At 35.5% G+C, this 72,089-nt stretch overlaps 2 protein-coding genes, 1 long non-coding RNA gene and 2 other non-coding genes across 6 annotated transcripts; 3 read left to right on the top strand and 2 right to left on the bottom strand.

Annotated features, from left to right (window-relative positions):
- The first annotated feature begins 17,153 nt into the window (after positions 1-17,153).
- Positions 17,154-17,259, top strand: LOC148581205 (small nucleolar RNA R71). The gene has a single exon (XR_015895761.1). It is a non-coding gene; the product is annotated as a small nucleolar RNA R71 (small nucleolar RNA).
- A 5,372-nt stretch (positions 17,260-22,631) lies between these two features.
- LOC107623677 (GroES-like zinc-binding alcohol dehydrogenase family protein) lies at positions 22,632-24,806 on the top strand. Its single transcript, XM_016326024.3, has 6 exons — positions 22,632-23,186; positions 23,325-23,433; positions 23,544-23,635; positions 23,765-24,023; positions 24,154-24,297; positions 24,486-24,806. The coding sequence occupies exons 1-6, from the start codon at positions 22,843-22,845 to the stop codon at positions 24,576-24,578; spliced, it is 1,041 nt and encodes a 346-aa protein (XP_016181510.1). The 5' UTR covers positions 22,632-22,842; the 3' UTR covers positions 24,579-24,806.
- A 425-nt stretch (positions 24,807-25,231) lies between these two features.
- On the bottom strand, positions 25,232-28,544 carry LOC107623962 (autophagy-related protein 18c). 2 transcript variants are annotated; one of them, XM_016326376.3, is made up of 6 exons: positions 28,330-28,544; positions 27,994-28,087; positions 26,547-27,391; positions 26,187-26,439; positions 25,759-25,888; positions 25,232-25,669 (listed from the first exon to the last, which is right to left on the bottom strand). In XM_016326376.3, exons 3-6 carry the CDS (start codon positions 27,330-27,332, stop codon positions 25,573-25,575), a joined length of 1,266 nt encoding a protein of 421 aa, XP_016181862.1. In that variant the 5' UTR covers positions 27,333-27,391; positions 27,994-28,087; positions 28,330-28,544; the 3' UTR covers positions 25,232-25,572. The 2 variants fall into 2 exon arrangements, with proteins under 2 accessions (XP_016181862.1, XP_016181861.1); XM_016326375.3 differs by having other exon boundaries at positions 28,255-28,474.
- A 15,638-nt stretch (positions 28,545-44,182) lies between these two features.
- LOC110267660 (uncharacterized) lies at positions 44,183-47,052 on the bottom strand. The gene is made up of 2 exons (XR_002355516.2): positions 45,539-47,052; positions 44,183-44,792 (listed from the first exon to the last, which is right to left on the bottom strand). It is a non-coding gene; the product is annotated as an uncharacterized LOC110267660 (long non-coding RNA).
- A 20,507-nt stretch (positions 47,053-67,559) lies between these two features.
- LOC148581204 (small nucleolar RNA R71) lies at positions 67,560-67,667 on the top strand. The gene has a single exon (XR_015897869.1). It is a non-coding gene; the product is annotated as a small nucleolar RNA R71 (small nucleolar RNA).
- Positions 67,668-72,089: the final 4,422 nt, after the last annotated feature.

The following is a 72,089-nucleotide window of genomic DNA, read 5'->3' as shown; positions in this document are numbered from 1 at the left end:
TCTCTAGACCACTCAGCTGATGGATCTATACACATGAGAAAGACTATTGAATAGGCTCAAGAGCTTATTGATATAGTTGCTAGAAATTAGCATCTGTACATAAGTAATGAGTCCTCCATGAAAGAAGAAGCTAAGGCAGTATCAACTGACTTTAGTCCTCAGGAACAAGTTGCTGAACTCAATCACCAACTATCTTCTATAACAAGGCAGTTAGCAGAATTTAAGGAGATGCTACAAGAAACCAAAATTTCTAACAAGGATATGGAATCACAATTGAATCAGACAAAACAGCAATTATCAAAACAAATAATAGAGGAGTGCCAAGCAGTTCAATTAAGAAGTGGAAAAATGTTAAATACCTCAACTCAAAGCAGCAGAAAGCCAAGAAAAGAACAACTGACAGAGGACGAGCAACCTGCTACCCAAAATCCCTCTAAGGACAGTAAGAGCCCAGAGTGGAACAAGTCTGTCATTCAAACGCCAGAAAAGGGTGAAAAATTGGCGTTAAACACCCAATCCATGTTCAGTTCTGGCGTTCAAACGCCAGTGAGGGATCAGACACCTGCAAGTGCTGATAATAACTCCCTCAAGAGGGCTTCTCAACCTGCCTCTATAGGAAATAAACCTGCAGCAACTAAGGTTGAAGAATATAAAGCCAAAATACCTTATCCTCAAAAACTCCACCAAGCAGAACAGGATAAACAATTTTTTCGCTTTGCAGACTATCTCAGGACTCTTGAAATAAAGATTCTGTTTGCAGAGGCACTTGAGCAAATACCCTCTTATGCTAAGTTCATGAAAGAGATCTTAAGTCATAAGAAGGATTAGAGAGAAACAGAAAAAGTTTTTCTCACTGAAGAATGCAGTGCAGTCATCCTAACAAGCTTACCAAAAAAGTCTAAGGATCCCGGAAGCTTTATGATACCATGCACATTAGAGGGTGCTTGTACCAAGACAGCTCTATGTGATCTTGGGACAAGTATCAACCTAATCCCTGCATCCACTATCAGAAAGCTTGGCTTGACTGAAGAGGTCAAACCAACCTGGATTTGTCTTCAACTTGCTTATGGCTCCATTAAATACCCATCAGGCATAATTGAGGACATGATTGTCAAGGTTGGGCCATTTGCCTTCCCTACTGACTTTGTAGTGCTGGAAATGGAGGAGCACAAGAGTGCAACTCTCATTCTAAGAAGACCATTCCTAGCAACTGGACGAACCCTCATTGATGTCCAAAAAGGGGAGATAACCCTGAGAGTCAATGAGGATGAGTTTAAGTTGAATGTTGTCAAAGCTATGCAGCATCCAGACACATCAGAAGACTGCCTGAGCGTTGATATTATTGACTCCCTAGTGGAAGAGGTCAATATGACTGAGAGTCTCGAATCAGAGCTAGAGGACATTTTTAAAGATGTTCAGCCAGAGGAAATAAAAGAACCTCTAAAAACTCCTCAGGAAGAGGAGAAACCTCCTAAACCCGATGGTGCACGAAATTGTGATCATCAACAATGGCGCCAAAGACTTGGAGCTCTCAAACGTGAATCACACTTTGTCACAATTCCGCACAACTAACCAGCAAGTGCACTGGGTCGTCCAAGTAATACCTTACGTGAGTAAGGGTCGATCCCACGGAGACTGTCGGCTTGAAGCAAGCTATGGTCATCTTGTAAATCTCAGTCAAGCGAATTCAGATGGTTATGGAGGATTGATAATTAAAAGATAAATAAAACATAAAGTAAAGATAGAGATAATTATGTAATTCTTTGGTTGGAAATTCATATAAGCATATGAAGATGCTTTGTTCCTCCTGAACCTCTGCTTTCCTATTGCCTTCTTCCAATCATTCATACTCCTTTCCATGGCAAGCTTTATGTTTGGCATCACCATTGTCAATGGCTACTTCCCATCCTCTCAGTGAAAATGTTCCAAATGCGCTGTCACCGCACGGCTAATCATCTGTCGGTTCTCGATCATGCTGGAATAGGATCCATTGATCCTTTTGTGTCTGTCACACGCCCAACAATCGCGAGTTTGAAGCTCGTCACAGTCATCCCTTCCCAGATCCTACTCAGAATACCACAGACAAGGTTTAGACGTTCCGGATCTCAGGAATGGCCGCCAATAATTCTAGCATATACCACGAAGGTTCCAATCTTAGATTAGAAACCCAAGAGATATGAATTCAAGCTTGTTTGCATGTAGAACGGAAGTGGTTGTCAGTCACGCGTTCATAAGTGAGAATGGTGATGAGTGTCACATAATCATCACATTCATCATGTTCTTGGGTGCGAATGAATATCTTGGAGAAGAAATAGACTTGAGTTGAATAGAAAAATAATAGTACTTGTATTAATTCATGAAGAACAGCAGAGTTCCACACCTTAATCTATGGTGTGTAGAAACTCCACCGTTGAAAATACAAAAGTGATAATGGTGTAAGCATGGCCGAATGGCCAGCCTCCAAGGTCTATGGACTAAACGTCCAAAGATGAAAATACAATAGTATAAGGTCCTATTTATAGAGAACTAGTAGCCTAGAGTTTACAGAAATCAGTAATTAATGCAGAAATCTTCTTCCAGGCCCACTTGGTATGTGCTTGGGCTGAGCATTGAAGCTTCCATATGTAGAGACTTTTCTTGGAGTTAAACACTAGCTTTTGTGCCAGTTTGGGCGTTTAACTCCAGCTTTTGTGCCAGTTCCGGCATTAAATATCAGAATTCTTGAGCTGACTTGGAACGCCTGTTTGGGCCATCAAATCTTGGGCAAAGTATGGACTATTATATATTTCTGGAAAGCCCAGGATGTCTACTTTCCAACGCAATTCAAAGCGTGCCAATTGGGCTTTTGTAGCTCCAGAAAATCCACTTTGAGTGCAGGGAGGTCAGAATCCAACAACATTTGCAGTCCTTTTTCAACCTCTGAATCAGATTTTTCCTCAGGTCCCTCAATTTCAGCCAGAAAATACCTGAAATCACAGAAAAATACAAAAACTCATAGTAAAGTCCAGAAATGTGATTTTTAAATAAAAACTAATAAAAACATAATAAAAACTAACTAAAACATACTAAAAATAATGCCAAAAAGCGTATAAATTATCCGCTCATCACAACACCAAACTTAAATTGTTGCTTGTCCCCAAGCAACTGAAAATCATATAGGATAAAAAGAAGAGAATATACAATGAATTCCAAAAATATCTATGAAGATCAGTATTAATTAGATGAGCGGGGCTTTTAACTTTTTGCTTCTGAATAGTTTTGGCATCCCACTTTATCCTTTGAAGTTCAGAATGATTGGCTTCTATAGGAACTCAGAATCCAGATAGTGTTATTGATTCTCCTAGTTAAGTATGTTGATTCTTGAACACAGCTACTTTATGAGTCTTGACCGTGACCCAAAGCATTTTGTTTTCCAGTATTACCACTGGATACATAAATGCCACAGACACATAATTGGGTGAACCTTTTCAGATTGTGACTCAGCTTTGCTAGAGTCCCCAATTAGAGGTGTCCAGAGCTCTTAAGCACACTTTTTTTGCTTTTGGACCACGACTTTAACCGCTCAGTCTCAAGTTTTCACTTGACACCTTCACGCCATAAGCACATGGTTAGGGACAGCTTGGTTTAGCCGCTTAGGCCAGGATTTTATTCCTGTGGGCCCTCCTATCCACTGATACTCAAAGCCTTTGATCCTTTTTATCACCCTTGCCTTTTGGTTTAAAGGGGTATTGACTTTTTCTGCTTGCTTTTCTTTTTTCTTTCTTTTTTTTTTTCTCTCTTTTTTTTTCGCATATATCCTTTTTTTCTGCAAGCTTTTCACTGCTTTTTCTTGCTTCAAGAATCAATTTTATGATTTTTCAGATTATCAAATAACATTTCTCTTTTTCCATCATTCTTTTAAGAGCCAACAATTTTAACATTCATGAACAATCAAATTCAAAAATATGCACTGTTCAAGCATTCATTCAGAAAGACAAAAGTATTGCCACCACATCAGAATAGTTAAACTGTTTTAAAATTCGAAATTCATGCACTTCTTTTTCTTTTTCAATTAAAAACATTTTTCATTTTAAGAAAGGTGATGGATTCATTTTCATAGCTTTAAGGCATAGACACTTAGACACTAGTGATCATGTAATAAAGACACAAACATAAATAAACATAAAGCACAATTTTCGAAAAATAGAAAATAAAGAACAAGGAAATTAAAGAACGGGTCCACCTTAGTGATGGCGGCTTGTTCTTCCTCTTGAAGATCTTCTGGAGTGCTTGAGCTCCTCAATGTCTCTTCCTTGCCTTTGTTGCTCCTCTCTCATGGTTCTTTGGTCTTCTCTAATTTCATGGAGGAGGATGGAATGCTCTTGGTGCTCCACCCTTAGTTGTCCCATGTTGGAACTTAATTCTCCTAGGGAGGTATTGATTTGCTCCCAATAGTTTTGTGGAGGAAAATGCATCCCTTGAGGCATCTCAGGGATTTCATGATAAGGAATTTCCTCATGCTCATGGTGAGGTTCTCTTATTTGCTCCATCCTTTTCTTAGTGATGGGCTTATCCTCATCAATGAGGATGTCTTCCTCTATGTCAATTCCAGCTGAATTGCAGAGGTGACAAATGACGTGAGGGAAGGGTAACCTTGCCAAAGTAGAAGACTTATCCGCCACTTTGTAGAGTTCTTGGGATATAACCTCATGAACTTCTACTTCCTCTCCAATCATGATGCTATGGATCATGATGGCTCGGTCTATAGTAACTTCAGACCGGTTGCTAGTGGGAATGATTGAGCGTTGGATGAACTCCAACCATCCCCTAGCCACGGGCTTGAGGTCATGCCTTCTTAGTTGAACCGACTTCCCTCTTGTATCTCTTTTCCATTGGGCGCCCTCTTCACAGATGTCCATGAGGACTTGGTCTAACCTTTGATCAAAGTTGACCCTCCTAGTGTATGGGTGTGCATCTCCTTGCATCATAGGCAAGTTGAATGCCAACCTTACATTTTTCGGACTAAAGTCTAAGTATTTCCCTCGGACCATTGTAAGCCAATTCTTAGGGTCCGGGTTCACACTTTGATCATGGTTCTTGGTGATCCATGCATTGGCATAGAACTCTTGAACCATTAAGATCCCGACTTGTTGAATGGGGTTGGTGAGAATTTCCCAACCTCTTCTTCGGATCTCATGTCGGATCTCCGGATATTCGCCCTTTTTGAGCTTAAAAGGGACCTCGGGGATCACCTTCTTCTTGGCCACAACTTCATAGAAGTGGTCTTGATGAACCCTTGAGAGGAATCTCACCATCTCCCATGACTCGGAGGTGGAAGCTTTTGCCTTTCATTTCCTCTTTCTAGAGGTTTCTCCGGCCTTAGGTGCCATAAATGGTTATGAAAAAACAAAAAGCAATGTTTTACCACACCAAACTTAGAAGGTTTGCTCGTCCTCGAGCAAAAGAAGAAAGAAGAGAGTAGAAGAAGAAGAAATAAAGGAGATGGAGGGGGCTTAGTGTTTCGGCCAAGGGGGAGATGTAGTGTGTATGTTGTGTGAAAATGAAGGAGTGAAGATGGGTTTATATAGGAGTGGAGAGGGGGGTATGGTTCGGCCATTATGGGTGGGTTTAGGTGGGAAAGTGGTTTGAATTTGAATAGTGAGGTAGGTGGGGTTTTATGAAGGATGGATGTGAGTGGTGAAGAGAATGGTGGGATTTGATAGGTGAGGGGTTTTTTGGGAAAGAGGTATTGAGGTGATTGGTAAATGGGTGAAGAAGAGAGAGAGAGGTGGGGTAGGTGGGGATCCTGTGGGGTCCACAGATCCTGAGGTGTCAAGGATATCTCATCCCTGCACCATGTGGCGTGCAAAACACCCCTTGCTGCCGATCCTGGCGTTAAACGCCAGGTTGCTGCCCATTTCTGGTGTTTAACGCCAGCTTCTTGCCCATTCCTGGCATTAAACGCCAGTCTGGTGCCCATTTCTAGCGTTAAACGCCCAGAATGGTGCCAGACTGGGCATTTAACGCCCATTTTGCTACCCTTACTGGCGTTTAAACGCCAGTAAGTTTCTCCTCCAGGGTGTTCTATTTTTCATTCTATTTTTCCTTCTGTTTTTGTTTTTTCAATTATTTTTGTGACTTCACATGATCATCAACCTACAGAAAACATAAAATAACAAAAGAAAATAAAAATTTAACATAGATAATTAAAGATTGGGTTGCCTCCCAACAAGCGCTTCTTTAATGTCAATAGCTTGACAGTGGGCTCTCATGGAGCCTCACAGATACTTAGAGTTTGGTTGTGGCCTCCCAACACCAAACTTAGAGTTTGAATGTGGGGATTTTGTTTGACTCTATATTGAGAGAAGCTTTTCATGCTTCCTCTCCATGGTTACAGAGGGAGATCCTTGAGCTTTAAACACAAGGGAGTCCTCATTCACTTGAAGGACTAATTCTCCTCTGTCTACATCAATCACAGCTTTTGCTGTGGCTAGAAAGGGTCTACCAAGGATGATGGATTCATCCATACACTTCCCAGTGTCTAGGATTATGAAATCAGCAGGGATGTAGTGGTCTTCAACCTTTACCAAGACATCCTCTACAAGTTCATAAGCTTGTTTCCTTGAATTGTCTGCCATCTCTAGTAAGATTTTTGCAGCTTGTACCTCAATGATTCCTAGCTTCTCCATTACAGAGAGAGGCATGAGGTTTATGCTTGACCCTAGGTCACACAGAGCCTTTTCAAAGGTCATGGTGCCTATGGTACAAGGTATTGAGAACTTTCCAGGATCTTGTCTATTTAGAGGTAATCTCTGCCTAGTCAAGTGATCCAGTTCTTTGATGAGCAATGGGGGTTCATCTTCCCAAGTCTCATTACCAAATAACTTGGCATTTAGCTTCATGATTGCTCCAAGGTACTTAGCGACTTGTTCTTCAGTAACATCTTCATCCTCTTCAGAGGAAGAATACTCATCAGAGCTTATGAATGGTAGAAGTAGATTCAATGGAATCCCTATGGTCTCAGTGTGAGCCTCAGATTCCCATGGTTCCTCATGAGAGAACTCCTTGGAGGCCAGCGGACGTCCAGTGAGATCTTCCTTAGTGGAGATCACTGCCTCTTCCTCCTCTCCAGGTTCGGCCATGTGAGACGTGTTTATGGCCTTGCACTCTCTCTTTGGATTCTCTTCTGTATTGATTGGGAGAATACTAGGAGGGAGTTCAGTAATTTTCTTACTCAGCTGACCTACTTGTGCCTCCAAATTTCTAATGGAGGACCTTATTTCAGTCATGAAACTTTGAGTGATTTTGATTAGATCAGAGACAATGGTTGCTAAGTCAGAGTGCCTTTGCTTAGAATTCTCTATCTGTTGCTGAGAAGATGATGGAAAAGGCTTGCTATTGCTAAACCTGTTTCTTCCACCATTATTGTTGTTGAAACCTTGTTGAGGTCTCTGTTGATCCTTCCATGAGAGATTTGGATGATTTCTCCATGAAGAATTATAGGTGTTTCTATAGGGTTCTCCCATGTAATTCACCTCTTCCATTGCTGGGTTCTCAGGATCATAAGCTTCTTCTTCAGAGGAAGCTTCCTTAGTACTGCCTGTTGCTGCTTGTATTCCAGACAGACTCTGAGAAATCATATTGACTTGTTGGGTCAATATTTTATTCTGAGCCAATATGGCATTCAGAGTATCAATCTCAAGAACTCCCTTCTTCTGATTTGTTCCATTATTCACATGATTTCTTTTAGAAGTGTACATGAATTGGTTATTTGCAACCATCTCAATGAGTTCCTGAGCTTCTGCAGGCATCTTCTTCAGATGAAGAGATCCTCCAGCAGAGCTGTCCAATGATATCTTGGACAATTCAGATAGACCATCATAGAAGATACCTATGATGCTCCATTCTGAAAGCATGTCAGAAGGACACATTCTGATCAATTGCTTGTATCTTTCCCAAGCGTTATAGAGGGATTCACCTTCCTTCTGTCTGAAGGTTTGGACTTCCACTCTAAGCTTACTCAATTTTTGAGGTGGAAAGAACTTTTTCAAGAAGGCATTGACTAGCTTTTCCCAAGAGTTCAAGCTTTCTTTAGGTTGTGAGTCCAACCATGTCCTAGCTCTGTCTCTTACAGCAAAAGGGAAGAGCATAAGTCTGTAGACTTCAGGGTCAACCCCATTGGTCTTGACAGTGTCACAGATTTGCAAGAATTCAACTAAGAACTGATGAGGATCTTTCAATGGAAGTCCATGAAACTTGCAATTCTGTTGCATTAGAGAAACTAATTGAGGCTTAAGCTCAAAGTTGTTTGCTCCAATGGCAGAGATTGAGATGCTTCTCCCATAGAAGTCGGGAGTAGGTGCAGTAAAGTCACCAAGCACCTTCCTTGCATTGTTGGCATTGTTGTTTTCGGCTGCCATGGTTTCTTCTTCCTTGAAAATCTCTGTTAGGCCCTCTAGAGAGAATTGTGCTTTATCTTCTCTTAGCTTTCTCTTCAAGGTCCTTTCAGGTTCAGGATCAGCTTGAACAAGTATGCCTTTATCTTTGTTCCTGCTCATATAAAAGAGAAGAGAACAAGAAAGTAGAGAATCCTCTATGTCACAGTATAGAGATTCCTTGAGGTTTCAGAGGAAAAGAAGAATATAAGGAGGTAGATAGAAGAGAATTCGAACTTATCAAGAGGGATAGAGTTCGAATTGCACCTTGAGGAGGAGTGTTAGTCCCTTAAATAGAAGGATGTGAGAAGAGGGGAAGAATTTTCGAAAATAAATTAAAAAGATTTTGAAATAATTAAAAAGAAATTTGAAAATTTGATTGAGATTTTTGAAAATTAAGATTAGGAAAGAAATTAAGTGATTTTTGAAAAGATTTTGAAATTAGAAATTAGAAAGATATGATTGAGAGCTAGTTTTGAAAAAGATGTGATTGAAAAGATATGATTGAGAAGATATGATTGAAAATCAATTTTAAAAAAAGAAAGTTTTAAAATTAAAGTTGATTACTTGATTAGCAAGAAATTAAAAGATATGATTCTTAAAGTTTAAAATTTTGATCCTTTCTTAATAGGCAAGTAACAACTTGAAAATTTTGAAGTAAATCATTAATAGTAGCAAGGATTTTCGAAAATAAAAAAATGGAAAGAAATTGATTTTGAAGAGATATGATTGAAAAGATATGATTTGAAAAAGATTTGATTTTGAAAAATTATGAAAATTTGAAAAAGATTTGAATTAAAAACAAAATCTTTCCTCTAGTGTCCTTCTGGTGTTAAACGCCCAGAATGGCATCCATTCTGGCGTTTAACGCCCAAAATGCTACCTTTTTGGGCGTTAAACGCCCAGCCAGGTACCCTGGCTGGCGTTTAAATGCCAGTTTTCATTCTTCACTGGGCATTTTGAACGCCCAGCTTTTTCTGTTTGATTCCTCTGCTGAATATTCTGAATCTTCAATTCTCTGTATTATTGACTTGAAAAGACATAGTTTTGAGAATTTTTTTTGAATTTTTCAATGATGAGAAACAATCAAAATACAATTAATCTTAGGAAACTCAAATCAAACAAACAATGCATGCAGGACACCAAACTTAAAAATTTTCATATAAGAGACACTAACAAATTGAGAATGCATATGAGAAACAACAAAACACACAAAACAAGAGAATTTAAAGATCAAAGCAATGAAATCATCAAGAAAAACTTGAAGATTAATGAAGAACATAATGCATGTATTCGAAAAATGCGAGAAGAATAAAGACATGCAATTGACACCAAACTTAAAAATTGATACTAGACTCAAACAAGAAACATAAAATATTTTTTATTTTTATGGTTTTATAAAATTTTTTTTTTGTGATTTTTCAAAAATTATATATAAAAGAAAATAAAGAGAATTAATACTTTTAATAAGAATTCCAGGAATCATGCAATGTTAGTCTAAAGCTTCAGTCCAAAAAGGATTAGACATGGCTAGTCAAGCTTCAGCAGGACATTACATTCAACAGCTAAATTGATGAGAATCAATCAGCTTTTGTGATGATAAGAACATCACCTTGAAACTCTAGAATTCATTCTTAAAAATTCTGAAAAATAAAAAGAAAAGTACCTAATCTAAGCAACAAGATGAACCGTCAGTTGTCTAAACTCGAACAATCCCCGGCAACGGCGCCAAAAACTTGGTGCACGAAATTGTGATCATCAACAATGGTGCCAAAGACTTGGAGCTCTCAAACGTGAATCACACTTTGTCACAATTCCGCACAACTAACCAGCAAGTGCACTGGGTCGTCCAAGTAATACATTACGTGAGTAAGGGTCGATCCCACGGAGACTGTCGGCTTGAAGCAAGCTATGGTCATCTTGTAAATCTCAGTCAGGCGAATTCAGATGGTTATGGAGGATTGATAATTAAAAGATAAAAAAAACATAAAGTAAAGATAGAGATACTTATGTAATTCTTTGGTTGGAATTTCAGATAAGCGTATGAAGATGCTTTGTTCCTCCTGAACCTCTGCTTTCCTATTGCCTTCTTCCAATTATTCATACTCCTTTCCATGGCAAGCTTTATGTTGGGCATCACCGTTGTCAATGGCTACTTCCCGTCCTCTCAGTGAAAACGTTCCAAATGCGCTGTCACCGCACGGCTAATCATCTGTCGGTTCTCGATCATGCTGGAATAGGATCCATTGATCCTTTTGCGTCTGTCACACGCCCAACAATCACGAGTTTGAAGCTCGTCACAGTCATCCCTTCCCAGATCCTACTCAGAATACCACAGACAAGGTTTAGACGTTCCGGATCTCAGGAATGGCCGCCAATAATTCTAGCCTATACCACGAAGGTTCCAATCTTAGATTAGAAACCCAAGAGATATGCATTCAAGCTTGTTTGCATGTAGAACGGAAGTGGTTATCAGTCACGCGTTCATAGGTGAGAATGGTGATGAGTGTCACATAATCATCACATTCATCATGTTCTTGGGTGCGAATGAATATCTTGGAGAAGAAATAGACTTGAGTTGAATAGAAAAACAATAGTACTTGTATTAATTCATGAAGAACAGCAGAGCTCCACACCTTAATCTATGGTGTGTAGAAACTCCACCGTTGAAAATACAAAAGTGATAATGGTGTAAGCATGGCCGAATGGCCAGCCTCCAAGGTCTAGGGACTAAACGTCCAAAGATGAAAATACAATAGTATAAGGTCCTATTTATAGAGAACTAGTAGCCTAGGATTTACAGAAATCAGTAATTAATGTAGAAATCTTCTTCCGGGCCCACTTGGTGTGTGCTTGGGTTGAGCATTGAAGCTTCCATGTGTAGAGACTTTTCTTGGAGTTAAACGTCAGTTTTTGTGCCAGTTTGGGCGTTTAACTCCAGCTTTTGTGCCAGTTCCGGTGTTAAACGCCAGAATTCTTGAGCTGACTTGGAACACCTGTTTGGGCCATCAAATCTTGGGCAAAGTATGGATTATTATATATTACAGGAAAGCCCCAGAATGTCTACTTTCCAACGCAATTGAGAGCGAGCCAATTGGGCTTCTGTAGCTCCAGAAAATCTACTTTGAGTGCAGGGAGGTCAGAATCCAACAGCATCTGCAGTCCTTTTTCAACCTCTGAATCAGATTTTTGCTCAGGTCCCTCAATTTCAGCCAGAAAATACCTGAAATCACAGAAAAATACAAAAACTCATAGTAAAGTCCAGAAATGTGATTTTTAAATAAAAACTAATAAAAACTAACTAAAACATACTAAAAACATACTAAAAACAATGCCAAAAAGTGTATAAATTATCCGCTCATCACCCGAGCTCAAACCACTACCACCATCCCTGAAATATGCATTTCTGGGAGAAGGTGACACTTTTCCTGTAATCATAAGCTCTGCTTTAGAGCCACAGGAAGAGAAAGCACTAATTTAGGTGCTAAGGACACACAAGACAGCTCTTGGGTGGTCCATAAGTGATCTTAAGGGCATTAGCCCAGCCAGATGCATGCACAAGATCCTATTGGAGGATGATGCTAAGCCAGTGGTTCAACCACAGAGGCGGCTAAATCCCGCCATGAAGGAGGTAGTGCAGAAAAAGGTCACTAAGTTACTAGTGGCTGGGATTATTTATCCTATTTTTGATAGCCCCTGGGTGAGCCCTGTCCATGTTGTCCTTAAGAAGGGAGGAATGACAGTGGTTCATAATGAAAAGAATGAACTGGTTCCTACAAGAACAGTTACAGGGTGGCGTATGTGTATTGACTACAGAAGGCTCAATACAGCCACTAGGAAGGATCATTTTCCTTTACCATTCATAGACCAGATGCTAGAGAGACTAGCAGGTCATGAATACTACTGTTTTTTGTATGGCTATTCAGGTTACAACCAAATTGCAGTAGATCCTCAGGACCAAGAAAAAATAGCATTCACATGTCCATCTGGAGTATTTGCATACAGAAGAATGCCTTTTGGTCTATGCAATGCACCTGTAACCTTTCAGAGGTGCATGCTCTCTATCTTCTCTGATATGGTAGAGAAATTTCTGGAAGTCTTCATGGATGACTTCTTAGTATTTGGAGACTCATTTAGCTCCTGTCTTAACCATCTAGCACTTGTTCTGAAAAGATGCCAAGAGAGTAACCTGGTTTTAAATTGGGAAAAATGTCACTTTATGGTGACTGAAGGAATTGTCCTTGGGCGTAAAATTTCGAACAAGGGAATAGAGGTGGATCAAGCTAAGGTAGAGGTAATTGAAAAATTACCACCACCCACCAATGTTAAGGCAATCAGAAGTTTTCTGGGGCATGCAGGATTCTATAGGAGGTTTATAAAGGATTTTTCAAAAATCGCAAAACCTCTGAGCAATCTGCTAGCTGCTGACATACCATTTGTCTTTGACACAGGGTGTGTTGCAGGCCTTTGAGACTATGAAGGCTAAGTTGGTCACAGCACCTATCATTTCTGCACCAGACTAGACATTACCATTCGAACTAATGTGTGATGCCAGTGACCATGCCATTGGTGCAGTATTGGGACAGAGGCATAACAAGCTTCTGCACGTCATTTACTATGCTAGCCGTATTTTGAATGACGCACAGAAGAATTACACAACCACAGAAAAGGAGTTGCCTGCAGTGGTTTATGCCATTGACAAGTTTAGATCTTATTTAGTGAGATCAAAAGTGATTGTGTACACTGACCATGCTGCTCTAAAATATCTCCTCACAAAGCAGGATTCAAAACCCAGACTCATAAGATGGGTGTTGCTTCTGCAAGAGTTTGATATAGAAATAAGAGACAGAAAAGTGACAGAGAATCAAGTAGCTGATCACCTGTCCCAGATAGAACCAGTAGCAGGAGCATCTCTCCCTCCTACTGAGATCTCTGAAAACTTTCTGGATGAGCAATTGTTTGCTATTCAGGAAGCTCCGTGGTTTGCAGACATTGCAAACTATAAGACTCAAGGTTCTTCTTCTGTAATCATGGAGAGGAAGCATGAAAAGCTTCTCTCAATACAGAGTCAAACAAAACTCCCACATTCAAACTCTAAGTTTGGTGTTGGGAGGCCACAACCAAACTCTAAGTTTGGTGTTGAGAGGCCCCAACACTGCTCGGATTATCTGTGAGGCTCCATAAGAGCTCACTGTCAAGCTATTGACATTAAAGAAGCGCTTGTTGGGAGGCAACCCAATATTATTTAATTATATCTATTTATTTTCCATTGCTATTTTATGTTTTCTTTAGGTTGATGATCATGTGAAGTCACAAAAACAACTGAAAAATCAGAAACAGAATGAAAAATAGCATTAAAAATAGCTCACCCTGGAGGAAGAGCTTACTGGCGTTTAAACGCCAGTAAGAAGCATTAGACTGGCATTTAACGCCAGAAAGAAGCATCAAGCTGGCGTTAAACACCAGAAACAAGCACTAGACTGGCGTTTAACGCTAGAACAGAGCATCAAGTTGGTGTTTAACGCCAAGAAAGGGAGAAGAGCTGGCGTTTAACGCCAAAAACAAGCAGCAGTCTGGCGTTAAACGCCAGGATTGCACACTAAGGGCGTTTTTGCACGCCTCAATGGAGCAGGGATGATAAGTCCTTGACCCCTCAGAATTTGTGGACCCCACAGGATCCCCACCTGCCACACCTTTTCATACACACTTCCCCCACCCTTGGCCGAACCCACCACACACCTCCTTCTCCTCCTTTCCTCCTTCTTTTGCTCGAGGACGAGCAAACATTTTAAGTTTAGTGTGGAAAAAGCATTGCTTTTTTGTTTTTCCATAACCACTAATGCCTCAACGGATGCACTTTCCTCCACAAAACTATTGGGAGCAGATTAACACTTCCCTAGGAGAATTAAGTTCCAACATGGGACAACTAAGGGTGGAGCACCAAGAGCATTCCATCCTCCTCCATGAAATTAGAGAAGATCAAAGAGCTATGAGGAAGGAGCAACAAAGGCAAGGAAGAGACATAGAGGAGCTCAAGAGCACTATTGATTCTTTAAAAGGAAGAAGACGCTACCCTCACTAAGGTGGACCCGTTCCTTAATCTCATTGTCTATTTATTTTTTTCTGTTTTCATTCTCTATGCTTTATTTATGTTTGTGTCTTCATTACATGATCATTAGTATCTAGTGTCTATGTCTTAAAGCTATGAATGTCCTATGAATCCATCACCTTTCTTAAATGAAAAATGTTTTAATTACAAAAGAACAAGAAGTACATGATTTTGAATTCATCCTTGAAACTAGTTTAATTATTTTGATGTGGTGACAATACTTTTTGTTTTCTGAATGAATGCTTGAACAGTGCATATGTCTTTTGAATTTGTTGTTTATGAATGTTAAAACTGTTGGCTCTTGAAAGAATGATGGAAAAGGAAAAATGTTATTGATAATCTGAAAAATCATAAAATTGATTCTTGAAGCAAGAAAAAGCAGTGAATGACAAAGCTTGCGAAAAAAAAGAGAAAGAAAAAGGAAAAACAAGCAGAAAAAGCCAATAGCTCTTTAAACCAAAAGGCAAGAGCAAAAAGCCAGTAACGCTTTAAACCAAAAGGCAAGGGTAATAAAAAAAGGATCCAAGGCTTTGAACATTAATGGATAGGAGGGCCCAAAGGAATAAAATCCTGGCCTAAGCGGCTAAACCAAGCTGTCCCTAACCATGTGCTTGTGGCGTGAAGGTGTCAAGGTAAAAGCTTGAGACTGAGCGGTTAAAGTCGTGATCCAAAGCAAAAAGAGTGTGCTTAAGAACCCTAGACACCTCTAATTGGGGACTCTAGCAAAGCTGAGTCACAATCTGAAAAGGTTCAACTAGTTATGTGTCTGTGGCATTTATGTATCCGGTGGTAATACTGGAAAACAAAGTGCTTAGGGCCACGGCCAAGACTCATAAAGTAGCTGTGTTCAAGAATCAATATACTGAACTAGGAGAATCAATAACACTATCTAAATTGTGAGTTCCTATAGATGCCAATCATTCTGAACTTCAAAGGATAAAGTGAGATGCCAAAACTGTTCAGAGGTAAAAAGCTACTAGTCCCGCTCATCTAGTTGGAGCTAAGTTTCATTGATATTTTGAAATTTATAGTATATTCTCTTCTTTTTATCCTAATTGATTTTCAGTTGCTTAGGGACAAGCAACAATTTAAGTTTGGTGTTGTGATGAGCGGATAACTTATACGCGTTTTGGCATTGTTTTCTAGTAGTTTTTAGTATAATTTAGTTAGTTTTTACTATGTTTTTATTAGTTTTTATGAAAAAATTATATTTCTGGACTTTAATATGAGTTTCTGTGTTTTTCTGTGATTTCAGGTATTTTCTGGCTGAAATTGAGGGACCTGAGCAAAAATCTGATTTAGAGGCTGAAAAAGGACTGCAGATGCTGTTAGATTCTGACTTTCCTGCACTCGAAATGGATTTTCTGGAGCTACAGAAGCCCAATTGGTGCGCTCTCAATTGTGTTGGAAAGTATACATCCAGGGCTTTCCATCAATATATAATAGTCCATACTTTGCCCAAGTTTTGACGATGCAAACTGGCGTTCAAACGCCAACTTCCTGCCCTATTCTGAAGTTAAACGCCAGAAACAGGCTGCAACCTGGCGTTTAACTCCAAGAGAAGTCTCTACACATGAAGGCTTCATTACTCAGCCCAAGCACACACCAAGTGGGCCCCGGAAGTAGATTTCTGCACTATCTGCACTTAGTTACTTATTTTCTGTTTAGTATAAAAACAACTTTTAGAGACTTACTATCGATCTCATGATATTTTACACGTTTCATATTGTATTTCTGACGACATGAGTCTCTAAACCCCATGGTTGGGGGTGAGGAGTTCTGTTGTGTTTCGATGAATTAATGCAATTACAACAGTTTTCCATTCAATCACGCTTGTCTCTATTCTAAGATATTCACTCGCACTTCATCCTGATGAATGTGATGATCCATGACACTCATCACCATTCTCAACCTATGAACGCGTGCCTGACTCCCACTTCCGTTCTACCTTAGATTGAGTGTATATCTCTTAGCCTCTTGGTTCATGATCAGAGTCTTCGTGGTATAGGCTAGGACTATTGGCGGCCATTCCTGAGATCCAGAAAGTCTAAACCTTGTCTGTGTTATTTCGAGTAGGATCTGGGATGGGATGACTGTGACGAGCTTCAGACTCACGAGTGCTAGGCGTAGTGACAGACGCAAAAGGATCAATAGATCCTATTCCAACATGAGTGAGAACCGACAGATGATTAGCCATGCGGTGACAGCGCATTTGGACCATTTTCACTGAGAGGACGGATGGTAGCCATTGACAACGGTGATCCACCAACATACAGCTTGCCATGGAAGGAGCCTTGCGTGCGTGAAGAAGAAGACAGTAGGAAAGCAGAGATTCGGAAGACAGAGCATCTCCAAATCCTCAATCTGTTCTCCGTTACTGCATAACAAGTATTATTTAATTTATGCTATTTACTCTTCATAAACCTAATCATTTTTATTATTAATCTCCTGACTAAGAATTACAAAATAACCATAGCTTGCTTCAAACCGACAATCTCCGTGGGATTGACCCTTACTCACATAAGGTATTACTTGGACGACCCAGTGCACTTGCTGGTTAGTGGTACGAGTTGTGAAAAGTGTGATTTACAATTCGTGCACCAAAGATATCTAGTTGGGTCCATTTGGAGAACATGTCTGGAGGGCATTGCCTAGTCAGTAGCTTGTATCTCTCCCAGGCTTCATAAAAGGTTTCACCCTCCTTCTGTCTGAAGGTCTGAACCTCTAACCTAAGCTTAGTCAGCTTCTTTAGTGGGAAAAATTTAGTGAGAAACTCTGTAACAACCTTTTTTCAAGTATTCAGACTCTCCTTTGGTTGAGAATCTAGCCATAGCTTTGCTTTATCCCTCAGAGCAAACGGGAAGAGCATGAGTCTGTACACCTCTGGGTTCACTCCATTTGTCTTCATAGTATCACATATCTGCAGAAAATCAGATATGAACTGATTTGGATCTTCATGAGGAAGTCCATGATACTGACAATTTTGATGCACCAAGGTGACCAATTGTGGCTTCAACTCAAAGTTGTTTGTAGCTATAGGAGGCACCACAATACTTTTTTCCATAAAGATCCGCAGTAGGAGCAGAATAAGATCCAAGCACTCTCCTTTATTGCTCATCCCCATTCGGATTTGCCACATTGGCATTAGCATTATTATTAGGATCCATAGTGGCTTCTGTAGCCTTGTAAAGTCTTACTTGTTGTAAACATCGCCTGAAAGTTCTTTCAGGTTCAGGATCAAAGTCTAAGAGATGTTCTTTGTCTCTGTTCCTATGCATAAACAAACAGAAGACAAGAAAAGATGGGACTCTCTACGTCAGAGTGCAGAGAAATCCCTGTGAAGTAACCTGTGTAAAATAATAAAATAAAAATACTAAATAAAAAAATTTTTGAAAATAATAATTAAAATTAAAAAAAAATTAGAAAATTTAAAAAGAAAAATAAACTGAAAAATTAAAATAAAATCTAATGGATAACACCAAACTTAATTTCAGAAATTAAGAAAAATTTTAGTGTTATTTTATTTTTTTATTATTATTTTTTTAAAGATAAAAATAAAATAAAATTAATAGAATATAAAAAATAAAAAAAATAACAAAAAAAGAAACAAAGTAAAACGAAGAAGAAAAAAATAAAAAAGTAAAAATGAAAAGAGAAATAAAATAAAAAAATCGACGAGATTTAAAAAAAAATTAAACGGAAGTAAAAAAAATTTAATAAAATAAATAAATAAATAAATAAATAAAAAAGGAGCAGGGGATGGGAAACCAAAACGAAACAGCAGGGGAGGGGGGTACGCGTGAAAGAACGAAAGGAAGAATAAAAGAAAAAGAATTACGGGAATAAAAATAAACAAATAAATAAATAAAAATTAATAATACTAAAATAAAATTAATTAAAAGAAAAATTATATAATCTAAGAAATCAAACAACAAGTAGTTGTCAATCACAATCAATTTCCGGCAACGGCGCCAAAAATTTGGTGCGATATTTGTAACCCACTAACTTACCAGCAATTGCACCGGGTCGTATCAAGTAATACCTTACGTGAATAAGGGTCGATCCCACGAGAATTGATGGATTAAGCAACAATAGTATTTGATAGGCTTAGTTAGACAAACAGAAAAGAGTAATTGAGAGTTCAAAAGTATTAAACAATAAAGAAGAGTTTGAAGACAGGCAGGTGAATAAGTTGGGAGTAAAATATTGAGAAGACAGTTAAGGTTTTAGAGTTATCTATTTTTTGGATTAACTTTTCTTACTAACTATTTTAATCATGTAGGATTTAATTTATGACAAACTATATGTGACTAGATCCTAATTCCTTAGACTTTCCTAGTCTCCTCTAAAATTCATTAGCTGCTAATTTCTTAGTCAATTAATTCCAATTAGAATGTGATGATCAAATTCCAGTTTATATGCCACAAAAACTCTAATTACCCAAAAATAAAAGAATTATATATCATGTATCCCGTTAAATCCAGATAATTAAAATTTAGGAGAATATATTTTCAAGTTGTTGTTCAAGTAAAGAGCTTTTCCAAGTTTTACAAGAACGCATTTAGAAAAATGGTCATACTTCCGTTCCACCCAAATTCATAAGATGAAGAGCGAGAACAATTCTTAAATTATAAATCCATACATGAATTAAAATAGATAAAGCAATAAAATCAATCCATACAAATAGACAGAGCTCCTAAACTTAACAATGGAGGATTAGTTGCTCATGGTTCAGAGTAGAAAATAAGGATTCTAATAAAATGTATTTTGGTAGTCTGGGATTGGAATAATGTTGAGGTGGTATCCTCCTATTTATATCTAATTCTAATTAATTTAAAATCTATCTTTAAAACTAAAATAATATCTTTTTCTATTTTTAATATTTGAATTTAAATTAGAATTAATTATAGCAATCAGCAAATCTTCAATTGATGGATGGGGACCACTTGGCTTCACTAGGATCCACGCCTAGCTTGGGTTTGGCAGCATGAATTGGAGTTTAGTTGAGTTAAGCTGCGCCTAACTTGGGCTTTATTGCGCCTAACTTGGGCTTTAGTGCGCCTAACTTGAAGTGGACAGGACCAATCTCGCGTATTGTTGTTGTGTCTTGCGCCTAACTTGAGAAATCTCAAGTTAGGGGCAGCCTTGGCAGCGAGTTCGGAGAAGAAGTATAGACTATTATATATCGTTGGAAAGTTCTAGGAGTTAGCTTTCCAACGCCACTGAAATCACGTCCATTGGACCTTTGTAGCTCGAGTTATTCAGGTTTGAGTGTAGAGAGATCAGGGTTGACAGCATCATTCGCCTTCATCTCTTCTTCTGCAGAAACTCCATCAAATCCAGCTGAATGCTACCTAAAATAAATAGAATTGCACAAGACTCAAAGTAGCATTCATATTGGCTAAAAGATAATTAATTCTTTATTAAACTCAACAATTTAGATGCAAATTCACTAGGAAAAGATAGGAAAGATGCTCACGCATCAATCTTCAACGGAGGTGATGACTCTTCAATATCCAAAGCAAAAGCAATAAACTATGAAACTATGAATGTAAAGAAAACCTAGAGGAAGAGTAGTCTTTCTCTCTAGATTCAAATCTAAAAACTAAAACTATGCTAATGAGAATGTGTGTTGAGTCTATGCATGTTCCCTGACTCTAGTCTGTGTTTTCTGGGCCGGAAACTGTGTCAAAATTCGGCCCAAAATCACCCCCAGCGTTTTCTGTTATTTCTGCAGATCGCGCATGTCACGCGTATGCATCAGTCACGCGTGCGCGTCGCTGGTTGTTTTGGCATGCCATTCGTACGCGCCAGTCACGCGTGCGCGTCTTTGTGCAAACTCTAATCCACGCGTACGCGTCAGGCACGCGCACGCGTCGCTACAAATTTCTCCATATCGCGCGCTCGCGTGAGCCATGCGTGCGCGTCGATGCTCGCTGGTTATCTCCTTAATTTCTTGTGTTCCTTCCATTTTTGCAAGCTTCCTCTCCATTCTCTAAGCGATTCCTGCCCTATAAAGCCTGAAACACTTAACACACGGATCACGGCATTGAATGGTATAAAGGATAATTAAAATACACAGATTAAAGATTTTAGGAAGCAAGTTTTCAACCATAGAATAACACTAGGAAGGAATTGTAAAATCATGCAAATCATATGAATAAGTGGGTAAGGACTTGATAAAAACCACTCAAATGAGCACAAGATAAACCATAAAATAGTGGTTTATCAAAGACTCTATGTACACCTAGCAGATGATTACTTGCACCGATAATGGTATTTCAGCCTATCCGACTATAAATTCTGTATTCAGCATTTCGTATGCTGTAGTTCTTCACTGCCATCAGAACAACATCCCTACTCCTAGACCTATGGCCCACCCGAAATTTGATACTGCCATCCGTGTTGTAATCCCCTCATCGCAAATGTTGAAAGGATCATCCATATACATTGCGTCCAAATTCAGAGTGTGATAATAACTTGGAACTTCTGATAACTGTGGAATGGCCAAAGGGGGAGGAACAAGAAACTGAGCATCCCACCAGTTGGAGTCTCCAGTACATATTCCTCAAAGAAATTACTCTCGTTGGACGACCCGGTATCGACAACATATCCCAAATCTGAGTTACTATCGTCCTCTTCGGCACCATCTCAAGGCTGGGCGAAGTAAATCAGTGTTGCCTCCACCGTGACTACATGCGAGACAGCAGATGACAGCCCACAACTACCACCATTGTCATGAACCATAGCATACTACTTCATCACGTGTTGTGTCATTAAGCTAGCATGTATGTCGAACATTACTCTTACATGCTAATCAGCTTCCAGCCAAAATACCCTGTTAGTAAACCCTCCACTCGACTGTACCGATAAAAATCTATATGCAACTCTTTCAACCTCCTTGGAACCTATTATCCACATGTTGCTCAGTATGACATTCTTCTACACATCTAGAGAATTAACATGGCTTGTCCGCAACCTCACAGTTGAATTACCCTCAAATATCACACCTTCCTTACTATTATTTATTGTTCTATTGGGATAAATTATTATAAAAAAGAACTCATTATTATCCATGTGTATGTAAAAAAGAAGTATAATAAAGATTAAAAGTGGAGAGATAGATATAATGTGATTAATGATGGAATTAGAAAACTCCTTATATAGATGTTTTTTTTTTCGGATATAATCATCTAGGATGTAGAGACACCTAGTTAATTAGACATGTATCTTGGATATTGTGATCCTATTTTGTGTCTCTGACTATATCTCGAGTAGTATAACCTTATTTATGTTTCCGAACGTATCTCGAATGATGTGATCTTGTTCAAAATACGATCATATCTTGTATAGTGAATATCCAATTTTTTATTACGTGTCATATTCGGATGCACTTGAGATATATTCAACTCTTATCGTGACATATTTCAAGTACTTATTACTTAATCACCGGGATATGAGTTTAATTAAATTTGGATCATACCGTAGGGGTGAGCATGGGTAGCGGGTACCCGATTACCTGTCCGAACCCGAACCGAACCAATTAAATTGGTTCTGGAACCAACAGGTAATCGGGTCCGACCCAAACCAAACCAATGCCTCTCTCTAGTAATTAGTTCGGGTAACGGTTTTGGGAGTGCGAAACCGATTTTAAAAATATATATACCTTTTAATGATTTTAAATTTCTCACCCAATAACCTTAACACTAGCAGCGGTTTTCTCACTCTATGGAGTAAATCCTAGCAAAGCTTTCTCAAACCTCACCTTACCTATAAATAATACTATTGTTGGAAGTACTTCTTCTCCAAGTGCAGTCACTCCACTGTATTTAATGTATTTAGATTTTAATATATTTAATTTTTAACATTTTTAGATTATTTCTATTGATTTTACATATTTATTGTACTTAAAAATTTTTAAGATAAAAATTTTATTTTTTTATTTTTTTTATAATTTTTATTTTATCGAATACTCAATTATTCAAACTAAACTAATCATTTTTAATCGATTTGGTTTGATTTAAATATATAAAAAAAAAAAAAAAACATAAATCCAAACCAAATCAAACCAATTATAATTCAATTAATTTGGTTCCAAAACCCAAACTAACCCGACCCTTGTTCATCTTTGTATCATAGCACTGATACCCTGAACACTGTCTTTTACGTATTTCGATAAATAATATACTTAATTAATTTAAATAAAAAAATGTCCGTCTGCCGCATGATTGCTCATATAAAATGAAGTGACAAAAAGGTTCTATTCTATCTTCGAAATTTAGATTACGAATTACATAATCCGGAGACATATAGTGGAAAATGGAAGCTCTTTTGTGCAGAAAACTTGGTGATCCATCGTTATCTTTGGAAGACGATAACAGCCCAATAATTGTGTCCAAGAACCATCCAGTTCCTCAGTTGAAGTCTCCCACTTCTGTAAGAGTCAGAATCAAGGCTACGAGCTTGAATTTTGCAAATTACTTGCAGATCCAAGGTAAGTATCAGGAGAAGGCGACTTTGCCATTCATACCTGGATCCGATTACTCGGGAATCGTTGACGCCGTTGGCCCCAAAGTTTCAAACTTTCGTGTTGGGGACCCTGTTTGTTCCTTTGCTGCTCTTGGTTCATTCGCTGAGTTCATTGTTGTTGACGAGAACGAGTTGTGAGATTCCCCTCCTAATTCATTTACCTTTTTTCTTTTCAAAACAAAAATTGATGGTAAATTTGAGAAATTGACAACTTGTTCATTCTGGCGTGTAAAGTTATTAACTTTGTTTTTAACCCATTTTTTGGGTTGAAGGTTTCGTGTGCCAGAAGGTTGTGATCTTGTTGCTGCTGGAGCACTTGCTGTGGCATTTGGCACTTCTCATGTAGCACTTGTCCATAGAGCTAATTTAACCTCTGGTCAGGTATGTCATACGTAGTTAATTTTTACTTATTTATTTGTTTGTTTATTTATTTCACATGTTGGTTATGTTTATATCTCTTTGGAGTGGCTGAAAAGTTGATGAAATTGTAGGTGTTGGTGGTTTTGGGTGCAGCAGGAGGTGTAGGGCTTGCAGCTGTTCAAATTGGAAAAGCGTGTGGTGCCATTGTCATTGCTGTTGCTAGGTAGTTCTAATTTGTTTCAATGCAAGGTTGAATATGACTGATATAATTGTTCTGCATTTGATTGATATTTCCATTTACTAGGTATCCGTTGGAGTTGAATGTTTATTGTTTTTCATAACTCGGTTTCAGGGGAGCTGAAAAGGTGCAGATTTTGAAGACTCTTGGTGTTGATCATGTGGTGGACTTGGTCAGTGAAAATGTTATCGAGAGTGTGAAAGAGTTCCTTAAGGCTAGAAGGCTTAAAGGTGTTGATGTCCTCTATGACCCGGTTGGAGGCAAGCTTACGAAAGAAAGTATGAAACTTCTGAAATGGGGAGCTCAGATTCTCATAATTGGGTTTGCAAGCGGCGAAATTCCTGTCATCCCTGCTAACATAGCTCTTGTTAAGGTATACTATATCATGAGTTAAGTCTTGATTGATCTAATTATGCTTTATTCGTAAAACCTTCGATCTTCAAAAGTCACTTGTTTATATCCCTCATTACTGATATTTCATTGATTTAAAACCATTTTGCCAGAATTGGACAGTTCATGGTCTTTATTGGGGTAGCTACAAGATACATCGCCCAGCTGTTCTTGAAGATTCTTTAAAAGAGTTATTGTCTTGGTTGGCAAGAGGCCTGATTTCCATCCACATTTCTCATTCTTACCGCTTGTCAGAGGTCAGGAATTCGTTTGTTACAGCTCTTCTACAGATTTGAATATCACTTTCTTTTCCTATCTAATTCAATAATCAATACAGCTTCTATAGTGTGAATGCATAAATACTTTTATGAAAAACTGTAGATAGTTATAAATTTGCACCACTTGCATATCATCTGTGCTATACATGAACTTCTGATCATTGCAGGCCAACCTTGCGTTTTCTGCTATCAAAGATAGGAAAGTCATTGGGAAGGTGATGATTGTGTTTGATGACAAACTTACAAGATCTAAGCTGTGACCCTTCTGATAATTCTTCTTTACGGTTGAATAATATGTGCTACAGTAGCACCCCAACGTCCAACAGAATATTATTGTACAAGAACGGAACAGAATAGAGAAATTATGTGCTGTGTACCTGTGTCTTAGTTTACCCAAAGAATAACAAATGTATACAAATGAACATCATCAAATTGTACTATTTACTATGTGAAGGTTACCTTTGTCAATCAATGGTAAATTTTGCACACTTCATATGGTCAAATAATTTTTTCCAACCTGCCAACCTTGATCAAGGAATGTTCACTAAAATTACTTCTCCATCTCGTCAAGAAGCCAAATTTTCTATTACACAACTTTCCTTTATATTATTTCAAGTTAATTTTGTGGTGCTCTCTTTGTTCAGGTTAGTCATCACGTTGACAAAAACTTTGTAGAAAGATTAATGTGAATGGCTTCTTTCATTAATAAAAACCTACATTCCTGAATATCCATATTACCAGTCAAATTTGCATTATTATTTTACAATCATACCTCCTCTAATGGTTAAGAGAGAGCAAGTTCAGTGAAAGATGAAGCACAAGCATAAGTGATAATTAACCTAAGTATGTTGTAATCAGGAATCAACTCGAGTTGATTAATACACATAAGCGTAAAAGCAAATGTAACATGACATTTTAATACATCAAGGGCATTGAGATTTGAACTTATGATGTTATGCAAACTTGCCAAATATTTGTAACATGATCTGATACTCAAAAATTTTGCCGGAAATGGTGTTATGGCAGATTCAACAAGTGAATTATTTGCCAGGGGCATTGTTCCTTTACAATTTCATTTCATTTTATTTTCCTCTAGTCTCTACTATATACAAGATTTATACAGTAATAGACAGCAATGTATCTCCAAGTCTTCAATGTTGGTGGATCATATTTACACATATGCCTGATCTTGGGGATGCATCATATTTACATGGCTGAGAAGAGTTTAATGGTCGGTGAGGATGTGGAACAACTCTAAATAGTTGATCTACTTTGAAACTTTAGAAAACTAACATATTCCTTCTGCAACATTGCACCCCCACGCACCGGATCAAAACTGCACCTATAGAAACTGAAGCCACAGGAAAAAGAGAGAAGAGGCTGTGAGGAACAAAAATGAGAACCAAGTTAACAAATATACAAAAAGAGTAAGAAAAGTACCTCCCATCCATGCCAACAATTAGGACACTGTTCTGAGACTGCGATCCAAATGCCACAATGAATTTTGTGCGTTCAGACAAGTGGAACTGAGCAAATGACCATTCTGAGCTAAAATATTTTGGTAAAACTCCTACAATGTTAAGGAAGACCAATAAGCACAAACCAGAGTTTTGTCCCACTAGAAAGATCAACATACAACACAATTTCATCACATTATATACATAATGCTCTGCACACATTCCATCAAGATTGATAAGATGATTGATAAATTAGCATTAAACACACACGTGTGCATGCAGGCACAAACTCTAGCTCCCAGGATAGATTTTAGTAGATAAACTGGACAAAGACAAAATTACTGAATCTCCAAAGTATGAATTACCATGATTCCAAGAGATGATCCCTATAGTTATGAAAATATATTGTACCTCTCATGAAAGATAATGATGAATTCGGATTGGCACCGGTATTTGGAGAAACCAAGGGATCTAAAGAAGTTGAAGAATTCTGATGTGCCAGAGCAGGCCCTCTGGGAGAGTTTGACCGAGTATCCTCCCCAAACACTCTCACTCTCAAGTTGAATAAATGAACAGTTCCTTTGTCACTTGATGCTGCCAACCACTGCACATTTGGTGACAGAGCCATACTGTTTATTTCAGCTCTATCCGCCCCTCTTCTCACCTACAAGAAGGAGAAAGCAAATGACAGAACATCAATATGAAAGATCAAACCAAATCCTATTGAAGAAACATCCCTATCCTACGCTATAATATTGTATAGTAACCTACTTCTTGTAATCGCGACCCGTCCATTGTATTGAAGATTCTAATCAAAGTGCCCTTTACACTAGCAGTTGCAAGGAGTAGTCCATCCATTGACAGAGTAAAGCAAGCAATTTGAGAATCATGAGCATTGATTAATTTGGTAACATTTAGTCCAAAATGTTCAACCCGAACCTGTCCTTTGCAAAGACCTGGACAAGCCAAAACAAATGTATTTGAATGGTGAGAAAGACAGCACAACCCCCTAGTATTTGCCAGAGTCTCAATCTGGTGAAGAAGCTTCAGATCCATAAGGTTATAAATATATATCTTGTGCTCAAGGACAACTACAATCCGATCACGTCTTAACTTCACTCCGCGAACTTCAGATCTGAATGTAAATTCACCAATGCACCTGCTCTGATGATCATCCCAAATCAAAACTTTATTGGGTGGGTAATGGGTATTACCTACAGAACCAACAAGTCCCAGAATATTGCACCGGAACAGCATCTCCACAATTTTGAAACCACCACTCTTTAAATCACGCCTGAAAGTTTCCTTGAAAGGTTCACAATTATAGATACGAAAACCATTACTTGTCCCAGCAGCAATACAACCACTGTTCTGATTCCATGATACTGAGAGTAAATCTGTTTCATCATTTTTGTTCATATCTAATTCAGGCGGGGGAAAAGAAGAAGAGGCCCCAACATTAAGGAATTCACTATTTCCAATATTCGAAGGTGGAAATATTCCTTGAGATGGAGAAACAGATGAACCCATACGAGATGGGGGGCCACTTGCCAGCATTTGCAGCGGTCAACAACCAGGATTAACCAAGGTATAAAATGGAGTGTTCAATGTGATTTCTGTTATAACAGACAAAAAAGTTACATTGATATTGCTTGAAACAAATCATTATATGCAATGTTTTCACAGTTCAACCCATTATTACTTTGGTAATTATTCATACAGAACATGAATCTATGCACCTGAAATTTACCTTACATGCAAGCCCTGCTAATTCTACAAGTTTCCTGTTTTATGCATCAGTTCCAGAACCCCAAACTACTCTGTTTGACACTTAAAATTGATAATTCAGCATTTCAATTCATTTGAGTTCTCTAAATCATGTGTTTGATTGACCTCAGTTAAAATGGATCAGTCATTTAAGTGATATAGAGGTGTGAACATGCAAACATATCACATTAATATAAAAGCAACCTAATTATGAAGAAAGAAAAAAGGGATTGATCAATCTTCCAATCATTAAACATAGGCTGATAACTCTTCTCATTCTAGTTTATGGCCAGTCATTGTTACTTCCAAATATCTGATTGATACAAGTTTGTAATGCAGCTAAAAGCTGTAATTGTTCCAACCCATTATGAGTGTCTATAACAATAAAATGCATCATATTTTACACAGGTACTTGAATTCTTAGTGTAATGTGATTGAGACAAGAAAGTACCAGGGTAAACCTATCACTCAAAACTCACAGGAACTCTGACTTAAACACAGCAAATTCTCACTCTTCCCAGCAACAAAATTTCACTTCAATGTACCTACATATAAAGATCACAAGTTTAAAAATTAAAAAATATATACATAAAGATGCAAACTTTGACTTAGAAAACACGGAACCCAATAATAATTGACCAGAAATTAGATGCGGCACTCAAAATCAGCGAAATTATATGAACCGGAGAATATGGGGATTGCGAAATCGAACCATAAAACGATTAAAAATTGAAGCTGGGAGTAAATGGTGTGTTGCGGAAACGGAATTAGGATCAGAATGTGTTACCAACGGCGACGAACTCGGGATCAGAATTCGATGAGGTGAACATGAATGAATGAGCTGTCTTCCGAAATCCGAATTCAATAAAATCTGTTATTCAAACGAAATGGAATGAACGTAATGTAACCCTTTCTCTCTTCCAAGTTTTGTTCGCTTTTTTTTTTGTAATTGTAATTTAATTTAATCCGAGAAGTTTAAGGTCGGAAGGTACTAATGCACTTATGGGGCACTGGATTCGATAATAATTCTATAATAAAATATATTTTTTAAGCTTTTTAAAATCGGTTAAATAGTTTTTATCTAATTTTAATTATAAATTAATTTTTTATATATTATTTAATCATAAAATTTATTTTTTATTTTATAAATAATTATTTTATCATATTTATTAATAATAAAAAAACTAAAACAATAATAAATTAGATCTTTTATTAATCGTAATAAATATTTTACAATCTTAATTGATCATAATTTTATACGTATTGGATTGGAAAAATAGTGTTTATTAGAAATTCAATCAATTGAATTTTATAAGGCATGTGGAGTTTTTCTTATTCAATCGATTGGTCATATTACCCAATCGATTGAAATCATCAAAGCAATTTGGGTTTAGTTAATTCAATCGATTGATTTTGTTACCCAATCGATTGACTTACGCTATTAGAATGATATATGAAAGTTTAGTTGATTGGTATGATAATACAATCGATTGAAGTTTGTACGCGACTAATGGTATTTTCCAATTCAATCGATTGGTATAAGCATTTAATTGATTTAAATGTGACGTGAACAAGGTTTTTTCCTACATTCAATCGATTGGTATGATAATACAATCGATTGAATTTTAATATGCGCTATATATTAAGCCTAATAACTATTCGTGTTCAACCTCCCTCCTCTTTTTAAATTTTACAACTCCATTTCTGCATAACCTCTCTTCTCTCTCTAAATCCAGAAAACTTCTCTCTTCTTCTTCTCCAATTTCATCCATATTCACTCCAAACTATATACATATTATTAATCCTCATCCAAATCCCTACAAAACCCACCGAACCAATATCCCCAAAATGGCCAAAACTAAAAACGCAAAAAGAGCTAGGATTGAGGGTGAAAGTTCTGCATTCACCAATTTTTAACCTTAATATTAAAGAAAAGATAATATTAGAATATCTAAATCAAAATAAAAACTTACAAATTGAAGATAGAATTTTAAAGCTAAGATAGATGAATAATAAAATAATAATTTATAAACACGAGTAGAAAAAATTGAGAACGACGTAACATATAAAGTAGTGCACAATTCAATCGATTGGATAATACAATCAATCGATTGAATTGTGAAAATCTATATTATTTTGAAGACTTAAATCGATTGAGTAACACAACCAATGAATTGAATTGTGAGACCTCATATTGCTTTGAAGCTTTCAATCGATTGGGTAACATTAACAATAAAATTAGAAAATACCAATTAGTGCCATCAAAGCTAGAGAGTTGTTAGTCACCAAAAAAAAAAGCTAGAGAGTTGTTGTTGTTGTTGTTATTATTATTATTATTATTATTATTATTATTATTATTATTATTATTATTATTATTATTATTATTATTATACCAATCAATTGAATGTAGGAAAAAACCTTATTCACGTCACATTTAAATTGATTGAATTGGAAAATACCATTAGTCACGTACAAACTTCAATCGATTGTATTATCATACCAATCGATTAAACTTTCATATATCATTCTAATAGCGTAAGTCAATCGATTGGGTAACAGAACCAATTAATTGAATTAACTAAACCCATATTCCTTTGATGATTTCAATCGATTGGGTAATATGACCAATCGATTGAATAAAAAAATCCGACATGCCTTGCAAAATTCAATCGATTGTGTATCAATTCCAATCGATTGAATTTCTAACAAACACGATTTTTCCAATCCAATACGTATGTAATGGATCAATGATAAAATTATGATCGATTAAGATTGTAAAATATTTATTAAGATTAATGGAAGATCTAATTTGTTATTGTTTTAGTTTTTTATTATTAATAAATATGATAGATAAATGATAAAATAATGATTTATAAAATAAAAATAGATTTTATAATTAAATAATATATAAGAGATTAATTTGTAATTAAAATTAGATAAGGACTATTTAATAATTATTAAAAAACTTAAAAAACATGTTTTGTTATGGAACCATTTAATGGTCCAAACGTTCTGAGACCATCGAAACCAGTGCAGGTGTTTCATGATCATGACCCCTTTGTTGGACCCAATAATTCACCAGACCCAACGTTTATTCAACTGAATTTGGGGTTAAACTGTCGCTTACCTTTTTAGCTCAAATTCAGTTTGTAGGTTATATTTTTCGGTTAGTATAACCACACCCAATATATTATATTATTATTATTATGAATGAAGTATTTTTTTTGTCTCCAACATCTATTATTTTTTTCAAAAATATTGATTTAATTCCATTAAACTTTATTTTTAATGTTTTTGATTTATTCAATTTTCTCCTAGCGTCTTGGATTTTTATCAAAATTATCATAAAAATTTTTAATTTTATCCCTAATATTTTACATAAAATTGATATTTAAGTTTAATTTGACCCAAATAAAAAATATTAAGAACAAAATTAAATGCAACTAAATGTTAACGATATTTAAAAAAAAAATCACAAACATTAGGTATAAAAAAATCACAAACATTAGCAATAAAAAATATTAGAAAATCACTTGTTCGATTAGCACTTGTTCGATTAGTGATGTATCAGTTATCAGTTGGTGTGGCAGAATGATGTGGATGATCCTTAGAACATAGGTGATATTTGTAAAGGCTTTCCAACACTCAAGTTAGAGAATTAGAGAGATAGGAAATAAATATGTAAGGTAGAGTTGATCATATTTGAAAAAGCGACAGGACTCTCATTATACAGATGACTTAAGTTATCTTATTTTGAGGTGAGGGAGTCTGGGGTGAGTACGGATCGAGTTGGATTGGGTTTAAGGTGAAATTAGAATCGAATCAATTGAATTGTAATTGGTTCGATTTGGTTTGAATTAACGTTTTTTTGTATATGTAACCGAACCAAACCAAACCGATTAAGAACAGATTGGTTCGGTTCGAATAATTGGGTACTCGATCAAACAGAAATTCATAAAAAAAATAAAATTTTTATTTTAAGAATTCTATAAGTATAATAAACATTAATATCAATAGAAATAATCCAAATATGTTAAACACCAAATACATTAAAAACTAAACATATTAAAATCCAAACATATTAAACACTAAACACATTAAAATACAAACTTGTTAAACACTAAATATATTAGAAGCTAAATACAAAAGTGCAATAGAAATAATCTTTTAAAGAAATAATCTTTCAAAATATATGGCCGGATCTATAGGTTGGTTCAGATTTCGCACTCCCAAAATCGTTACCCGAACCAATTGCTAAAAAGAATTATTAGTTTGGTTCGGGTTGGACTCAATTACCCGTTGGTTTCAGAATCAATTTAATTTGTTCGGTTTGAGTTCGAACGGATAATCGAATACTATGCTCACCCCTCTCACCTTCCAAAAGTTTAGTGAGTTTGTTGAGATTTCAAAAATTATTTTAAATAGGCTGAATTACAAAAGACCGTAAAAATCCAAAATGTCAGATCCGTAAAAATTATTATTATTATTATTATTGGCATATGGGGCCAGCATATACATGTCTATATTTTAATTAATACAAAAGATTAAAATTAGTAAACTGAAAAACAATGATTAAAATTAATCATAATATAAGTTGTATTTAAACAATTTTCATAGTCAGCTATAATTATTTCGAAATTGTGAAAGCTTATAAAGATGCAGTTTAATTGAGTGAATTCAACCAATTTACTTGTATTTATTAACCCGGTCAAATTTAATAATCATAATAACAATTTAATATCTGTTAATTACTAGCCAATTTAATTGTATAACAAAAAGTCCAAATAATTAAAAAACATCCCAAAAATTCACCCACTAGTTATCCTAATCTCATCTTTTAAGTTCACATTCAGTCAAATTTAAAAATTTACCTCACAATTCTTCCTCTTTCTCCTTCACTCGCCATCCTTGCTTCGCCGCCGCCATCCGCCGGTAAAGTCACTGCCATCGCTGCCAGTCGCGAGTTGCGTTCCGTTCAACGTCGCTGCCGCCACATCAATTCACTTCTGCGTCCTTGCTGACACCGCGCCAACCAACCCGCCGCCTCCGCGCGCGTTCTGAGTGACGTTCGTGCCCACCGTTGTCACTAACCTTTCTCCTTGCAGTGCTCTCCGCCGCTGTGCCGCCACCCTCCCACCGTGAGTCTCCTGTCCCTATTTTTACAGCGTTTGAATATGTATCTGTTTCTTTTTTCAAATCCTATATTGGAGGGAAAAAGTAATTCAAGTTTTTTGCCTTTGGTTTATGTTTAATAATGCCAAATTAGATGCGATTATAAATTGGATGTTATTGATATTATAGATTGTATAGCTTTTTTTAAAAGAAAATTTTGTTCTTTCCAATTCCAAAAAGTTGATTCTGCATGCATGCTTTGCACAGACTTTTTGTTTTGTAAAGGTGGTTTGGGTTTTCAATGCCAAAATCAGATTAAATTTAGATTAATTTTGGTTTAATTTAAGTTTGGTCTTAAATATAGTACAAGAGTTAATTTATTTTTTTGCATTGTTGGTTTTTAATTATCAAAAACATGGATGCGAAGTTAAACATGTATGCGGATGATTTTAAAATTTATTGGGAATAACAGTAATTTGTTGACTCTACTTGTACATGCTCAACTGGGTTGTATGTTATACGTATGGTTTGAAATCTAACTACACAATCACAATTAATTCAGTTATCTAAAGATGGTGAATTGGGAACCTTTTTTTTTCTCCGATTTTTAGATGTTTCTATTCACATCAAAAGTATGTTCTCGTTTTGCTATGTATGCGGGTGATTCTTTACTGAGTTTGGAGATGTTGCATTTTACGACAAAATAGTTAAAATTTATTTGACTATTTTTGTACATATTCATCTAGGGTGTGTTCTATAGGTGATTTAATTTTTTTAAATTGCTAAATATTGTAATATTAGTTAAATTTAGAGGTTTAAGTGTATGATCTGAATATGCGCATTTAAAGTTGTAGCATGAATAGGAATTGTATATAACTAGATTTTGGATGTTGTTGTCATTAGATAATGGATAGTTTTGTCTAAAAAAAAAAAAATTAAAACTCTATTCCATTCAAAAAGTGTATGTCACTTATTTTTAATACTATTGTTTTTTACCTAAATTGGTAGATTCCAGTAAATTTTTTATAACGATAATGCATGGTTATTATATATATATTTCTGTGGAATTACATTGAAAGTTTTGCTTGTATAGAACCTTATCCAAAAATCTTTACAGTTTACAAAATCACCTAATTTGTGTTGCTGAAAAGCCTCGTCGCCGATCGTTGCGCGCCACCGTCAAGACACACCCACATGTGGATTCGATTATAAAACTTATCCTTCTCTTTCTTTTTCCCTTCTTCGCCATCTATTGCAGAAGACATGGAGTTTTCAAGGTCATACCACAGGAAAAAAAAGATACGTAAAAAATTTATGATAATGTATACATGGGATGCTGTCACCATTTGAGACACTTTGGATACATTTTTCTTTTTTTTTAAATGCTATTCGGCATGTTTCTCTGTTTAGATACCTGATTGTCTTTGCAAAGATCTAAGTGGATGTTACATCTGTTGAGCATCAGGATGTTCCTTTTGCATACTAAATGGATGTTACTTTATATATTTTTTGAATTTTTTTGTGCTGCAGTTGTGATGTCTGTATTTCCTTAAGAATTGCATGACCTTTTTTTTTAAATCCTACTCGGCATGTTTCTCCGTGTAGGTACTTGGTTGTTTTTGCATAAATCTAAGTGGATGTTATTTCTGTTAAACATCAGGATGTTCCTTTTTCATATTAAATGGATGTAACTTTATATATTTTTCGAATTTTCTTGTGTTATAGTTGTGGATGATTGTATTTCTTTAAGAATTGCATGACCTTTTTTTTTAAATCCTACTTGTCATGTTTCTTCGTGTAGGTACCTACTTAATTTTGCAAAGATCTAAGTGGATGTTATTTCAATCAAACACTAGAATGTTCCTTTTTCATACTAAATAGATTTTACTTTATATATTTTCTGAGTTTACTTGTGTTATAGTTGTGGATGCCTCTAAATTCCTTCACCACCTTCCCAAGCAACATGTCATGTTTTTACTTTTGAAGCTATCACACTAACACTGTAGTATAATCAATCTTGTATTCTACCATGAAATTCTTTTTTATCAATCTTGTATTTTAAAGTTCTCATATACATTGTATAGTTTAAGATACACCATCCGAAAATTGCTTCTATAATCTATTTGTATTTGCTTCTTAAATATCCAGTAATTTTGAAGAAGAAAAACTTATGTTTATGTACTTGTGTTCATATAAGTAATAGCCATCATTATTTGTATGATAGCTTGGTAACTTTCAAAAAAGAACTCTCTAAACTAATTTAATAACAACAAAATAAGAAGAAAAAAATGACATAAGTAGAAACATGAAAAGATTAATTCCATACCAAGATACAAACTTCATTCGTTTTGTTTCTGAAGTTTAAAATGCCAACTTTCGAATATAATATAACAAACACAATGAAATTGTCAATAGAATTGGTATTGAGGCTAAGACAAATTTAATGGGATCAAGGTCATTATTTAGTTAAAAATTCATGTTCACTGGTAGTGCTTCTAGTAAGATTTTTATTTTTCACACTTTCTAATGTACTAAACATTTTTTATGTTGATGGATCTATTTGACTCTTCACTAGCTTGATAGTCATATGAATTTTTTTTTTGTACATCGTTCCCTCATTTTCAGGATCTTTACTGCAACATTCCTCCCATCTTGTAGGCTTCCTTTGTAAACAAGGCTAAAACCACCTTCTCCTAATAACAATCATTTTTTCGCCATTTTCTTCTTAGGGTAAAGTACTAAATTGATCCCTATGTTTGGGCGTAATTCTGTTTTAGTCCTTAAGGTTTAAAGTGTCCTATTTGAATCCGAAAAAATTTCATTTAGCATTAATTTAGTCCCACAGTAAGGTCAAACTTAAATAATTAACGGAATGTCCTACATAACAATAGTACAAGAACAAAATCAATAATCTAGAGAACAAGTACAAGCTCCAGAGGTACAAAATCAACCGTTGATGCATCAATGCATTTATTTATCATTCTCTTTAGTTCTATAGAAAATATTTTATTTATATTATAATAAAAATAATAAATAAATATATTGATGCATCAACGGTTGATTTTGTGCCTCTGGAGCTTGTACATGTTCTCCAGATTATTAATTTTGTTCTTATACTGTTGTTATGTATGATATTTCGTTAATTATTTAACTTTGACCTCACTGTTAGCGGTGGCAAACGGGCCTAAACCCGCCGGGCCGTCCCGCGTAACCCGCCAAAAAAGGCGGGTCGGGTTAGAAAATTGGGACCGCCAAATAACAAAAGCCCGCCTAACCCGCACCGCTTAAACCGTGGGCTTTGGCGGGGCGAGGCGGGCTTCTCCGTCGGACTTTGTGTTTTTTTAGTGAGGGGCTATTTTTACAATTTTTTTGCCAAAACCTAACTTCTCCCAACCTAACTTACAAGATTTTGAAGATAAAAATTGAGTGGTTTGGATTATGTTTATGTTACTTTGGAGACAATATTTATAATTATATTTTAAATTATGTTTATTTTGCTTTGGAGAGAATATTTATACTTATGTTTTGGATGAAAACTTGGTTTATAATTATGTTTATTATATATTTATAATTACAAAGATTTTAATGTTTATGAATATAAAAAATATAATTTTTTATGCCTTTAGAAATTATAATAGTTAAAAGTAAAAAATAGAAGAGATTTTTTTATATCTTTATATATATTATTTAATAGTTAAAAGTTAAAAAAAAAAAAAAGAGGATACTTGACGGGCTTAGCCTGCCGGCCCGCCAGCCCGCCGTTAGGCGGGGCGGGCTGGGATTCTGGGACCGCCTCACTAGGCGGGGCGGGACGGGGCGGGGCGGGCTTCCCCGCTTGCCACTCCTACTCACTGTAGGACTAAATTGATGCTAAATGAAATATTTTTGGATTCAAATAGGACACTTTAAACCTTAAGGATCGAAACAGAATTACGTCCAAACATAGGGGACCAATTTAGTACTTTACCATTCTTCTTATTAAAGACATCAACTCTTAAAGGCTTTAATAAACTCTCATCTTTACCAACTATATCCGGGTCAACTGTACCAAAAGCATCAAAAGGACTTAAAAGTGGAGAAGGTGGAAGATTTGCATCATGTGTTATCCAAAAGTAGGAATGAAACTAAACATACAATATAGAGTACTTCATAGGCACCAAAAAAAAAAAAAAACTAGTTCTCTCAAAAAGAAATATCCAACACCATAAGAGTTTAATTCTCAGGACAATATCGATTAAAAACATCCAAAAGAAATATTAATAATAAAAAACACAAGTTAAACTAAAACTCTAAGATGGGAAGGAAAAAAAACCCAGGTCGCTGGGGAGGAGACGCGGTTGATCGGCCGGGGTACATGTCTAGACGGAGGTTGCTGTGTCGTCGGTAGTTGCTGCGATAGTGGAGAAAGCCGTGATGGCAGCGGTGTGCAGAGGTGGCTGCGGTGTGACAGGACGATGTCTACGCTGTTGGACGGTGGTTGCTGGTAGCGTTGCTTCCGGAGTTATTTCTGATTTCTTTCGCGGTGAAGGCTGTGGGGTGTCGCGGTGGCTGCGCTAATTGGAGAGGAGTGTGGACGGTGCGGCTGTGGGAGTAGGAAAGGGAGAGAAGGGGAAGGGTTTCTGTGCGCAGCTATGGGAGTGAGAGAGAAAAGAAAGAATTTCTACAGTTTTTAATTAGGATTTACTTAGTCAGCTCTTAATTATTCAAATTTTGAATTTAAAAAATTTAAAATTAATTATTAAATAAAATTATTTAAAAAATTGGTTGGTTTATATTGCCTTCCTATATTTTTTCTTATAATAATATATAAGTATAGATATAGATATGAAAATAATAAAAACAAAATTTGAGAAAAAATAGTAATTACAAAAGGCAATTCTCATTATATATAGATATAAATAATAAAACTTTTTCAATTAACTAAGTTATTTTGATTTATTTATTATAGAATATTTATTAATTTTATTTTTAGTTTCTAAATCTTTATTACTTTATTTGTATATATTAAAAGCATATTTTTAATTTAAAAAATATAATTTCCATATACCGTATCGTCAGCATAAAAGAATTTGTACATAAACAATTCATTGTGTATTGTAAGCCAAAATTACTAATTTTCTAACTCACTGAAAGTTATTTAAGTGAATGAATAATTGTATAATAATGTAAAGTTTTCTTCACACTCGCTGCAACAAAATTAAAATGTAATTTAAATATTAGGAAAAGTCGATCTAATTTAGTCATTTTTTAGGCTATTATTCCTAAGTTCATATCTTAAAACTGACTCGGAAAATTAAACTACTCTTAAATTTACTCTAATCTAACTCAGCTGCACCTCTAATGCGACGTATAATAATATTGATTTGGCTTACGATTTTGAAAAGTCAATTGCTAAATTTTACAAACTTTTGTGTATGTTAACATTTCCATAAATCTTTATTAAAAAATGTTTGATAATAAAAAAATAATAAAAAATAATTAAAATTTATTTTATATAATATTTATTAATTATTATAATAAATAATAAATATTAAATAAAATAAATTTTAACTTTTTTTTATCTTTTTAATACTATCGATTTTTATTTTGGTTAAAGAATACATATAACTAACTATTCTTATTTTAAAATAAAAAGTATTATATATACACATAAAAATTAGTTATTAAATTAATTATATATTTTATATAAATAACTTATTTGATATCAAATTTTTTGTGTTCATTTAGGATAATTGTTTTAAGGAAAATATTCACATGATGACTTTTTCATATAAAAATGATATTATAAATTTTTAAATGATTAATTAAATATATTTAGTACTAATAGAAAAAAGATAGGAAATCAGTAAATTTTGTAATTTTTAATTATTAATTAGTCATTAAAAATGTTTTTAATGGTGTAAAATTGTATCTAATGACATAGAATTATTTAATTTTTTTTAATGGTTAAATGATGACCAAAATTTAACAAAAGTACTAGCACTCCTCATATCCCCTTTTTTTTTTTTTTTCCTTTTTTTTTCCAACTCGATCTCTCTTTATTGTCTAGAGCTTTTCATTTAATAAATAACTTAATTTTATTAGATCTTAAACATAGTTATTGTTATCCTCTTTACTTTGTGGTGTTCTCGTTTTTGTTTTTTTGTTTTTTTTTTTTTGTTTTTTTTTCTTTAAAGGTATTTAGATTTTATTAACGAAAAGAAAGACGATCTGTCAAATACATTACATCTAAGATAAATAAAGAAAGAAGATGGAAATTGACCCAAACATAGACTTTAATACTAATAAAAATAATAGCTTGTATTTTGCTTCAAAAAGAAAGAGGACTCGGGTTCCTCCAAATTGGGGTTGAAGGGAGCTTACAACTGTAGCAGTTCATGATGTAGCCTCATCGCTGAAGAGAGAACTTCTGATGGAGGCCGTCGGTTCTTCTCGAATACCCAAGAGTTTCTTTCCTTCCACACACACCACAAGAAGATGGCCATAAGTTGTGGGTGAGTCTGGCAGTTTGGGTCATTTTTTAGGGAATCCATTGTCGTTTTTCACTATTAGTTGAATGAACCTGAAGTTGATACAGAGCTTGCATGTCTGCTTCGAATCCAAGCTTCCTTGACTACTCTGCAGGTTACCAAGCAATGAAAGCACTATTTCTTCTTCTTCCAAGCAACAAGGGCAGAGTGCATTGGTTGAGGAGAATCGGTTATGCAGGAGCTGGCAGACTGGAAGCCATTCATGGATGCTCTTCCAAAGAAAAATTTTAATTTTGTGGGAAGAGCCAGTTTCCACAAAACTATCCAAATCTCCTTTTGGTTGGTTTATTGTTTGTTACATAAATAATGAACACAGATACATCGCTTTAATCCATTTAGGTACTCAGTAGTATAATCATAGTCATAAATATCATTTTCAGTTTTAGTCAATAAAATATCTGCCACTTTACTTTTCCTGTGTCGTTTACTACCTAATTTTATAAATTTGAAATGTGAAAACAATAGTAGGCACATTGAACTACATTCATAGGAGTGGTCTATGTAATTTATTAGGCACATTTGTTAGGACTTAGGAGGCTTCCAAATCGCCGGCGAAGCTGTCAGTTGTCCCTCTTCCTCCTCCCTCCACTTCAGGTTGGATACTCTTTCTCTCTCTATAATTTATTGCACTAAAGGTTTATTCTGTACTTTTTGTGCTTATTTGTTCGATTTTTTGAATTGGTTATTTTTTATGGAATCGAGAGGAGGAAAATATTCAAGTTTTAGGGGAGGATTTGTCAAAATTAAAAATTTTGAATAAAAATGAATAGAAAAATTGTAATTAATATTATATCTTGTTTTTAATTTTTGTTTTGGTTTTTTTTATTTACAGGAGTGTAAAAATAATGATAACATGTTACCTAAAAGACTCAAAAATATTTTGATTCATAGAGACACTAATCTATGTTAAATTTTTAATTTTTAGTTGAACTTGTGGAAGAAATATAACTTATGAAACTAATCAATGGAGATGCTAATGTTATTTTGTTTTAAAGCAATCTTAGTTAAATGAAGTTTTAATTAATATATCAATTAATTAAAAAAATTAGTAAATTATGTATGTAATTTGTATTAAAACAAAATTGCTACAAAATGTTGTGCTTTTATAATTAAAAACAAATGTTACAAAATTAAGTTATATTTTGTACAAAATTTTATGAGAGAAAAAATTATATTGTTACAAAAAATATTTTAAAGGTAAAAAATTATTACTTTTTTTATTTTTGTATTAAAAGAATTTGTTTGTATCGTAGTAGATTCATTTTTTTGTTACAAAAATTTTTTGTAGGCAGACACACTGTAATAGTCCTTTTTTGTTATAAATTTCCTTTGTTTTAAAATCTGAATTTTTTGTAAAAAATTCTTTTGTTATAAATACTATTTTTCCTTGTTGTACCGGTGTAGGAGAAGATACCCTGAAGTAACCCTTTGCCACTTCTGGTATGCCAGCATTAGTTATCGCCACTTCGCCATTCACTCGTTCAAGCTTCCACATCTTGTTCCTTTTGGCTCAAATTTTGAATTTCTGGTGAAAGAACTGTGTGTTTTGATCGCCCGCCTGCAGCCATTTAATCTTAGATTTAGCTTTTCAGTAGAATTTCTCATCATAGTAAGCAATCTCCAATTGTCTTTCTAACTCATATAATTCTGGTCTCCCAAGTATCTTCGCTGCCCGTGAGGCTTCCAGCTGAATATGAAGCTGTTCAATCTATTTTTTGGAATTTGATTTGCTCTGTTGTTGACATTGCACCAATCTATGACGGTATTTCTTAATTTTCTGAGCCAAAACATACATAACCGAACCTTCAACTTCTCCTTCCAGACTTCACTGATAATTTGTCTGATTTCTGAATTAGAGCACCATCTTTCCCGGAACTTGAACAGTTTCTTCTATTGTGCAGTGGCAGCTGGGTTGGTATCTAGTAACAACAGAGCATGATCTATGTCTGTTTCTAATAAACGAAGGACAGTTGCTTGTGGATAATTAGTCACCCAATTAGAACCTCCCAGTACACGGTCTAGTCTCTCCTGTATTAATTAATTCTTTCCCTTGACGTCTGTTAGACCAAGACCTACCATTTCCAAATCAGCAAAAGCATGAATATTAATAAAGGAATTAAAAGCATCAATTAACAATTATCGAATGGTCTTTAGTTATCCCTCCTGATTTCTCATTTTGAGATGAATTTGCATTAAAATCGCCCATGATAGTGACATCTCCTTGAAATTGCTGAATCACCACATTAAGATTCTCAAACTGTTCTAATCGGATTTGATCGTTTATGCTTAAATGTACTCCGTTCAGACCCCAGTCCGCATTCAACATTGAATCTGAAATTTTCGCTGCAATGAAGTAATTAGAGTACTGTAAAATCTGCATTGAAATCTCTTCTTTCCACAATGATACACTTACGAAAACCTGCTGCCTTCAATTTTCTTTCTACGTTTCGAGCTTGATTTTTAGTTTTGCATATGAAACCAAGCCCGGGAAAGTGAGATTTAGTAATCTCTTTAAAGATATGGACTGTAGGGATCTCCCCAAATCTGGACAGTTCCAACTAATTAGCTTCATGGTTCCCCAAATCTCGACAGCTGGCACCCTCCACCATCTCATTCTTTATGAGGTTAGTCTCCAAACAGACCTTATTGTGTAGCAGATTTTCTTTCCCTTCATTTCTTCGTTTTTCCCCCACAACCGCTCTATGCTCACTGCCTCCTTGTCTCGCCAAGTGTTTGACTTTCAAACCGCTTTTTCTCCCCTTCTGCTTCTCCGCTGTCCCCCTGGTGTATTGGATAATATTAGTTGTTGAAGTGATATTCTCCAAGACCGAAGGGGTCTCCTGTGGCGCTAGCCGCTAGGTTACTTTCCCCTTCAGCGGCATTCTCCTTCACACTGTCCGCTGGGGCCTCAATCAAAACAACAGCAGGAACATCCGTTGTTGTCTTTGTTTCCACCACACTGAGCTTTGCAAATCCATCAAGGAGCCAAGAGGGCGGTGGTTTCTTTTACGTGGCTGGGGATCAGCATTGGTTTTCTTGGTATTCTCTGTTGATTTCATTTCCTCTTGCATCTCAACACGCCTGCCAACTTGATCCACTTTTAGCCATTCGCCCACCATATCTTCCTTCACTTTATTTGCAGCTGAGTCCTCCATTAAAGCCTTACATACTTTAGGGCCATGGCCAAGATGAGCACAATATGTGCAAAAATTCCCAATTCTTTCATATCTCAAGCCGATTTCTTTCATTTTCTGGTTCGGGTCTTTTAATTTCAAAATGTCCCTCACCATTTGGTCCCCATTGAGCATGACTTTCGCCTTAAGAATTCTAGATTGTCTTTCCCATACTTCTAGGACCTCTCCAATTTTTCTACCAAGTTTTCTCCCCACATCCAGAGTCTTATAGCATTGGCCATTGGGGAACCTCCTAAAATTGAACCCACATAGGGAATAATGTAATCGCTGAATCTGATGAAGCATCTGGTTCAGTCCATCTTCTAACATGAAGGATATAGTCCTTGAATAACCATGGTGACCCTTTTTCAATCCGCCTAGCCTCCATATCATCCTCAAAGAAGAATTGGAATTAGTTGCCTCCTTTTTTTGCAACCCTAAAACCTTCAGGTTTATTCCAAATGGCACGTAAGGCATTTTCCATCGTTCCTGTAGAGAAGGGTCTTGTGGCGAAAACCCTCCCTAGCAAGCCTTTGGAACATGCCCTAATATGATGAGAAAAGTCCTCCTCACTCAATTCCACTACATCCTCCTCTGTCTTCGTTGGGTGCTAAAGGTGGATCCGGATCAAGAGTTGTTCTTTCCATTCCAATCTGGTTGGAGGGTGACGTGAATGATGGTTTGAATCAACGTGTGTATTACTGCCGGTAGTAGGCACGAGGTAAATCCTAGCAGAGCACTTGGACTTGGTCAAATCCTAGAGTATGTTCTCGTTTCCGTTTAATTTTATATATTTTGGTTTCTTTATATTTTATTTTATAATGTGGTTAAAATTTTATAAACACTCAATATTAGTTCTGCATAAATGTATTTGTTTTTTTAAAAGAGTATTATAAAGTTAATTTTTTTAGTCAATATTAATTAACTTTTTTAAATTATTTTATTTATTTTAAATTATAATTTTTTAAATCTTAAATTATAAATTTTAAATCTTAAATATTAAAAAAAATAAAACCTTTTGAATTATTAACTAAAAAATTAATTCGTTATATTTTTTATTTTTTATTAGCGTCAAATTTGACGTCGCATGTTAAATTTGTACGTAAAATAAAATTTATTATCTTATAGAGTAACATAAACTTAATTTTAAATTTAAAAGATATTTAATTATATTAGATTTATATTAAAATTAGTCATTAAAATAAAATATATATTAAAATATAAAATATATATTAAAAATGAATTAAATTATATATATATATATATATATATATATATAATAATTTTAGTGCGTAAATGATATTTTTGAAAGCTATTAGAATTTCTCACTTTCATCACAAATAATAGAAAACCTTAACATATTTTCTATAATCTCAAATATTATATCTATATTAATTTATGCTAATACCGTAAGACAATGCCTAGGGTATCAATGAATTCCCATAAATTATCTGACAACCGGTGATTGGAATGTGAATGTCATTAGTATAATGTACAATATACTCTGCTCTTGATATTTGGGTCCATATATATGTAGTAAGAATTCAAACGAGGAGTCACACACACTGCACACAGATTTATATGATTCATCAATATACAATTGAATGGAATCCACTTGAACAAGAGAATACAGCTTTATGCAGCATGTATCAGAATTCTGAACCCACTAATAATTTCCGGGCCACATTTTTTAATAGAAACTCGCATATTTTATGTGCACAGGCGTAGTTCTGATCACAAAGGAGTAAAAGACACAGCATCAACCAGTAATATCATCAATATGATATGTTAATGGAAATGAAAATGCAATACAGATATACATGCATTCCAATAAAATATACAGTAGTATATAAATATTATTATAACTAATAAATTAAGTACATCAGCTAAATCTCTCTATCGAATCATGATCATCGATCAGCAAAGTACAGTAAATATCTGATCTGATCTTCCACTAGTAAAAATAATAAGATGCCGCTTAAATGAAGAAAATAAATGCTAAAGTTGCCAATAATAATGATTCTGAGTGGCATATCGTATCTACTAGCATGCATTATGATACTCCTGAGTCTTTGTACTTTGCATTATTCAGTTATCGTTATAGTATTATACTTAAAACATACATGCGACAACACCACGCACGCCATGTATGTTGTTCTAGCTAATCTACATATATAATTAAATATAGGAAAGTAAGCCCAAACGCTCTCATGTATATGATGATTCCCATGTATGTGATTGATCATGATCAGCATAAGATACTATTTAGTTTAGTGCTGACAAAGATAAATGAACAGCCAGACCGTACCCCTCAATCATAGTGGCCAACTCTTCAAAAAAAAAATAGAACCATAAATTGTACGGATCGGAGAGAGAAGAATAAGAATAGAAGCTTGAACTGGAAAGGAATTAATGTAGCACAATTGATCTGCTTTCTGAAAAGTAATTAAGACAGGTAAAAATATGATTATATATACGATAAAACTATACTAAATATATACCAAAAAAAAAATCATCAAATTAATTACTAATATAAAATATATATTAAAATATAAGATAAAATATATTTTTTATTTTTAAAAATCCTTAAATTTTATTTTGTTTTAATTTTGTCCCAAAAATTTTTTATTTGTATCAAAATATTTTCGATGGCTAAATTTTCAAAAAATTTAAGACCAATCTAACAATAATGCATGAAAATTATACTTAATTTGCTTGTGTTGAGAATTGTTCTTATATAATTATTGCTGAATTGGTCTTAAATTTTTTAAAAAATTAATCATCAAGAATATATTTGATACAAATCGAAAATTTCTGCGACAAAATTAAAACAAAATAAAACTTAGAGATATTTTTAAAATTTTTATCAAACTTCAAGTATCAAAATGAACTTTAAAAATATATATTAAAAGATAAATTAAACAATATATATTTATACATAAATATATAATGATTAATTTGTCAGTTGATTTTTACTTTGCAGATAGCATAGCATTTACGATGTCATCATATGCAAATCTTATTTGAGGACTCTATTAAAACAAAGGAAATAAAAATTTATTGAAAAATATAGTATGCTAGAGATAGAAACATTTAAGGTAACTATTCTAAAAGTTATATATCAAACTCGGCTTAACTTAAGCGTGAACAAGCATTGTAAATTTAACTAACAAATAGTTACCGCATTCATGAAAAGAGGCAAGTGAAACTGCTTGTGGTGTAACTGTTTATTTACCCATGTCGGACATCATGACTTTGCTGGCAAGTGGGGGCATGTATGTAGCCATTAATTAAGAGTCATATGCAAGTGCTTGGTGAATCTTTGTGTAGCAGTAGTGAGTGTTATATATGGTGGTGAATATCAGAGTTAATAAATATACTTACAAAGACCGTAGGCCTAGAAGAACGATATAGATCTATGATGTGTAAACATCAGCTACACCTTTTTGTGCCAAGCATATACATATATATTTGATTGAATTGAAATTGAGACATATGATAGAAAATATATACCAATATAATAATAATGGAGGCAACAGAAAGAAGGAGCTCCCCTTCAGTCCAAGCACAGAGAAAGAGGATAATGCAAAATATCTCCCGCTTCATTCACACAATTACAGTAGTATTAGCATCATTTAATTAACCCTACTGTTAGTGTGTATGAATGAGTCAGCAGTTATTTCAGCAACCCTTTAATCCCTTCTCCATGAGTGGACTGAAAGAAGCTCCTTCACTCTCTTTCCCTCCGTTTCATCATCTGCTCATAGCTTCCAAGTGATATATTCTCCATGAGTGTAAACAGATTTTCAGATGAATAATTAAACTAAAACTTTGAATAGTCTATTGATCCAAGTTTTAAAGAAATAAGAAAACCTAATGCAAATGTAGCGAAGCTAATTAAGTTACAGGTTTCAAAATGATGATGATAATTTATTGAGGCTTCAATTAAATTAAAGCCTCCCAATCTAGATCCGAATCTAATAATAACGTACTTTCGAAAGCGAAACAAACTGCGTCTGATTAATATGAAAAACAGCTCTGTGTACTCAAAAACAAGGTATAATTTGAAAAAAAAAATGAAAAAAAAAAAATGGTCAATAAAAGAGAAAGAAAAGAAAGAAGAGAAAGCTCAACTAGCTAGCATGAGGTGCTGATTAGTAACACGATGTATAAATATTTTCATGCAAGTTTAGAGGATTACATAAACTCTAATAACTTGGACATAACATTTTCAAGAGAGAATAAAGGTACAAACATATTATGCTAAGTAAATCTAATAAAACCTTAGAAAATTAAATAGCTGGTATCACATAAAAATCACGGTGAATGAAGGAAACCCTAAGCCACAGGAACGCGTGAGAAGAAAATGAGCTCAGATTAATAATAATCAGGAACAGAAAAAGGTATATTATAGAATAATTGCGATGAAATCGAAACTACACATGATTATTTGAAAGATAAGAGAAAGATCTATGAGCATGAAAAAGACTTGTATTAATTAATTAAGTAGGATAAGAGAATATTGGAAAACGAACTTGAACTTTGATGAGTAAACTAGATAGGGAGAGATCAAGCAGCTAAGTAAGAGTGAGAAAGAGAAAGCAGAAGCAGAAAGGGATATTCTGGCAGAAACCCTAATTCTGGTATGTTTTTTTCATGGAAATCTGCGCTGAACATAAGCTCGAAAACAGGGTTATAAAGAAATGAAGAAACACTGTAAAAGACCAAAATAGACGGATCGGGTCTGGTAATGTTTAGTGGACATGAGTTTTTTATTTTTTATAAAAATTAATATGGTGTCTGATAAATAAATCAATAATATATATATATATATATAATATTAAAATTAACTACTAAAATTAATTATTTACTTAGTTATATAAAATACATATTGAAATATAAAATATATATTAAAAATAAATAAATTATACATATATTTATATAAAATTATATAATTATTAAATTTAATAGTTGATTTTAATATATAAATAAATTATGTTCCAATAATTATTTGTACTTTTTATAATTTAAAAAATTAATATAATGTATATATTAGTAAATGAGGAGTGTTAAGAGACCAATAAATTTTGTGATTTATAGTCATTAATTAGTTAACATTAGTATTTTTAATGGTGTGAGATTATATCTAATAGTATAAAATTACTCACTTTTTTTGTTGGTTAAGTACGGACCAAATTTTAATAAATATACTGGCTTTCTAATTTTCTCTTAAGGAATATTTAAAGGAAAAGTTTAGGGGCTAGCAGATTTGTTAAAATTTGGCCAGCACTTAGTCAGCAAAACAAAAATGAGTGATTTTTCACTATTAAATGAAATCTCACACCATTAAATACACTATTGATGGCTAATTAATAACTACAATTCATAAAATCTGCTGGCTGCCTAATCCTCCTCATATTTAAATTGGAACAAATAAATTTTCTTTATTATTATTATTTTGAAAAAAGAAAGAAAGACATTAGGGTCACTGTCCCCACGAGAGCTAGAAAGAGGAAAGTGACTCCAATATGTAAAGGAAACAAACATAATTAGTGGCATATATAATTTAGGGCAATGCAGAAGGATGGGGGAATGGGTGATTTTGTTGGGAAATTAAATTTTTCACTCGAGTAATATTACAGTAACACTTTCCTTTAATGTCATTTATAAAATAACCTCTCTAATGGTTAAATATAATGTACATGACTTTAGTATAAAATATTGGTATATACATTCTACAGATATTTCTCTATACTTCATCTTTATATAATTACCATTTATTTAGATGTTTGTATTTGTAATTTGTAATTTCTTTAAAAAATAAAAAACAGATACAAAACTTCGTTTATTGGGAAAGTACATGAATTAAATTCTGACGTAATTTGAAAGGGTAAAAAATTAACAGAGTAGGAAATTGAATGGATTTTATTACCACTTGGAATAGTATGTGAGTACAGAGAAGGAATAGAGAACACGTATGATGTAACTATAACTTGCAGTAAAGAAATCAATGTAATAATAAAGTATAAGTGGTGTATGACGAGTACGAAGAGGAATTCAATAAGAAGCCATAAGCGTGCATATGAACCTCTATGAAGGAGAAGAAGAAGAGGAATATTCAAAAGGGAATCAAGAAGAGCGGAAGAAGAATAAGAGAAAGAGCAAGAAAGGACATAACAGAATTGTTAGAGAGGAGAAAGAGCAATACCAATAATTCATTAACAAGCGTAGTCCCGCAAACGTTCTCTCGTGCTTTTCCTAGCACTTGTTTGGATCGGTTGCCACGTGTATCCAGTTATCAACTGGCTCTTTTTCACTAGTGAATTTTTTATAAAAAAAATATAAGTAGACAATGAAAATACTAAACAATGTGAACAATGGATATATCAGATGTTTATTTTACTAGATGTGCGGATATTTATTCTAATATTAAGATTTAAGTGGGTAATTTGGAGGTATAGTGTATTTTAATTTGATTGGTGGTTGTTCATGTTATTCAAAAAAATTATTAATTACCTGACATAATCCATTTTATATTATTTTTGTTCTTACCCTCAACAATCTATTGGGCAGCAATTTTCTATCTTACATTACTCCCTTCATTCACTTCAATCTTGTCTTCAAAATTGAACTAGAAAAAAGTCTTGGTAAATTCTGGTAAATTCTACTGTATTCTCTCAAATAATATCTGCTCTGTTGCCTTCTCAATGCCACATTTTACTTTGATTTGTTTATCCTCTTTGTCATTATTAATAATTATCCGCACGTCTAAATTCCTGCAACCTCTAGGATGGATCTTGTAATAACTAGAAAAAATTATTATAATAACAGTAAATAAATAAATAAATAAATAAATAAATAAATAAATAAATAAATAAATAAATAAATAAATAAATAAGTAAATAAAATAGTGAGATCCATTATATTTCACAATATTTTTTTCTTTCTCTTAACCCTATCCACACACGTACAAATCTCTCTCCCTCTCACCACACACCGGAAAAAGAAACGAAAAGAAAATGAGACGGAGAACAGAGGAGGAGAAAGAAAAAAAAGAAAAAAAAGAGGAGGAAGTGGGGATGGCACTGGCAGGTTAAGTAGAGAGCTCGATGTCTAGTCTCGCCGGAGCTCGAGGAGGAGGAAGCAACAGCTACCACTGTTGACACCTCTGCTGCCGTCTGTAAGAACCGGAATTTTCACGTAAAACCGTTTTTATAAAAATAATAATTTAAGTGCTCGAGATAGACTCAAAATTTAGAAGTTTTAAATTGAAAATAAAAAGGTGAAATTTGGTTTCAATGAATTTTTCTGAGTCAGAAAATGTATTTTCTGCGAAAGACTGAGAACCGACAGCTAAACCGATCAAACCGGTTTAAGCCTGCCCGGTACTGTGTTTTAAGAAAAATAAGATTTAGAAAATTGGTTTATTGTTTTAAAAGGACAAAAATAATTTTTAGAATTGAAAACCGGGCACTAATCTTAAAGGTTTTGGTCCAAAGTGGGTAAAACGGGCTAAAAGCGTTAACGGATTGGACCGGGCCCAAGGTCCAACATATATAAGCTCACTTAATGAGCTTTTCAGCTCATTCTTCTCCGCAAATGAGAGAGAGCTCGGATTGAGAGAGAAGAGAGGTGAGGGTGGGGTTTCACTATTCACCTCCACCTTCCGAGAGCCATAACTTGACTTACGGAGCTCTGATTGACGAGCCGTTTGCGGCTACGCAAAGCTCTCGTCAAGCTCTATGTTTCTATCCAAGCAAACCTGGTAAGAACTTGAAGCTCAAGTTCCAATTTGCTGCCCTAAGTTTCTGCACGTTTTTGGGTTTAGTTTTTGAGCAAGTTTTGTGGTTTTGGTTGTTTAGGTGATCTCTAGTAGCGGGTAATTGATAGATTTTACCCCTAATCTTGTTGGGTAAGGTAAGGTTTCACTAAACCCTTGTGTTTAGTTGTTTTGTGTATCTTAGATTTTGATTTGGTGATATATGTGTTGTTAGTTTGAGCTTTGGTGTTTGTTGGAGTTGGTTGAGGCTTTGGATCAAGTTTGGTGGCTTCGTTTTGGTGTTTGGAGCATTTGGAAATCGGTCAAGGTATGGTTTCGGTTTTCTTTATGTAATATGTAATGTTTCTGAAAACTCAGGCTAGTTGACCCTAAGATAGGATTAGATATGGTTGATGTATGAATAATTATATGTGATTTGATATTAATTGTTGATGGTTGTTGGTGTTGAGAAATTTTGATGATGAATGTTGTGAAATATTATTGTTGATAAGGGTTGTTGATGTGGTTGATGAGTAATGATGAATATTATGTTGTTGGTAATTGGAGATGAGTGTTTAAGGAGTTGATAAATTGAGATATTAAATGTTGATATTTGTTATGGTAGTTGAGAGTTGTTGGTATTGTTGATGATTATTGATGATGTTGATAGAGAATGGTGGGATGATAGTTTGTGATGTAAATTGTTGAGATTTGAGTTTACAAGTAGAATTTGGTATATGGAATTGATGATGTTATGTATTGCTAAATTATGGATTGGTAGTAATATATGGTGTAATGGTTGAGTAATTTTAGGTGTGGAATATATAGATTAAGATGACATGATATTGGTTATGACGATTGATATTGATAGATTTATGATTGATGAAAGTGTTAGTGAAGGGTTGATTTTAGTGTTATATAATTGATGCTGAGATTGAGAATGAGGAAGTGTGATGGAATAGATGATACGAATGGTATAATATGCTATAAAGGGTAGATTGCTATAGAAATTGGAGTTTGAAGTGGTTTTGGTTGGAAATGTTGGAATGTTGAGGTTTTGAAACTTTTGGTTAAAAATAGATTTTTGGTGAACTTTGTCTGATTATAACTTTTGCCTCGGTTTTTAAAATTTGTTGAATTTAGTTTAGAAATAAAGATTATTGAAAACCCTTCGATTTGATATAAGGTTTGTAAAATTTGGATTTTTGTAGAGGAAGTTATGATCATTCAAAGATTGTTGTCAAAATCTGAAATTCTGTAGAGTTGCAGAATTCTGTGATTTCTGGTATGTGCGTATGCACAGCCCTGTGCGCACGCACACGTTGGGAAGGTCAGTCTGTTAGGGGTGCTAGTACAGGTTGTGCAAGTGAACAGACATTGTGAATTTTGGTACCTGTGCGTATGCACACCCCTGTGCGTACGCACACCCCTGTGCGTACGCACATGTTTTGAAACTTACTGGGCGTGCGCACGCACACCCCTGTGCGTACGCACACGCCCTGTTTCTCAAACTTAAACTTTATTTTCAACTGTTTCACCTTCTCAACAAGCTTCTAAGCTTCTGTGACACTATTTTGAGATTCTTGGGCTTATTTTTGGATATTGGAACATGGGAAAGGTCCTAGGAGGTTTGATTGGGTTTTACTTTGAAAAGTTAGCAAACAGAGGTTTAGGTTTCTGGTGTACTGAGGATGAGTTGGTTGAGAGAGAAGGAAGAGTGGTGAATATGGTGATTGCTAACAGCGAATTTGGGAAACTGATGAACTAAGGAGTTCGTAATGGAACTTATGAATTGACGATGGTTGTGATGAGTATGAGTGGAAGTATGCTACGAGCAGTGGCCTCTGAGATTGATCATGTGATTGTGATATGTATTGTTATCCGTAGTAGGGGCTGTGGTAGTCTCCCGCCTACGTTCGGATGTGAGAGTTGAAGCTGGGCTTCTCAGTCATATTTCTCGCAACCAGAGGAAGGTGGTAGGGCACACTCCCTCGGAATATTTCCCTTTGAAAGGAGAAGGTGGTAGGGCATTCATCCCTCGGGATTATTCCTTCTGAAAATGCGATTTCTCTCTGATTGCAAGGTGGTAGGGCACTAACCCACGGAATCTTGCGACAACCAGAGGAAGGTGGTAGGGCACGCTCCCTCGGAATGTTCCCTCTGAAAGGAGAAGGTGGTAGGGCACTTATCCCTTGGGAATTATTCCTCCTTATGCGCAATAGAGAGACTAATCCGGGAGTTGTCGACCGGATTTTCTGTCAGGCTTGGCACTATAACCGACAAGTGATATCACAGCCAATAGGGCAGACATTCATCATGTGCATCTTCTATATGCTTGCTTTCTTTGTTTACTTGAATTTGCCTAATTGTATAACATGCCTACTTGCTTCTTGAACTACTTGTTGTATATGAATATTATCTGTGTTTTACTTGTTTGCATTAATTGTGATTGTCTGGTGCTGAGGAGGTCAGGTAGGCGGTGGCGATAGGATCGCATGGAGGTAAAGTTGGCGAAGGCTGTGGGATACAGCGGTGTGATTAGTATTAGATAGAACTCCCCTAAGTTTAGATAACCCGGTTTATGGTTTAAGTTCTTTATATATTTATTTATTTTGCTCTAAGCTTGAATATTCGTATGTGATGTGAAATGCTAGGATTGCTTTCGTCATCCCGGAGCCTTACATCTTACATCATTGGGCACTGTTAGCATACTGAGAACCTCCGGTTCTCATTCCATACTTTGTTGTTGTTTTTCAGATGCAGGTCGTAATCTACTTCGGTGAGATTACGGATATGGTGATAGAGCGGAGTATGGTTCGTTCCTTGTTTATTTCTGTTTTACTTTCGTCATAGTATTCTCTCACCTTTTGTATATTTATCTTTATGGCCGTAGAGGCTTATTTGAGAGATAGGTTGTATAAGCTGTTTTAATTCTAAAACTCTGTATCTTTCTATTTGTAACTAGTCGGCTTAAACTCCACAAGCTGCGGCTAGTTCTCTACGATTATTATATTCTTATATTTATATATGTTTTATTCTCTTATACCTATACCTTGTATCTTATGCGTTAGCTTCGTGTGAACGTTTCACGCTTTTGTAATTCTGTCTTTGAGCTCAATCCTTCATTAGGCTTCTAGAATATATTATTTCCTTCTATATATATAAATATGTATAAGCCTTAGAATTGTCGTAACCCTTGATTATCCTTTGCTTTACGGCTAGAGGTAAGGCTTGGGGTAATTAGGGTGTTACACCGTCGCCGTGGAAGGAGTTTGCCGTTGGTGCCAACTGGAGCTATATTGCCGTTGGGTTGAAGGGAGGGGCTCGTCGGAGCTGCTGGTGGAGCTGTTCCTACTTTGCTCCGTCATTGTCATGCTCTGGTCTCCCTTACTTTCTGGAACTGGAGCTCGTCGTTGAACTGAACACCGCTAGTAGAGCCATTAATGTCCAACACTACCATGCTGCTATCGTCGCCTTCTATCATGATCGTTGTTTTCTTTGTTTAGTGTTGTCACCATAAAACCCCGACAACAGTCATGGAATTTCAACCTTTAATTTGGCACTCCGGACTCGATCTCTTTGGTCCATTGTAACCAAATTATGAGTAAACTTTGTATCTGTAGTTAGATTTTAATATCGTATAATTCTTATTGATTATAAAAAGTTAATTTGAAAACTAATTACTTGAATAATTAATGATTAGAACAATATTTATAGTAGTTATTTTTATAGAATAAACTTCCCATGAGACATAATATTTTGCTTTAAAATTAATTAAATTCGACAATGAAATGTTTAGTTCAAGTCAATACTTTATGTTGTAATTGCATTTTAGATGAAGTTCTAGTTTAAATTTGGACAAGATTGTTATATATATATATATATATATATATATATATATATATATATATATATATATATATATATAGAAGTACTTGATTGATATTGTACTTTTGAATTGATTGACAACCCTTAGCCTAATTATATTTTGTATGTATAAGAGAGGTTTTGGAGGGTTTTATGATAAGAACTATAGCTAGCGGCAGTAGGCGCAAGACTTGGTGCACCTTGATCAAATACAATTACATTTTCATGGCCATATGAGATGAAATAGTACATGTTTGTTTCATGTCCACAAAAGTAGTGGAATATATCTGTTTCAAAATTCACATAAAGAAAAAGTCTCCTAAGGATGATTTCTGTCTGTTGTTCTGAGAATTTTTTCTGGATTAGATAACCTTCTGCTTATTTTTGCATAAAAGAATATTGAAAGCTTGAATGTTTAACATCTAAAGTTAATCATCTATTAATGTGTGAGGATATGTTTCTATCCTTATTATTATAGTGAATTTGCTTATGTGTTTGAATATATTTTATTCACTATTACTATAATAGATTTACTTTAGCCAACCGCGTTATATTGTACAATTATCTCGTATGGGCTATGAATACTTTGTTTACCACTGAGTTGTAAAACTCATTCTGTTGTTCTTTCTGTTTTTTCATATAAGAGCCTTGATCCTAACTTTGTTCCATCAGTTTCAGTCTAGTTATCTCTTGAATTGGTGGGCTTTTAATGTTCAAGGACATGATGTATTGTGTATTTATCTTGATAAATCTTTAGATTTGTTAAAGTGTTCCATACGTTACAGGAAGGTCCGACCATAGTGATTTGAGATGGTTTGTTTTGTAAGCATGTATATATATAGTTCTACCAACTTAGAAGTTATATGGAATTATTAGATTATATTTTGTTCTAAATCTTAAACTAGAATTTCTTGTATTTATGTTGAATTTGAGTTAAATCTAATATCTGAGTATGTGCTAATAGTATTTAGGAAATTGTATTTGATTCTTTTGCTGTGAAATCCGTTTCTAAGACTTGTTGGGAATGACTTTTCTAAGAGCCAGTCATGGCCGGGTCGTGCCATGACAAATTGATATCAGAGCCAGGTTAACTTGTGTAGTATGGAGTAAGTATACTTTGGTAGGATTACAATTGTATAAATAGAAGCGCGCCTATTTGTACAAATTGTGGCTCTATCAGAGGCCTATAGGATTGTCATCCTTGTCTTTTATGTCGTGGTTGTCTTCTGGTTGTTGTTATCATGCGACCTCAGCCACTTCTCGCCACTCTTTTCTTTTTCTTTGTACCCAATCTCTGCTTATTCTCTAATAGATTTTAAGTTTGGAGAATTTTTTTCATGAAAATGGAATGCTTTGAGTAACAGTACATATTATGAATTGATATTTAACCCCTCTTTTATCTACCTTAAGACATTAAATTATTATGTTGTTTTAGATTCTATTTGGTCTTTAATTGTTGTGATCCATTTGAAATGTGTGTTTATTTAGTTTCTGGTTAAACAAATGTTAAATAAGTTTGCTAATTATAATACGGACAACGGATAATTGATTTTAAAGAAATTAAGTTCATAGCATGAGTTTCTTTGAGAAAATTTTGTCTTTGTCCAAAGTCATTGAAATTTTCATAGTTAAAATTGACATTTGATGTTAACCAAATTGAACACTAAAATTTTATACTTAGTATAACTGGTTGTATAAAAAACAAGTTTGAGCCTTACTAAGGGTAGGATCTTCTTGTCTATATGTCATTAAGTGAATACATCTCTTATATTATTTGTGATTCCTAATTTTATAGACTTGCTTGCTAAGCTTGTGGACTGATCATGGTGATTATGAAGCATTTGATGATTATTTGAATTTTTATTAAATTGTAGCTTTCCTGTAAGGGTTAGCCACTGATTAGATACTTATTTGCTAATTCATGTTACTTGATTAGTGATTATTAGAGTAACTAACAAATAAGTAATTTTGGTTAATTGCTTTTAGAGGGATGCATAAGGTTATTGGTTGTTGCTGCTGTAAAGTAGTCAATAATATTATTTGTTGCTGAATTGGTGATTGATGTGACTTTAACTGGGTTAATCTTGGTTGTTATTGGTTGTTGTTGCTGTAAAGTAGTTAATAATATTATTTGTTGCTGAATTGGTGACTGATGTTGTTGGAGATCATATGCCTAATATGTAGTTATATATGACTGATTAATAAATATTTTGATTTCTCTGATACGATGGGGACTTGATAATTTCAAATTGAAGTTTGTCATGGTGAACTTGTGATCTGCACAATACTTCTGTCCTTGCATTATGGAGCACGCTTGAGCTTCTGAATTTTTTTCCTTCAAAATTAATTATTTTATTAACCAGAAAAATTGTTCCAACTCTTTCAGCATGTTGTTCTAACTTTTACTTAATATTATCTTATTGGTGGTCCATTACATGATGCTTAACGTAAAAGTTAGTTACCCTTTTCAGCACTATAAGATTTATATAAAAATGTTTAGTACTGCATTCACATTCTCAGTAAAAATGCTTAATGACTTTGCCTTTTTTTTTCCATTATTTTTTTAAAACCTAATTAAATTCTAACATGTCAAAACTAACAAGTGTTGTGCTTATCATGCAATCTGCATCTGTGCTATGCACTGTTTCTTTTATATATAGGATTATTGTGTTTCTGTTTTTAGAGTGGCACTTTCCGACAATGTTTCGATGAAGGTTTATTTTGCTTTGCTTTGTTTATGGGTTCAACTTGTCTGTTCACATGCTGTGTCTATTTATTTATTTATTTTTTCTCCTGTAATAATCACAGTGTATTCTGAATATTGTCTGTTAGTAATTCTGAAAATTGACTGTTTCACTATTAGTGCTTTGCCTTGGTTCATAGCCACATCTTAGCTTGACATTTCTTCATACATTAAGGGTTTGATATCAGCTGTATTGTTATTCTTTAAATTCTCACATCATAATCTAAGTACAATCTATTTTAAATTGTGGTATTGACCACTTTTCTTCCAAAGATATATAAGTTTTGCAAAGCTCTTAACATGATCTAATTTTAAGGCAGTTACATTGATTCATTATTCTGTTGCTTAACTGATCCTATGCTGTATGACCTTTTTGAGACATCACCTTGCTGGTTTCAAGTTGCTTAGGATTGAAACTCATTGGAATATGTTGTCACCTTGTTGATATTCTTGAGTTTCACTAAATTTGTGGTTCTATTGCTCCTTGAGTGCTCTGCATGGTAATGGTGGTTGAGTAGTGAAATTCAAAATTTTGCTAAATTGGTGGTATGGTTTCCCAACTATTGGGATTCTGTTTGTTTAGCTAGTTGATGATGAACCACTTTGTATTTTTAGTTTATCAATTGGTGTATATGTAGCACATTTGTTAGTTTATTGTTTTGGGATTGTCAATTACTAACATGAAGGATGACGAGGGCTAATGCTATGTTTGAGTAAGCGAAACTATTCATCCTAATATGCTATTCTCACAATGCCCTTAAAGAGCCTTGTAGATCGATTAATTCCCTTCCTTCTGTTTATCCTTCTTATCCTTTATCACTTGACATTTAAGGTTACATGCATAATATGATTTGAAAATGTTTTACTGGCTGTATCTTGCATGCTTAGTTCGATGTGTTAATCATGTTTGACCCTGAATCTGGAATCTGGCTATGTATATTCTGTCTAATTCTTCACCCTGCCTCCCTCCTTTCTCATCCTTATCCACCAAATAATTGCACTCGAACTCTTGGAATCTTAGATGACTGCGCTTTTTAATTATTGTTTTATGTTTTGGGTGCATTGTTGAAATTTGTGTTACTCTATATGTTTTACACTTTTGGTTATGTTATTTGGTCTCCAATTTGAGTTTGTAGTATGCTTTTGAGATTTTTCATATCAATCTAATTATGCCTTCTGTTCTTTAAGATTTATGGTGCTTCATATCGATTCCGTTTGCTACATTGTATATATGAATATTAAGGAAATGTCCAGCATTTGATCATTGCATAATATCCGCAATTACTTTTTATTTTCTTTATACATTGCTTCAATTTGTATATGAATGTAATATTATATAGTTGAAGTGCTCAAATTCTTTCCTGCAACTTTGCTCAGATAGCTTGATCTTTAGCCTTGTTATTGCTAAATATTTGTGCAAATTATTAAACTTGTGGTGTTATGATGTGATTATATTTCTTTCGGTTAAGGTTGTCTCAATGTTGTTTTCTCTTATTCCTAAATTTGTCATTCGTTGCATCAATGCCTAATTGTATAAAATATGTATAACTTGTACTGCTAATGTGATATTACAAAGTATATTGGGTCAAAATTCAGGGATCAAATTTCTAAAGGAGGGAAGAATGTAATAACTAGAAAAAAATTATTATAATAACAATAAATAAATAAATAAGTAAATGAAATGGTGGGACCTATTTTACGATATTTTTCTCCCTTCTCTTAACCCTATCCACACATGCACAAACCTCTCTCCCTCTCACCACACACTGGGAAAAGAAACGAAAAGAGAAGAGAATGAGATGGAGAACAGAGGAGGAGAAAGAAAAAAAAAGGTAAAAAAAAAGAGGAGGAAGTGGGGATGGCACCAGCGTGTTGAGTGTTACCGTTGCCGTCTGCATAGAGAGAGAGAGAGAGAGAGAGAGAGAGAGAGAAAGCTACAAAGGGAGAGAATGGGTGAGCCCGATGCCTAGTCTCACTGGAGCTCGAGGAGGTGGAAACAACGGCCACCACTATTGACACCTTTGTTGCCATCGCCGTGGAAGGAGGCTACTGCTGGTGCCAACTGGAGCTGTGTTGCCGTTGGGTTGAAGGGAGGAGGATCGTCGGAGTTGTTGGTGGAGTTGCTCTTACTTTGCTCCGTCACTATCACGCTCTGGTCTTCCTTGTTTCCCAGAGCTGGAGCTCGTCGCCGAACTGCACACCACTGATGGAGCCATTAATGTCCAACACTACCGTGCTTCTATCGTCGCCTTCTATCATGATCGTTGTTTTATTTGTTTAGTGTTGTCGCCATAAAACCCCGACAATAGCCACAGACTTTCAACCTTTAATATGGCATTCTAGACTCGATCTCTTCGGTCCTTTGGGACTAAATTGTGAGTAAACTCTGTATCTGTAGTTACATTTTAATATCGTATAATTCTTATTGATTATAAAAAGTTAATTCAAAAACTAATTACCTGAATAATTAATGATTAGAACAATATTTATAGTAGTTATTTTTATAGAATAAACTTCCCACGAGACATAATATTTTTCTTTGAAATTAATCGAATTTGACAATGAAATGTTTAGTTACAAGTAAATACTTTATGTTGTAATTGTATTTTGGATGAAGTTCTAGTTTAAATTTGGACAAGATTGTTATATATATATATATATAGAAGCACTTGATTGATGCTGCACTTTTGAATTGATTGACAACCCTTAGCCTAATTATATATTGTATGTATAAGAGAGGTTTTGGAGGGTTTTATGATAAAAACTGTAGCTAGCGATAGTAGGCGCAAGACTTGGTGCACCTTGATCAAATATAATTACATTTTCAGGGCCATATGAGATGAAATGATACCTGTTTGTTTCATGTCCACAAAAATAGTGGAACATGTCTGTTTCAGAATTCACACAAAGAAAAAGTCTCCTAAGGGTGATTTCTGTCTGTTGTTCTGAGAATTTTTTCTGGATTAGATAACCTTCCTCTTATTTTTGCATAAAAGATTATTGAAAGCTTGAATGTTTGACATCTAAAGTTAATCATCTATCTGTGAGAATATATTTCTATCTCTATTATTATAGTGAATTTGCTTATGTGTTTGAATATATTTTATTCACTATTACGATAATAAATTTACTTTAGCCAACCACGTTATATTATACAATTGTCTTGTGTGGGCTATGGATGCTTTGTTTACCACTGAGTTATAAAACTCACTCTGTTGTTCTTTCTGTTTTTTCAGATAAGAGCCTTGATCCTAACTTTGTTCCATCAGTTTTACTCTAGTTATCTCTTAAATTGGTGGGCTTTTAATATTCAAGGGCATGATGTATCGTGTATTTATATTGATATATCTTTAGATTTGTTAAAGTGTTCTATACGTCACAGGAAGATCTGACCATAGTGAGATGGTTTATTTTGTAAACATTTATATATATAGTTCTTCCAACTTAAAAGTTATATGGAATTATTAGATTATATTTTGTTCTAAATCTTAAACTAAAATTTTTTGTATTTATGTTGAATTTGAGTTAAATCTAATATTTGAGTATGTACTGATAGTATTTAGGAAATTGTATTTGATTCTTTTTCTATGAAATCTATTTTTGAGGCTTGCTGGGAATGACTTTCTTAAGCACCAGTCATGGCCAAGTCGGGCCATGACAGATCCCAGGTCAGTTGATTGCAATGGCAAGGGTAAGTATTGTGTTAAGAATCACCCCTGAACCTCTTTAAAAGTGCTATATAAAAAACATCATGAATCTTAGCCTCAAGGGGAAGTGACAGTTTATATGCGACCACACTCAACTTCTTAAGGATTCAAAAGGGGCCAAAGAATCACATTACCAACTTTTGGCTCTTGTTCAAAGCTACGGAGTGCTGCCAATAAGGTTGAAGTTTGACCAAAACGAGAACGCCCTCCTCAAATTTAGCATCTCGACGATTTTTATTAGCATAAGTCTTCATGAATTGTTGGGCTCTTGTGAGATTAGCCTTAAGCTGTTCTAACAGTTTGTCCCTAGCCATAAGTAATTCTTGAAGGGATGGCTCATCTTGGGCAAATTATTCATAACGGATGAGGCTAGGAGGGTCACAACCATACAATGCCTTGTAGAGGGAAATATTAATGCTACTGGTGCGCAAAAATTGTGATTACACTTTGATTATGTAAAATTCATTGCTCTTTCTTTCCCTGGCAATGGCGCCAAAAACATGATGCCAATACCATGGTTCACAACTTTGCACAACTAACCAGCAAGTGCACTGGGTCGTCCAAGTAATACCTTACGTGAGTAAGGGTCGAATTCCACGGAGATTGTTGGTATGAAGCAAGCTATGGTCACCTTGTAAATCTCAGTTAGGCGGATAATAATTGATTATGGAGTTTTCGAAATTAAATACTAAAAGAAGGATAGAAATACTTATGTAGATCATTGGTGAGAGTTTCAGATAAGTGTGTAGAGATGCTTTCGTTCCTCTGAACCTCTGCTTTCCTGCTACCTTCATCCAGTCAATCTTACTCCTTTCTATGGCTAGCTTTATGTAAGGATGTCACCGGTGCCAATGGCTACTTTCGATCTCTCTCGGGAAAATGATCCAAATGCTCTGTCACAGCACGGCTAATCGTCTGGAGGCATCACCTTTGTCGTTGGTTGCATCCTATTCCTCCCTGTGAAAATGGTCCGATGCGCTGTCACTGCATGGCTAATCATCTGGAGGTTCTCGATCATACTGGAATAGGATTTACTATCCTTTTGCGTCTGTCACTACGCCCAGCACTCGCGAGTTTGAAGCTCGTCACAGTCATTCAATCCCAGAATCCTACTCGGAATACCACGGACAAGGTTTAGACTTTCCGGATTCTCATGAATGCCGCCATCAATCTAGCTTATACCACAAAGATCCCAATATCTCGGACTCGGTCCCCTGTATTAGTAATCTAAGAGATACTCATTCAATCGAAGGTAGAACGGGAGTGGTTGTCAGGCACGCGTTCATAGGGAATGATGATGATTGTCACGTTCATCACATTCAGGTTGAAGTGCGAATGAATATCTTAGAAGTGGAATAAGTTGAATTGAATAGAAAACAGTAGTAATTTGCATTAATCTTTGAGGAACAGTAGAGCTCCACACCTTAATCTATGGAGTGTAGAAGCTCTACCATTGAAAATACATAAGTGAAGGTCCAGGCATGGCCGAGAGGCCAGCCCCCAAAACGTGATCACAGGATCAAAAATACAATCCAGGATGTCTAATACAATAGTAAAAAGTCCTATTTATAAATAAACTAGCTACTAGGGTTTACAGAAGTAAGTAATTGATGCATAAATCCACTTCCAGGGCCCACTTGGTGTGTGCTTGGGCTGAGCTTGAATGTTGCACGTGTAGAGGTCCTTCTTGGAGTTGAACGCCAGCTTTTGTGCCAGTTTGGGCGATGAACTCCACTTTGCAGCTTGTTTCTGGCACTGGACGCCAGAATTGGGCAGAGAGCTGGCGTTGAACGCCAGTTTGCGTCATCTAAACTTGGGCAAAGTATGGACTATTATACATTGCTGGAAAGCCCGGGATGTCTACTTTCCAACGCAATTGGAAGCGCACCATTTGAGTTCTGTAGCTCCAGAAAATCCATTTTGAGTGCAGGGAGGTCAGAATCCAACAGCATCAGCAGTCCTTCTTCAACCTCTGAATCTGATTTTTGCTCAAGTCCCTCAATTTCAGCCAAAAAATACCTGAAATCACAGAAAAACACACAAACTCATAGTAAAGTCTAGAAATTTGAATTTAACATAAAAACTAATGAAAACATCCCTAAAAGTAACTAGATCTTACTAAAAACATACTAAAAATAATGCCAAAAAGCGTATAAATTATCCGCTCATCACAACACCAAACTTAAATTGTTGCTTGTCCCCAAGCAACTGAAATTCAAATAGGATAAAAAGAAGAGAATATACTATAAATTCCAAATTATCAATGAAACATAGCTCCAATTAAATGAGCGGGACTTATAGCTTTTTGCCTCTTGAATAGTTCTGGCATCTCACTTTATCCATTGAGGTTCAGAATGATTGGCATCTATAGGAACTCAGAGTTCAGATAGTGTTATTGATTCTCCTAGTTCAGTATGATGATTCTTGAACACAGCTTCTTTATGAGTCTTGGCCGTGGCCCTAAGTACTTTGTTTTCCAGTATTACCACCGGATACATAAATGCCACAGACACATAATTGGGTGAACCTTTTCAGATTGTGACTCAACTTTGCTAAAGTCCCCAATTAGAGGTGTCCAGGGTTCTTAAGCACACTCTTTTTTTTTTTTGCTTTGGACCTTGACTTTAACCGCTCAGTCTCAAGTTTTCACTTGACACCTACACGCCACAAGCACATGGTTAGGGACAGCTTGATTTAGCCGCTTAGGCTAGGATTTTATTCCTTTAGGCCCTCATATCCACTGATGCTCAAAGCCTTGGGATCCTTTTTATTTACCCTTGCCTCTTGGTTTTAAGGGTTATTGGCTTTTTTCTCTTGCCTCTTAGTTTTAAGAGCTTTTGGCTTTTTCTGCTTGCTTTTTCTTTTTCTTTCTATTTTTTTTCGCCTATTTTTTTCTCTTTTTTTTTTCTCTGCAAGCTTTGTTCTTTGCTGCTTTTTCTTGCTTCAAGAATAATTTTTATGATTTTTCAGATTATCAAATAACATGTCTCCTAGTCATCATTCTTTCAAGAGCCAACATATTTAACATTCTTAAACAACAACTTCAAAAGACATATGCACTGTTCAAGCATACATTCAGAAAACAAGAAGCATTGTCACCACATCAATATAATTAAGCTAAGTTCAAGGATAAATTCGAAACTCATGTACTTCTTGTTCTTTTGAATTAAAACATTTTTCATTTAAGAGAGGTGATGGATTCATAGGACATTCATAACTTTAAGACATAGTTACTAACTACTAATGATCATGTAATGAAGACACAAACATGGATAAGCACTTAACATAGAAAACGAAAAATAGAAGAAATAAGAACAAGGAATGAATCCACCTTAGTGATGGTGGCGTTTTCTTCTTGAGGAACCAATGATGTCCTTGAGCTCTTCTATGTCTCTTCCTTGTCTTTGTTGCTCCTTCCTCATTGCTTTTTGATCTTCTCTTATTTCATGAAGGATGATGGAGTGCTCTTGATGTTCCACCTTTAGTTGTCCCATGTTGGAACTCAATTCTCCTAGGGAGGTGTTGATTTGCTCCCAATAGTTTTGTGGAGAAAAATGCATTTGAGGCGTCTCCGGGATCTCATGGTGATGAGCTTCATACGCCTGTTGAGCTCCATGAATGGGCTCTCTTGCTTGCTCCATCTTTTTCTTAGTGATGGACTTCTCTTCCTTAATAGGAAGGTCTCCGTCTATGAAAGCTCCAGCTGAGTAACATAGATGGCAAATTAGATGAGGAAAAGCTAGCCTTGCCATGGGGGATGACTTTTCGGCTATTTTGTAGAGTTCATTAGAGATGACTTCATGAACTTCTATTTCCTCTCTACTCATGATGCTATGAATCATGATGGCCCAATCCACAGTAACTTCAGATCGGTTACTAGTGGGGATGATGGAGCATTGGATGAATTCCAACCATCCTCTAGCCACAGGCTTGAGGTCCAATCTTCTTAGTTGAACCGGCTTGCCTTTGGAGTCAATCTTCCATTGAACTCCTTCCACACATATGTCCATGAGGACTTGGTCCAACCTTTGATTAAAGTTGACCCTTCTAGTGTAGGGGCGTTCATCTCCTTGCATCATGGGCAAGTTAAATGCCAACCTCACATTTTCCGGACTAAAATCCAAGTATTTCCCCCGAACCATTGTAACATAGTTCTTTGGATCCGGGTTCTTACTTTGATCATGGTTCTTGGTGATCCATGCATTGGCATAGAACTCTTGAACCATTAGGATGCCGACTTGTTGGATGAAATTTGTTAGAACTTCCCAACCTCTTCTTTGAATTTCATGTCGGATCTTCGGATACTCATTTCTTTTGAGTTTGAAAAGGACCTCAGGGATCACCTTCTTCTTGGCCACAACATCATAGAAGTGGTCTTGATGGGCTTTGGAGATGAACCTTTCCATCTCCCATGACTCGGAGGTGGAAGCTTTTGTCTTCCCTTTCCCTTTTCTAGAGGATTCTCCGGTCTTAGATGCCATCAATGGTAATGGAAAAACAAAAAGCTTATGCTTTTACCACACCAAACTTAGAATTTTGCTCGCTCTCGAGCAAGAGAAGAAAGAATAGATGAAGAAGAAGAAGAAAATATGGAGAGGAGGGGGAAGGTGTGTTTCGGCCAAGAAGAGGAGAGGATTGTGTTGTGTGAAGATGAGGAAGAATGGAAGGCTTTATATAGGGAAGGGAGGGGGGTAAGTTTCGGCCATATAGGGTGGGTTTGGGTGGGAAATTGATTTTGAATTTTGAAGGTAGGTGGAGTTTATGAGGTAGGTTTATGGGGAAGAGTGGATGGATGTGAGTGGTGAAGAGGTGATGGGGAAGAGAGATTGAGGTGATTGGTGAAGGGTTTTGGGGAAGAGTGTTTATGGGATTGTGTGAAAGAGGGGTGAGAAGAAGTGAGTGGAGGTAGGTGGGGATCCTGTGGGGTCCACAGATCCTGAGGTGATCCTGTGGGGTCCACAGATCCTGAGGGGTTCAAGGATTTTCAATCTTGCACCAAATTAGGCATGTAAAATGCCTTTGCACACAATTTTGGGCATTCAGCGCCAGGTTGGTGCCCATTTTGGGCGTTCAACGCCCATTTGTTGCCCATTTCTGGCGTTGAACGCCAGAACCATGCTTGTTCTAGGCGTTCAGCGCCAGCTCTTCTCCAGGGTGCAATTCTGGCATTCAGCGCCCAGATACTGCCCATTTTGGGCGTTCAGCGCCAGAACCATGCTCTGTTCTGGTGTTGAACGCCAGGCAGATGCTTCCTCCAGGGTGTGATTTTTCTTCTGCTGTTTTTGATTCCGTTTTCAATTTTTATATTTATTTTGTGACTCCACATGATCATGAACCTATAAAGACATATAACTAAGAAAAATATAGTTAGATAAAAATTGGGTTGCCTCCCAACAAGAGCTTCTTTAATATCAATAGCTTGACAATGGGCTCTCATGGAGCCTCACAGATGTTCAGAGCATTGTTGAGACTCTCCAACACCAAACTTAGAGTTTGGATATGGGAGTTCAACACCAAACTTAGAGTTTGGTTGTGGCCTCCCAACACCAAACTTAGAGTTTGACTGTGGGGGCTTTGTTTGACTCTGCTTTGAGAGAAGCTTCTTCTGCTTCCTCTCCATGGATGCAGAGAGAGATCCTTGAGTTGTAAACACAAGGTTGTCCTTATTCAATTGAAGGATCAATTCTCCTCTGTCCACATCAATCACAGCTCTTGCTGTGGCTAGGAAAGGTCTTCCTAGGATGATGGATTCATCCTCTTCTTTCCCAGTATCTAAGACTATGAAATCAGCAGGGATGTAAAGGCCTTCAACCTTTACTAACACGTCCTCTACTTGTCCATAAGCCTGTTTTCTGGAATTATCTGCCATCTCTAATGAGATTTTAGCAGCTTGCACTCCATAGATTCCCAGTTTCTCTATTACAGAGAGGGGCATGAGGTTTATCCCTGAACCAAGGTCACACAGAGCCTTAAAGATCATGGTGCCTATAGTACAAGGTATTATGAACTTTCCAGGATCCTGTCTCTTTTGAGGCAATGTCAGTTGATCCAGATCACTTAGTTCATTGATGAACAAGGGAGGTTCATCTTCCCAAGTATCAATGCCAAATAATTTGGCATTTAGCTTCATGATTGCACCAAGGAACTTGGCAGCTTGCTCTTTAGTAACATCCTCATTCTCTTCAGAAGAGGAATACTCATCAGAGCTCATGAATGGCATAAGGAGGTTCAATGGAATCTCTATGGTCTCTAGATGAGCCTCAAAGTCCTTTGGTTCCTCAGAGGGAAGCTCCTTATTGATCACTGGACATCCCAGGAGGTCTTCCTCCTTGGTATTCACATCCTCCTCTCCCTCATTGGGTTCGACCATTTTGGTTATGTCAATGGCCTTGCACTCTCCTTTTGGATTTTCTTCTGTATTGCTTGGGAGAGTGCTAGGAGGGATTTCAGTGATCCTTTTACTCAGCTGGCCCACTTGTGCTTCCAAATTTCTAATGGAAGACCTTGTTTCATTCATGAAACTCACAGTGGCCTTAGATAGATAAGAGACTAAGTTTGCTAAGCTAGATGGGTTCTGCTCAGAATTCTCTGTCTGTTGCTGAGTGGATGATGGAAAAGGCTTGCTATTGCTAAACCTGTTTCTTCCACCATTATTAAATCCTTGTTGAGGCTTTTGATCCTTCCATGAGAAATTTGGATGATTTCTCCATGATGAGTTATAGGTGTTTCCATAAGGTTCACCTAAGTAATTCACCTCTGCTATTGCAGGGTTCTCAGGATCATAAGCTTCTTTTTCAGAAGATGCCTCTTGAGTACTGTTGGATGCAGTTTGTATTCCATTCAGACTCTGAGAAATCATATTGACTTGCTGAGTCAATATTTTGTTCTGAGCCAATATGGCATTCAGAGTATCAACCTCAAGAACTCCCTTCTTCATAGGCATCCCATTATTCACAGTCCTTTCAGAAGTGTACATGAAATGGTTATTTGCAACCATGTCAATGAGTTCTTGAGCTTCTGCAGGCGTTTTCTTTAGGTGAATGGATCCACCTGCAGAGGTATCCAATGACATCTTAGATAACTCAGACAGACCATCATAGAATATATCCAGGATGGTCCATTCTGAAAGCATGTCAGAAGGACACTTTTTGGTCAACTGTTTGTATCTTTCCCAAGCTTCATAGAGGGATTCACCTTCTTTTTGTCTGAAGGTTTGAACATCCACTCTAAGCTTGCTCAGCTTTTGAGGAGGAAAGAACTTGGCTAAGAAAGCCGTGACCAGCTTATCCCAAGAGTTCAGGCTGTCTTTGGGTTGAGAGTCCAACCACACTCTAGCTCTGTCTCTTACAGCAAAAGGGAAAAGCATGAGCCTGTAGACTTCAGGATCTACTCCATTAGTCTTAACAGTATCACATATCTGCAAGAATTCAGTTAAGAACTGAAAAAGATCTTCAGATGGAAGTCCATGAAACTTGCAGTTCTGCTGCATCAGAGAAACTAATTGAGGTTTCAGCTCAAAGTTGTTTGCTCCAATGGCAGGAATGGAGATGCTTCTTCCATGTAAATTGGAATTAGGTGCAGTAAAGTCACCAAGCATTCTCCTTGCATTATTGTTGTTGGGTTCGGCTGCCATCTCCTTTACTTGTTCGAAATTTTCAATAAGGTTGTCTCTGGATTGTTGTAATTTAGCTTCTCTTAGTTTTCTCTTCAGAGTCCTTTCAGGTTCTGGATCAGCTTCAACAAGAATGCCTTTTTCTTTGTCCCTGCTCATAAGAAAGAGAAGAGAAAAAGAAAAGAAGAGGAATCCTCTATGTCACAGTAAAGAGGTTCCTTATTGTTAGTAGAAGAAGAGAAGAAGAAGAAAAAAATTCGAACACAGATAGAAGAGGGGGGTTTGAATTTGGTGAGTGATGTGAGGAAGAGATGTTAGTAGATGAATAAATAAATAGAATAAGATGAGAGAGGGAGAGGATTTTCAAAAATAATTTTTGAAAAAGAGTTAGTAATTTTCGAAAATAGTTTTTGAAAAATGTTAGTAATTTTCGAAAACAAAATTTAAAATAATTAGTTAATTAAAAAGAATTTTTGAAAAAGAGGGAAGATATTTTCGAAAATTAGAGAGAGAGAGTTAGTTAGGTAGTTTTAAAAAAGATAAGAAACAAACAAAAAGTTAGTTAGTTAGTTAAAACAAATTTTGAAAAGATAAGAAGTTAGGAAGTTAGAAAAGATATTTTGAAATCAAATTTTTGAAAAAGATAAGATAAGAAGATATTTTTGAAAAGATATGATTGAGATTAGTTTTTGAAAAAGATTTGATTTTTAAAATCACAATTAATGACTTGATTCACAAGAAATCACAAGATATGATTCTAGAACTTAAAGTTTGAATCTTTCTTAACAAGTAAGTAACAAACTTGAAATTTTTGAATCAAAACATTAATTGATGATGTTATTTTCGAAAATATGATGTAAAATTAAGAAAAAGATTTCTGAAAAATATTTTTGAAATTTTCGAAAATAACTAAAAAATTGAAAAAAAGATTTGATTTTTGAAAAAGATTTTGAAAAAGATAAGATTTTTTTAAATTGAAAATTTGATTTGACTCATAAAAACAACTAGATTTTAAAAATTTTTGAAAAAGTCAAATCTACTTTTCGAAATTTTAAAAGAGAAAAAGGGAAAGATATTTTTTTTATTTTTGAATTTTTATGATGAGAGAGAAAAACAAGAAAAATGATGCAATGCATGAAAGTTATGGATCAAAACAATGAATGCATGCAAGAATGCTATGAATGTCAAGATGAACACCAAGAACACTATGAAGATCATGATGAACATTAAGAACATATTTTTGAAAAATTATTAATGCAAAGAAAATATGCAAGACACCAAACTTAGAATTCTTTAATGCTTAGACATAAAGAATTCAGGAATGCATATGAAAAATAAGAAAATACACAAAACATGCAAATGCAAAGATCAAACAAGAAGACTTACCAAGAACAACTTGAAGATCATGAAGAACACTATGAATGCATGAATTTTTCGAAAAAATGCAAGATGAACATGCAATTGACACCAAACTTATAACATGACTCAAGACTCAAACACAAAAACACAAAATATTTTTGATTTTTATGATTTTCTAAATTTTTTGTGTTTTCTTTTAATTTTTTTCGAAAATCTTTTGAAAAAGAAAAATAAGGATTCCAAAATTTTTAATATGAATTCCAGGAATCTTATGCTCTTCAGTCTAAAGCTCCAATCAAAGGGTCAGGCATGGCTTAATAGCCAGCCAAGCTTTAGTATGTAAATTACATCTATTGAGGTGATTAGTTGAAGACCAATCCCAAAGCAGTTTGGGTATGGCTTTATAGCCAGATAAGATTCAACATGTTTCATGAAACACTAGAATTCATTCTTAAAAATTCTGAAGAAAAATATATTTTTGAAAAAATTTTTATTTATTTTTTTTTTCAAAAACAAAGGAGAAATTTTTGAAAGAATTTTTTTGAAAAATTTTTGAAAACTTTTTGAAAAGAAAACGAAAAGAAAATTACCTAATCTGAGCAACAGGATGAACCATCAGTTGTCTAAACTCGAACAATCCCCGGCAATGGCGCCAAAAACTTGGTGCGCAGAAATTGTGATTACACTTTGATTATGTAAAATTCATTGCTCTTTCTTTCCCTGGCAATGGCGCCAAAAACATGATGCCAATACCATGGTTCACAACTTCGCACAACTAACCAGCAAGTGCACTGGGTCGTCCAAGTAATACCTTACGTGAGTAAGGGTCGAATCCCACGGAGATTGTTGGTATGAAGCAAGCTATGGTCACCTTGTAAATCTCAGTTAGGCGGATAATAATTGATTATGGAGTTTTCGAAATTAAATACTCAAAGAAGGATAGAAATACTTATGTAGATCATTGGTGAGAGTTTCAGATAAGTTTGTATAGATGCTTTCATTCCTCTGAACCTCTGCTTTCCTGCTACCTTCATCCAGTCAATCTTACTCCTTTCTATGGCTAGCTTTATGTAAGGATGTCACCGGTGCCAATGGCTACTTTCGATATCTCTCGGGAAAATGATCCAAATGCTCTGTCACAGCACGGCTAATTGTCTGGAGGCATCACCTTTGTCGTTGGTTGCATCCTATTCCTCCCTGTGAAAATGGTCCGATGCGCTGTCACTGTATGGCTAATCATCTGGAGGTTCTCGATCATACTGGAATAGGATTTACTATCCTTTTGCGTCTGTCACTACGCCCAGCACTCGCGAGTTTGAAGCTCGTCACAGTCATTCAATCCCAGAATCCTACTCGGAATACCACGGACAAGGTTTAGACTTTCCGGATTCTCATGAATGCCGCCATCAATCTAGCTTATACCACGAAGATCCCAATATCTCGGACTCGGTCCCCTGTATTAGTAATCTAAGAGATACTCGTTCAATCGAAGGTAGAACGGGAGTGGTTGTCAGGCACGCGTTCATAGGGAATGATGATGATTGTCACGTTCATCACATTCAGGTTGAAGTGCGAATGAATATCTTAGAAGTGGAATAAGTTGAATTGAATAGAAAACAGTAGTACTTTGCATTAATCTTTGAGGAACAACAGAGCTCCACACCTTAATCTATGGAGTGTAGAAGCTCTACCATTGAAAATACATAAGTGAAGGTCCAGGCATGGCCGAGAGGCCAGCCCCCAAAACGTGATCACAGGATCAAAAATACAATCCAGGATGTCTAATACAATAGTAAAAAGTCCTATTTATAAATAAACTAGCTACTAGGGTTTACAGAAGTAAGTAATTGATGCATAAATCCACTTCCGGGACCCACTTGGTGTGTGCTTGGGCTGAGCTTGAATGTTGCACGTGTAGAGGTCCTTCTTGGAGTTGAATGCCAGCTTTTGTGCCAGTTTGGGCGTTGAACTCCACTTTGCAGCTTGTTTCTGGCGCTGGACGCCAGAATTAGGCAGAGAGCTGGCGTTGAACGCCAGTTTGCATCATCTAAACTTGGGCAAAGTATAGACTATTATACATTGCTGGAAAGCCCTGGATGTCTACTTTCCAACGCAATTAGAAGCGCGCAATTTTGAGTTCTGTAGCTCCATAAAATCCATTTTGAGTGCAGGGAGGTCAGAATCCAACAGCATCAGCAGTCCTTCTTCAACCTCTGAATCTGATTTTTGCTCAAGTCCCTCAATTTCAGCCAGAAAATACATGAAATCACAGAAAAACACACAAACTCATAGTAAAGTCCAGAAATTTGAATTTAACATAAAAACTAATGAAAACATCCCTAAAAGTAACTAGATCTTATTAAAAACATACTAAAAACAATGCCAAAAAGCGTATAAATTATCCGCTCATCAGCTACTGTGATGAGAAGTTTTGTACCAATATTGCGCCCAAGGAAGCATGTCCATCCATTTATTTGGATTCTCGAAACAAAAGCACCGCAAGTACATTTTGAGTGTCTTATTTAACACCTCCCTTTGCCCATCCGTTTGGGGATGATACGTAGAGCTCATTGCCAAGGTTGTGCCCTGCATTCATAATAGTTGTTGCCAAAATTTGCTAATGAAAACTCAGTCCCGATAAAAAATTATGGTAGTAGAAAAACCATGTAACTTTACAATTTTTTT

The sequence above is a fragment of the Arachis ipaensis genome, chromosome B10, assembly GCF_059453495.1.
Source record: "Arachis ipaensis isolate K30076 ecotype BB chromosome B10, ASM5945349v1, whole genome shotgun sequence".
NCBI lineage: Eukaryota > Viridiplantae > Streptophyta > Magnoliopsida > Fabales > Fabaceae > Arachis > Arachis ipaensis.
The sequence above is the reverse complement of the archived record's forward strand: the minus strand, read 5'-3'. Positions and strand labels throughout refer to the sequence as shown.

Bases quoted from the DNA above. Each gene is read 5' to 3' on its own strand.
- LOC107623677 (XM_016326024.3), top strand. From the start codon at position 22,843: ATGGAAGCTCTTTTGTGCAGAAAACTTGGTGATCCATCGTTATCTTTG. The intron at 24,024-24,153 runs GTATACTATATC...CCATTTTGCCAG, and splicing joins CTAACATAGCTCTTGTTAAG to AATTGGACAGTTCATGGTCT. The intron at 24,298-24,485 runs GTCAGGAATTCG...TGATCATTGCAG, and splicing joins ATTCTTACCGCTTGTCAGAG to GCCAACCTTGCGTTTTCTGC.
- LOC107623962 (XM_016326376.3), bottom strand. From the start codon at position 27,332: ATGCTGGCAAGTGGCCCCCCATCTCGTATGGGTTCATCTGTTTCTCCA. The intron at 26,440-26,546 runs GTAGGTTACTAT...TCCTTCTTGTAG, and splicing joins ACGGGTCGCGATTACAAGAA to GTGAGAAGAGGGGCGGATAG. The intron at 25,889-26,186 runs GTACAATATATT...TTAACATTGTAG, and splicing joins ATCATTATCTTTCATGAGAG to GAGTTTTACCAAAATATTTT.